Here is a 72,089-nt window from a genome sequence, read left to right on the forward strand (position 1 = left end):
TAAAGAGCATCTAATGCACTGGGGGCATTGTTATAGGAGTACACTATGTTAAGGGACATTGCTATGAAGAGTTTGTTATGTTTAAAGATTTTGTTATAAAGAGTTTATGTTTAGAGACATTGTTATGAAGAGTGTCTTATGTATTTGGGACATTGTCATTGTGCGGGCATTGTAAATGCTATGTTAAACACATCAAATTAAAACATCGGTGTGACATTTTACTATGTTTGTGTTTCATAATGCTACATGTTATGTTTCAATAATTACAATAAAATACACAGTAAATGACCCAATTAAATTAATACCTGTTAGTGCCTTAATTCAATAAGATTCTAGTTCCAAAAGTGTGTTTAGATAACACATCTGACATGGCAACACTGACCCCTGATCAACAAACATGAATATCAAACAAATGGTTCTGACATGAAACTTTTGTAGACATCTTTATGGGTATCCAAAAAGGTTCCATGGCTCACTGTACTTCCTAGCTGTGAATGTCTATCAACGACTTCACACCCTTCCTTCTGTGATTTCCCAAACATTTTCCACTGAGTGCTACAGGGGACTGTATTCCATACACAAGCTCTACTGAGTGCTACAGGGACTGTATTCCATACACAAGCTCTACTGAGTGCTACAGGGGACTGTATTCCATACACAAGCTCTTCTGAGTGCTATGGGGACTGTATTCCATACACAAGCTCTACTGAGTGCTACAGGGACTGTATTCCATACACAAGCTCTACTGAGTGCTACAGGGACTGTATTCCATACACAAGCTCTTCTGAGTGCTATGGGGACTGTATTCCATACACAAGCTCTACTGAGTGCTACGGGGACTGTATTCCATACACAAGCTCTACTGAGGCATAACAGAGCAGTTTCACTTTTTTATTCCATACATAAATTCTATGAAGTGTAACAGAGTACTGTTTTCCCTAAACAAGTTCTACTGAAGTGCAACAGAGGGCTGTTTTCCCTAAATTTAGTTCTACATGTACTTAAATGCAGCAGTGAATTGTATTCCATAAACAAGTTCTACTGAAGCAGTATAAGATTGTAGTCTTAATGAAAGTCCTTACGAAGCATGACGACAAGTTATATTGCATATAAGTTGTACTATAAGACAGAAGACTGAAGTCTATGTTGTGACAACATTCATTGCCTCTAACATAACACAGGACAATACCAACATATCCAATGTTAAATAACATTAAACAATAGAAAGACATTATTACCTGCATAGTCTTGGAGACACGGATGTTGTCATGGCGACAAAATGAAACAGCTCTGGCTTAGATCTTAAAATTGGTCTCACAGTACAATCCGTACACAGAACTATAAGTGTCAATGAATGGACAAGATAGTTGCCGTCCTACGGTGAGAGATACCTTGACAGATTTTGATAGCAACCTCGCTTAGTTATTGATACCAGCTCATAGGAACCAAGAACCTGTGGTTGGGACTAATATTTTCTTCCTGAAAAATTGGGGTTAGAAAACTGTCAGAACCAACTGCAAGCTGGAAGTCTTGAAAACATGTGATCTGAAGAAAACGTAAACAGAGTCCTTTCAGGTGTATGTTGGACTCAAGAACAAAGAAATATTCTCTTTTTGACACAGATTCTTTTCCTCGAGAAAACATGAACAGGAAACTATCACTTGTTTACTTCACCCTTAGATATTAAAAATACAAATCTACAATAACAATGCCACCTAAAAGAACATACAGATATAATAGAGTGCCAAAGCAGCACTGGTTCCAACCCTGTTGTCATGGCAACTCTTTAGCAGAAAAACTGCAATATGGCAGTGGTGTAATGGATGGAATAATTTCAAGACAATCACCAGTCCGAACAACCAATACCACAGTCACTTGTTCAGAGTTACGGGGGTTTCTCTAACGCCACTGGACAGTCCTGCAAGTAGTATTCAAGTATTTAACATCCCTTCATCCACTTCTCAAATGTAATGACATACGCATGTTGATCAAACCATTCCCAAGAATCCATGTTCTCAAAGAGCATGTACCTCTGCTTCAAACATGTCATAATTTAAATGTAATATTTCTCAGAAAATACTGGAAGCAACTAATTTTGTACGAAGTTTTTCAAAAACAATTGCGAACAAGAAGGATGTCCTGTGAATACTGTAAAACATGTTATTTCTTGCTGTGTCTTACTATTTGGAAACAGCAATCCAATCAAAACAGGACTGGGTGACAAGACTTGCTGTTAAGACCCTAGAAACCTTCCGTGGAATAGAACCAGGCTTATTTACATGGTGGCTACACTCTATCTCATTATCTTGGTACCAAAGTTCATTCATTCACCTAGTAACAGGGGGCAGGGTTGCTGACGGATACTGTTTAGAAGATTTATGTCAAGGTATGTCAAAATATAATTCTGTTTATTGCTGGTGACTGGACTGGATGGGAGCCTGGTTATTATTTCAGCCATAAGCTTTCCTAACTGCTGTTACAGTGACTTTTAAGACACACAAACATTAGAAATGATATATATCACCTCATATAGAGATGGAGGCTGGGTGTGGGGGCGTGTTATTCTGTGAGGCTGGACCTTATGAGGGTGTGGGGGCATATTATTCTCTGAGGCTGGATCCTGCGAGGGTGTAGGGGTGGGGTATTCTCCAAGTCTAGATCCTGTGAGGGTGTGGTGTCATATTATTCTCTGAGACTGGATCCTGTGACTGTGTGGGAGCGTACTATTCTCTGAATCTGGATCCTGTGAGGGTGTGGGGACATGTTATTCTCCAAGGCTGGATACTGTGAGGGTGAGGAGGCGTATTTACCTGCCATATGACACAGACAGTGATTGTTGTTATAATGCTGTAGGTTGTGGATTTTAAAGCTACTGGTTCCGTAAGGATGCAGAGTTGTTTTACATTCAGTCAAGGAGAGAAATCTGTCATGTCACAGAAACTGTCTGGATCTCTCTGAAAACAGCTGCATGCAAAATCTCAACTCCAAATTTATTTATCTGAAAATATAAGACTTAGTAGGCACTTGAAAGCTGTTTCAGTCTTCCATATAGTTCCTAATACATATTACTGGTTGTCATGATTTAAGGAACTACTTCAATCACTGGTACTCACAACAAATTTGGCCTATGTGAGTGAGCAAGAGATAGCTAACACAGCTTACATCAATATCTAAGCCACATTCTGGACACAAAAAATGGGCTTATCACATACTGTCTATTATCATAGATAAGCTAAATTTTGAAGACCATGTGGTAAATAATACAAAAGATTTTTGGAGTAACAGTCCAGCCATTGATGACCCCAGCCCCCTTTCTTACCCTCATACTTATATGTAAGCGTAGTCTACGGAACATTAAAATTGTCTGCATATTGACAGCACCCAAAAGGTTTTGAGATTAACAAAATAGCACCAATCACATATCAATATTTCAAGGTACATGTACATGTTTTGTAAGGGGAATAATATATTGGTTTGTATTAAGTCAATAAATGCATTTGATTCAAGTAAACATGAAGACTGTCTTCAGTCATATGTCGTCAGTAACCCACTTATGGATACCTGTCTGTCAACAATCCCAATTGTAAATGTTTCTAGTAGGTAAGGAAACACTGCACCATGGGAAACAGGTTCTGTAAAACCAACCCTGTGCTGCTGGCCATTGTTGTCTCAGTCAACACACCAGATTGAACACTGATCCCCCATATCAGCAGTGGAACCTCAGAAGTACTCTGACATGTGCATGCTGTCGCCTAGCAACCAGAGTTACAGACCAGTCTGTGTGGAGCAATGTGTAGAGGATGGCCTGTTCAGAACTAAACAGCCTTTTCATAAGAAAGTTCATATTATGAGGACAATTGTACGTCCCATTCTTTAACTAAGGGTTTACACAGTGAGTGATTGGTGAGTCTTAATGCCACTGGGAACGTTATTTTCATTACACCATGGTATGTGACCTTAATGAGAAAAGATAAACTGAAGAGATGCAACATTTAGTACTGAACACTGGTGAAACCCAATAGTGTGTGTGGTGCTGCTAAAACCTAGAAACATAGTAAACAGCAGCACGAAATAAAACTTTTAAACCGAGTCACAAACAAGGGATCACATGGAAGTGCAAGCATTCTTAATTTTTGTCCAGCTTTCTTTACAAGCTTTGTATTGCATAGCTTGTGAAAAGAAAATGGAAAAAATCACTACTGCTTTCATGTGATCCCTGAATTTTTCCCCTCCTTACACGCTTTCCCATAAGACCTAGAACATTGGAACAGGGCTATGGGGTCCCTTGTCCTGTTTTGCCCACAGTCAATATACATAAATGTATTGGTCCTGTCGACTCTCTCATCACCCTGTCCTGATCCTGAAAAATGACAATTGCCCTGTATTATTCCTCAGAGTTGCCCATGATAACTGGAATTAACATTCGGTGTCTGACATTAACTTACATATTTCACTGGTCCCTGAACAATTTACTTGACTTGGGCCAGCAGCATGGATATCCCACTTTCTACTTTTATGGCAGTGTTAATCACATTTCTGCTCTATATCCCCAAACAGGCTCTTTATTTCCTATGTAAATCATCTGTTCTTCTTTCAACAAAAACTGCTCACTATCATCTATCAAAGGATATTTACTCAATATGTATCAGACTAGTCAATAACATATATACTCCCTGAGGAGTTCAGATTAATAATGAGATGCGACGTTGAGATTGACATCCAGTGATTGAGGGAAACAAATATCAGCGCCTTGAGCAACCACTAGCTGCATGGATATGTGTGCTATATAAATATCCAATAATAATAAATAATTATAATAATAATATATCTGGGCCCTGTTAAATAAGTCTGTCATACTACAAGGGCTACTGCAACCAACCACAAAGACTTACAACAGTAAGGTAGTCCCAAAACTTGACAGACTCAAATTATTACATCTAAGTGTGAAATTATATATGGTTAGTTGTTAGTGAGATCGTATTAAATGACTATGAGAGACACCTAGTGTGAGGATAAAAGTTCCAGAAAGTTTTACTTTGGTATTATAATGACAGTGCAATAGATTGTATCAAACGTGGTATTATGTGACATTTATTCAACATGACATAGCACCATGAAACAGTGTACAGTGGAAGCCCTCTTAACCGGTATTTGTTGGGACCAGTAAAACATGTTGGAACAGAGGGCATGCCGGTTAAATGAACTTTACCATCCATCTGCTTCACTGGTTTCCATCCATCTGCTTCACTGGTTTCCATCCATCTGCTTCACTGGTTTCTATCCATTTGCTTCACTGGTTTAGACATCTATACATGGTGACTGACTGACAAATTGTGATATGACAATTAATTTATAATACAAGTGACGTGTCACTCACCAATTTACCTCACCTACTTAGGCCTAATCCTTAGCCCTACTCCTTTCATCAGGCAACATCAATGACCTTAATGCCAACGGTATTCCACTGTTACGTAATACACAATCAGCCAATAAACAGGAGAGCCATGACACTGGATGTCGGTTTAGAGAGTGTTAATTAGGGTACAAACTGTAAACTGAGCTTGTTGTGTCGAAATACGAAAGAGACTAATGCAGGCATAGAGGTCGTGCAAAAGATCATAAAGTAACTGGCTTCGCCCACGACCAAAATTCTAGTGCCGATATTGAGGACAAGCTGGATTGGAAGGCTGCTGGTTTAGAGGGCTTCCACTGTATGTTATTACTGGTCATGTGATTAAAGCTGAAACATGCAAAACGTGTCTACCATGAAGGGTGATCAAGGGCAGACAACTCACAGGGTTATACATGTTATCACATGTTATTGCTGGGACTGGCCTGGCTGTACAGAAGTAAGGCTAGCTGTGTGTACAGGATCTGTACCGGATCTGTACCCACCATATAAGGCTACTGGAAGCGGGATACACAGCCCACCCTTGTCACAATGATGTCACATCATCTTTCACTGATGTAATGTCCAGGGTTTTACGAGACATGTAAAGCTAAGTCCTATAAATGCAAATGCATGGACCATAACCAAAAAATAGATCGACTCCCAAGAACTTCACAAACCTGTAAACATCCGTGATTATTACTGATTTCTGTCATGTCATATCTAACTGCTAAAATTTTTATTGTGTAGCACTAAATATCGCCCTTCACATGTTTCATACGGAACCTGAAAATATACTCATGGAAACAAATAAGGGAACCCACGAAAATACAAGCGTAACATCCTTTATTTATTTCCAATATTTTACCCACAGTGCCAAGCCCCCCTAAGTAATGGAAGGAATTACGGCAAATTTGAAGGAATTGCATCTCAAATGTAAACAAATGCAGCTCACTTGTGAAACAATTGCAGCGATATCGGTAGTTTAGCGGTAATAACAGAAAACCAACGTCCTTATCGGAAACAATTTCGGTAATACTTGAAACATTCTCGGCTATCTTTGGAGATTTCTCGGCTCCATTCTGTGATTTGTCAGTCGCGTCCTGAAACGCACACATCAAAATATGGCGTCACTAGAAGGAGAGCCTGTCTCGGTGAGTTTTGTTTTCAGTTTTTACTGTTTTCATTTTTATAATTATTCATCTTTTCAGAACGTGACTGACAAATCTCAGAATGGAGCCGAGAAATTTCCAAAGGTGGCCGAGCGTGTTTCAAGCATTACCGAAATTGTTTCCGATAGGGGTGTTGTTTTTCTGTCATTACCGCTAAACTACCGATATCGCTGCAATTGTTTCGCGAGTGGGCTGCATTTGTTTACATTTGAGATGCAGTTCCTTCAAATTTGCTGTAATTCCTTCCATTATTTAGGGGGGCTTGAGTGCAGTGCATACCTTGAGAAGAACACCAGAAAAAGAATAAAGTAACTCTTGTACTTCCATATGTTCCTTCATTCAGTTCCACAAGTATTCCATAATAAGTGCTCTCAACCCAGTTTTAGCAAAACCCTGAACACCACACCAACGTCACAGCAACAACAATGGTGTGGTAGCTGGTGTATCATATGCTAGCCTGCCAGCAGACGTCATTCACAAACAGTCCTCATTCATCTGACTGCATTGCGAACAGAGAGTGTTGCCAGGCAACATTAAGTATTCGGTGTATCCATGGTAACAACTTACATCATCATGGTTACATCACACTAACTGATGGCAGCTGACTGGCATATACATCCTTCTGACGTCAACACTAAGAACCAAATACTTGGACCAGTTTTTATAATAACAGTATGCAATAATAGATTTTCTACAAAGCAATAATGCAGCAAATATAAATAATGGAAGAAAAAAATCTACAAAGCCATTTCAAAAGTAAACAGTGTAACAAAAAAGGCACAAGTTCAAAAAGTGTAAATGAACAATCAAACCATGACACATATCCATTCTACATCAGGAAAATAATAAATGTGCACTATCAGCTGCAAGTTCAAATATCCATTCCATAATATCTCCTTCCAAATTTTCCTGACTGAAAAACTGACCCTGCTTACTGTTGGTCTGTCTAGAATCACAAACAGCAATCAATTACATGCAAGGGTTTTGTCCATAATATCACTATTTGGGGTCATAAAAACAATCAAATAATTACACTTTTCTTGGAAAGGGGGCATATTTGTATACATTGTGCTATGTAACCAATACCAACATTTGTATTGTATTTCCACTATATAAACAGGAAATTTGAGGTTATAATTTTGAGCAGCTTTATCATATTGATAAATCAATTTTCCTACATTCAAATTCAGATACCCAAAACTGAAGCAGCTAGAATACCAAACAAACTCAAATTATCATTAATGTAAATATGCTGATAACGGTAACAACAAAATAAACAAGTAAATCATAAAACAATATAATATCACTACTTTACATCTCCAAATGTAATCACACGTACTGTAAACATATTTGCAAATAAATAATCACGTACAATTAAACTGACATGTAGATCCATCCCGCATTCACCTTGGATTTTTGTTGTTTAACGACGCACTCCGGCAATATTCCGGCTATATGGCATCACCCTTGGAGGTGTCACTAAAACCGTCTTCTCCCTGCTGCCATCTTCAGTCATTTGACTTTCTCTTCACGAATCAGAATCATACTACCCAGCTGTGGCAGTGCAGGAACTTTTAGCATATATTTCTACAATATATTATCCAATTAACTGGTCATTGTTCATCAAAATCTACATTCTTCAATCAATCTAACTTCTTATTACCTACTCAATTACAATAACTATTAACATACACCATTAAACCCTTCAACAGACCTGAAATTTGATTATTTAATACCTCTCAGATCTTAAATCTTACAATACACAGTCCTATGTCAGACATACTTGAAGAAGGAAAGTAGTACTGAAATCTCGTACCCATTTCATGGGCGTTAAGAAAGATTAGTATTTCAATAAAACATGAAACATATCAAACGTCTGAAATGCCATTTTTCATATTCCACTAAAAACTGAGCAGTTCACGTGAAATCATAATTGCATGATTTGAAACATCAGATTTATGTCTTTAAAATTAGAAATGTACATTTGGGCTTCTTACACACTGCTCGCCTTTCAATAAGGATTAGGAGGCAGGGTCTGAGTGTTAAGTTGTCATGTACATGGTATTCTCATTTGCTATGAAACAGGAGCATGTGCAGTATTATTTTAACATCAAACAAAGGTCAAAAACAATTTCTGTGAATGAGCCATGTCTCTGTATCCACTGCTGAATAGAATAATTCCTTGGCTTTCAGTCCAAATATAATGAAATGTTTTGACAATATAAACTGTCATCTGTCTCACTAAATGGACATATTTATGTTCCTGTTAACAGTCTGTCAGCAAGAGGTGATGAATCATGTGTACTAAACCAATATCATATCTTCTGCCACTGTCACCAACAATTTGTGTGTCGTACATTAACAGGTGCCCTCTACCCTTCCCTCAACAAGCTGTTCAACTCATTATGCTACATAACAATGGTAAAACATTTTTAGAAAACCATCAATGATATTGCATATTATCCCATGATGCAGTAGATTCAAACTGTCCAATCAGCTTTGGCTGTTTGTAGCATCGTCATGGAGCCTGAGATTGACTTCAGCAAGGGAGATAACTCTGTGCTATACAGTTGTGTGTTTCCGGAATTCTAGCGAGACAGAGTTCACACAATATCGGACACCTGTCGGCTTGGGTCCATCATCAAACACGTGGCCAAGATGAGACTGGCAATCTGCACATCGCACCTCCATCTTCTTCATCCCTGCAATCAAAACATCATCTGTACAACATCATCTGAACATCATCATCTACACAGAGGCTTCTTTCACAGGACATTTCCGTTAAATGCTACTAGAAAAAGATGGTGAATTCTCTCTACCATCTACCCCAACAATGAAAGTTTTTCACAAAATGATATTCAGTGCAACATTCATAGGCAGTCTAAGTAAACTAAGGCTCTGTATTATTTGTTACACTGCTATACAGTCTAACAGAGTCTAACAAACCTAGCATAAAAGACCTATCATTGTCCAGTCATAAGCGACATGGCCAAACAGATTTGATCAATCAAATAACAGCTACTGGGCCCTTATTCTTAAAACATTCGTAGCCTTAAGAATTCTTAACTATGAACGTAGCATATGTCTTAAGAATGGGCTTACAAAGTTCATAGGGCTATGAACGTTTCGAGAATAGCTAGCCTGGACCTACAAAATTCCCGATACCCCAGACACTGATCTACAGTACATGCACTTTTGGCTTTCTGGTAACATGGTTACCATTAGCTAATATTTCTGGAAGTTGACATCCTTGAATAACGACAAACACATTATTTTCAGTGACTGTTTACTCACGGTTATGGCGTGCTTCATGTGGATCACATGGGAGAGTTTACATGGAAAATAGCATTTGGAATTGTTCGGGTACAAACTTTTTCGAAGTTAAAGTTCAGAAGGTATGTGCAGATATCAACTTTCTGATTTGGCAAGTAGTCTTCTGTTTGGTCAGTTGAGAAGGCGTTTGGTCCTCAAAATATCCTAAAGGCAGGACGGATATTTTGGGGGTTTGTTTTTTTTAATTCACCAGTCAAAGTAATATTCCTTCAAAATACTAAAAGAGTTTTACTTTTGGCAATTTAAAAAGTGTATATGGGGCAACAACCAATCTAAAAGAATTTTCTGGTAAGTTTATAATTTTGCAACATATGTCATATTTGGGATTTCACTTTCTTAGTAAAGTACAAATTCTAGTACTCTTTTCGGTTGAGTCCCATCCGGGATTCGAACCCGCACCCTCAGAGTCAGGCACCTAATCGCCAGCACACAAAGTCAGCCGCCTAGCCCGCTCAGCCACCGCGACTTCCTTACTAAGAAAGTGGAATCCCAAATATGACATATGTTGCATTTGACCACTTTCTAAATGGCATCGTGTAATTTATAATTTTGGCTAATACAAATATTAAGATCTAATTGTTTGAGCTGGGAAAATTTATTTTTTGTTTTTTTTCCCTTAGTCTTGAAAAAATATGACTGAAGGATCCATAGAACAAGAAACAAAATTGGTCTGGCCTTATGTAAAAATATGTTTCAGTAGCTCTGGCTGAAAAACACACTCCCATCCACTAGCTAAATCTCTATTGTGACATCAACTTTGTTAGACAAATGGTAGAATTCTTTCTTTTGTCATGTGGATGTGTTGTTCAACCTCAGACCTGAAGGTCTGTAGGTTAGATCTGTCAGAACACTGTACATCCACAACACAAACATGGCTGATCAACAGCCTGCCTAGTTCTGGCAAAACCACCAAACCAAACAGCTGTGACCACTGACATTTTACAACATATACACAGATGTATCCTCCATCAAGTGTGCATCTAGTATTCTCTACTGGCCCTGTAGCCAAACCTAACTGATTGTAAATTGTTAAAACAATCCTGGCTGGATAGCTGAAAATCCATTTATTTTTGTTCTCTGTTTAGTGCACATAAATATGATGAAGTCACTTATTTCAGTGTTAAAGTCTGTCTGCAAAAGTATCATATTTATTATCTCTTGTAAAAAACAGACAGCTATGTAAAAAGTGGTAACAGCTTTGGATGAAAGAGGTAAGGAACCATTAGAATACAAACATACTTTGTTGATAAAGGCTAGCCTAGTGTCCAATCTGCTTTGTCACTGTGACCAAAGTGCATTTTGACACTGGTATTTTGCAGGGCCAAATAAATATATGATGTGGGCTAGAAACATTTTACTTAACTAGCCCTCCTGGGAGTGACTTTTCACAATTAATATATACAGCAAATGCATCTTGGTTGCTTACACAATAAGGTGAGCAAGTCACACTGACATAACTCAACAATTGTTGCCTGCAGCAGTCGTAATGAAGCCCAACCCAGATCATCCTGCATCAATACATTATTCACAGGGTACTGCCACTGTACTTAACAAATTTAAATGAACGTTTAGAGCTGGAATTGAGGCTCAAACCACTGGAGCCCACTGGAGTAATCCAATGGTCAAGGTGGTTGCTTTTGCTGGCCTTGGTTCGATCCTTTCGTGGTACGTGTGGCCTGGGTGTGAACCCTTGGCTGAATCCTGTAATGGTACATGTGACCTGGGGTTCAGTCCTTTAGTGGTTCATGTGGTTGGAGTTCAGTCCTTCAGTGGTACGTGGTCTGGGTTCAGTCCTTCAGTGGTACATGTGGCCTGGTTTCAGTCCTTCAGTGGTCCATGTGGACCGGGGTAAATCATTCAGTGGTATATGTGGACTGGGGTAAATCATTCAGTGGTCCATGTGGACCGGGGGAAATCATTCAGTGGTCCATGTGGTCTGGGTTCATTCTTTCAGTATTACATGTGGATCAAGGTCAATAACTCAGTTGTATATGTGGCCTGGGGTCAAACCTTCAGTGGTATATGTGGCCTGGGTTCGTTCCTTCAGTGGTACACGTGGACCAGGGTCAATCCTTCTGTGGCCCATGTGGCCTGGGTTCGTTCCTTCAGTGGACCTACACGTGGACCGGAGTCGATCCTTCAGTGATACACGTGATGTTCATTTGTGTTTTTGGTGTCCCTTGCTTTGATATTACGTGAACATTGCCCTTGATCACTCTTGATCTCACAGCATAACATGGGCGTAAACGGCAGGACATATTATTTTGGATAACAGTTTCTATGATGGCAGAGTTGTTCAAACTAATCCCATTTTTGCCCCAGTGAATCACCATACATATTATCTGTATAATGTGAGGCATCTTGCCTGACACAGTGAAAATATTTTATCCTTGCTATTTCAGTATCTACCTTGCCATAGCGACCAAATTCAGCATTATTTCAATCACTGGACTCATACATTTTCATGTCCAACTGAAAGTGTTTTCTTTTCTGGCATCTGGGATAACTTTGCTTGTAACTTATGATTCAAATAATTGGGAGCTCAATGTAATAATAATGTATTCAGACTGCATCAACACATGCACTTCCTTATGACCATAGTTGTTGGTAAATAAATCCCTCTTGAAAGATGATCGGTGTATGGCATGAAATTTGCGTGTTTTATTTTCATTTTTAAACCAAACAGCTTGAAACAACACAAACAACTGTGTGATGCAAGACGACTGACAAAATCAAGCGGCACACACCATGCAAGCACATGGGTCTGCTGTGTTATGTATAAAACCGGTATATAAGGCTAAGACCCAGTGACAATATACCCTGTCACTAAGCTTCTACGTTACAAGTCCCTGTGCACATTCATAAACATTTTAAATTCTGCTGTGGGCCTCTGCCGTAGAGTTCAGAACAAAGAATTACAGGATACATGGTATCACATGGTTCTCACCAACCAAGGAGAATAATCTTGGATCCTTCACCTTTCCATTCAGCACCATAATACAAAATCAACTGAGTGAGAATGAGTGGCGTCTGCTGAGCCCAGTTGCCATGACTCATAATAAAATCGCATACAAGATGTTAATCAACTTTATTGGCTCTCCGCATTATTCAACAATTACATGGACGGAACATCTACAGGTCACCACTGGAGTGTGAAGTTTCCTTTTGAGGATTTTTGGGAGTAAAAGTCAAGGCCGCTGAATTGACACAATATCGCTGTCCTGTAGGCACTGGTCCGTCGTCGAACACATGGCCAAGATGGGCCCCACAGTGTGAACACACAACCTCCACACGTTCCATACCTGATGATACCAAAATCCTAATTTTACTTTTGGCTTGAGACCTATTGTCAGTTTTGTTTGTGAAAGGACATTTGATTGGTTATCCAAGTTAATAGTGTCTGTAGGATGTGTGCAAGGCGGAGTCTTACACATCAAAATGTCATTCAACAATGTTTAGGCATGGTCAGGTTTCACAATGAGTCATTTTTCAGACTTTCAAAGTTGCAGGTGAAGATTATTATTATGAATGACAAGTCAGTCATCATTTCAAAAGTTCAGGATATTTAGGCAACTTTGATTTTTAGTCTGATACATACTCCTTGCCGCTAACTGTCACTTTTTTTCTTATTGTTAAATAACTGAATTAATGACATCATATGCAGAGTAGGAAAGAGAGTCCGTCCAAACATCCGAGACGGATGAATTTTGTGGACGATGGATTAAAAGAAAATCTAGTCCATCCTCACGTCTGGTCAATTTTAGCAAACCAATGACATATATATAATGATTATATATATATTATATTTTAAATATTGCCAAAGGATACTAGAATAATCAAATAGAGATAGTTGTTGCAAACGAAATCAATGATTATGTTTCTTATGAGAACATATCTGACTTTTCAGATGGAGATGTTCATGACTTCTTGTCTAAGACTAATTTTGTAATGCTGTAACCAGATTATTTCACTAAGAGAGATTTAACAGTTCAAGCTGTGTGTGTGAATATTACATGACAGCTTAAAACTTTATGCCTTGATATGGTGTTTCTTTTATATTTGGAGGACAGGCTAGATTTTGGCAGAACTGGTAAAAAAACCGACCAGCCAGTCCTGTGGACAGGCTAAATTTTCTACATCTTTCCTACACTGTCACATGTAGGTCCTATCTGGTCATAGAAATCAAATCCTTCTTTTGATAAAGCCTTCTCAACAAATGTGCTAAGGAAGATGATTCTCAGAACATACAACGGCTGACAAAGATGTCTTGCTTTCCTATTAGATAAGATTGTGTCATGAGTCTCTCAAATACAACTCAATGTCTGTATTTATCTCCAAAGGGAGGTAACTCTGTTCTCATCTCACCTTGTGATGTGTCATCTCTGAGCACGACCCTGTCCTTGCTGACAACATCATAGAAGGAAGGCCAGCCAGATCGTGAGTTGTATTTGGTGTCTGAAGAGAAGATAGGGTTGCCACAGACAACACAGTTGTACATGCCTTCATCCTTTGTGTTCACAAACTTCCCGGAGAATGGCCTGAGGTACAAAAATTGTTGCAATCATCATCCTTCTCTATCAGGAATGAGTGAGTGAGTGAGTGAGTGAGTGAGTGAGTGAGTGAGTGAGTGAGTGAGTGAGTGAGTGAGTGAGTGAGTGAGTTTAGTTTTACACTGCACTCAGCAATATTCCAGCTATATGGCAGTCTGTAAACAATCGAGTCTGGACCAGACACTCCAGTGATCAACAACACAAGCATCGATCTGCGCAAATGGGAACCGATGACGTGTCAACCAAGTCAGCGAGTCTGACCACCTGATCCCATTAGTCGCCTCTTACGACAAGCATAGTCACCTTATATGGCAAGCATGGGTTGCAGAAGGCCTGTTCTACCCCAGGACCTTCACAGGTCTTCTCTATCAGGACGATGCTAAAGAAGTATTAGAGATGACCTTCATGCTTTGTGCATTTATATGCAATTGTGGTTAATCACCTCACCATGACCAGAGATATGTCTGAACCCATCCTTGATATATCCAGGGTGTACGTTCCGATGAATCTTCTCTATACCCTGGATCCATCTACAGCTCAGCCAGACAATTTATTCCCTCCCTTTGCTGGCTCCACGTTCTGACAGTAGCCAATGAGCTAAGCCACTGTTACAACCGAGATTGCCACTTTCAACAAAGAGAGAGGTCGCAGCTGTGAAGGTTTGTTCGTAGTGCGATTCAGTTTTTGGAGAAGTTATACAGACAGACTGATAGGTCCAAAACTCTAAACAAAATGTATGCAAGAACTCCTTTTGCTCTTTCAGAGAACCTCTGCATGTTTTGTGTTGCTAAGTTTAATCGGTTGCATAATTCAAAAAGCCAAAGTGAACTGTGATTGGTTTGTTCAACTTCCCTGTGTGGACACCTGAGTGGATAAAAAGCCAGCCAAGGGAGGTAATAAAGACGAAGATGCCTCCAGGGTTTAGTGGAGACCTATCGGAATGTATACCCTGGAGATATTGAGTATGGTCTGAACCAACCCCAGTTCGTTCATAATAGTGAGTATTGGTTTCATCCAGCTTTGAACAGAATTATGGATGACAGCATGCTAGCTTGATAAGGGGGAAAGAATGAAGTGATGCAGTTTTGGGACACTTGCCCATTTTTTGGTGCAGCCACGTGTACAGGGCTGAGTGGCCTAGAATCATAATTAAGGCTGGTTTCAAACCCAGCAGAAATCTACGCATTTGGATATGATGACATATGTGGACCAAGGCAGTGAGCCTGACTACTAATCACATTAGTCATCTCTCACGACAAGCATGTGTTGTTGAAGATCAATTCTATCCTGGATCTTCACAGGAAAAGGAACGCTTCTCTTTGACATGTCATCATGCTGTATATTACAGCCAGAATATTGGCGCAAAACTCTCTGGGCAGGTTATTTGACATTCAAGCATTTACTTACCTCTCCGTGCCCCGTTCTTGTGTCACATGGTATTCAAGAGGAGTAAGCCTATCTTTCAGTTCCTCCTTGTCAAGAGACACCTGGCACGAGTTCTCATCGGCACATGATGCTTGGAGTTTCCGGATCTTGGGAGACACCTCTTGCTTGGTGGTGACGGCGTGGAGGATGTTCATACAGACGAATGGCAACACACACCCATACACCAGCATCCGCAGCGATGGAAGACTGCAACAAAGGGATACAACTGTCAGGAAAAGCATAAAAAGATTGCAATGTACATGTACATTCTGAAGTCACGATATATCTCAGAAATTTTTTTAGAAAAACCTGTTATATGACTACAGTACTGCTATATGTGGCACAAAACCATGCTCTAGTCAATCGCTGACTAACTCAAGAGATATATCAGACAAGCCATCTATAGCCATGGTGGCATGTGGTCCTGTGCACAGAGCTCAGGTCATGAATCAGTTGAAGTCGAGCTTGGACTGGATGGGTGATCATGTTTGGCAGCTCCGGAGAGTTTCTAGGACTTCAACCCTAGCCTCAGAATAAAGCAGATGTGATACACATGGTCTGACCTTAGGCAAATGAGTTTGTTAAAAATTTGCAGCATTCGTTCAGCAGAAAATGGGTACCCGGTTGGATAAAGTCCATAACTAATTATGACTATAACCTAGCGCCTAACAGGCAGCTTGGTTTATCTGGGGTAATAATAATCAGGTTCTGATGAAGGGCTGAGAGCAATCACATGTGTTCGGATACTGTGCGCAATAAAAGATGACATATTATGATTATTACAACTTAATACAAGGAAGAACCTTGTGTGTGTGTAACTCTTCACATGATTTCCAAGGACAGTTCTATCGCATCACATGCATAATATAAAAATAAGAATGATAAAATCAGACAGTAACACCTTTCAAATCCCAGATAGTCTCTTCTATCAGGAATGTCATGTGTCATGCATGGTTTCATCAAAGCAACAATCTTATCCAGACTCGAACAGGGATAAGAATGGGTATGAGGAAAAAAGAGGCATTGAGCCAAGGGCCTTGGGGACGTAGGATATAAACGATTCACAAGAATGAACCCAGCACAATCAAATCCACAGAATTCAGAAAATTCTCATCCCTGTTATAAGGGATGGCAACATGTGAAAAGCTGTTGAAAATCAGTTGTAGGTCTGGGGTCCCAGCGACCCCCAACAGCCCCAAACAGGGTCTAGCATTGATTGATTTACATTTGACTCTGCAGATTTCCACTGATTTGCAGAAAATTGCAATCCCTGTATTATAAAGACTTCTCACTGTATGTTAAAGATACATCTAAAATGAAGTTCAGTCTCTTAAAATTGGAATCACGAACTTACCACCACATTTTGCAGGAGTGTTGAGTTGAACGGACAGAGATATCGTTAAGATAGTTCAGCCATAATCAACACATTCATTGATAAGCATTAAAGTCCCTGGCTATTGATAAGCATGCAAGTCAAGGTGGATCTGTACACTAACATCTAAACATTGAATTGTACATGCATTACAAGAAAATCATTCCTTAATTAGATTCATAAATTTTGCATCTGTCATAATCTTGAAATTGTTATGTTGCTGGGGCAGTATTTATAAAAGCATAAAAATGATTGTTTACCAACCCAGGTTTCGGATATATATGTTTAAATCATTCATAAAATATAACACATGGGAGCCAACAGACTTTCTTTATTTTCTCAAATTGTGGTAATCAAGACCTGTCACATTTTCTAAACTTGGTTGGGATTTACTGGGTATATTTGTTTCAGTGTCTGGACAGCAGATGGGTAGATCTTCACTAGACACAACTGTAAGTGAGTGAGTGGGTGAGTGAGTGAGTAACTTTAGTTTTACACTGCACTCAGCAATAGTCCAGCTGTATGGCAGCAGTCTGTAAACAGTCAAGTCTGAACCAGACGATCCAGTGATCAACAGCATGAACATCGATCTGCGCAATTGGGAACCGATGACTTGTGTCAACCAAGTCAGTGAGCCTGATCACCCGATCCCATTAGTCGCCTCTTACGACAAGCATAGTCGCCTTTAGTGGCAAGTATGGGTTGCAGAAGGCCTATTCTACCTTGTGACCTTCACGGGACAGGCACAACTGTGTCGACAAAACACAAATATGAATAGAATTACTTAATTCTTATTCTTAAGCTAAAGCTGACTAACTGCAGAGATCTATTTGTTTGCAAAAAGTCACCTTTTCATTTTTTCCAAGATAATCAATGTAAGACACCCACTAGTCATAAATTAACAGAAACTTATGGACAACCATTTGTAGAATTTCACCAGTCCTTACACAAATATTGACGAAATGGTCAAGTGGACCAGAGTAAGCATCAAACACTGTCCCTAAACAAGTCAGTGATTAGTTACTAGTTGTGGTCTGAGAAGTTGAAATAATGAATGATTGGTTTCATTGACTAAATGACAAAGTAACTGATCATGTTTTCTCATAATCCAACACATACAATTTTGGGACGCTTGTTTGCATTAATATTTTTCATAAGTTTGATTTTGTATGTCATTACATTTACATTTCATAACTACTACAAGCTTGTTCCAAGTCATAATTCACTGAATCTATCTTAAAGACTGCAGGAAATTTGTGTTCCTAACATACGTGTCATCTTTAAAAATAACAAATTTACAAAGGAATTTTGAGCAATTTGAAAATAAAAGAAAGCCTGAAACTACCTAGTTTTTCTCTATTCTTTGTGCATTAACATAACAGGAAATCTGATAAATGACACTTACAAATTAATTTCAATGACTGACTGGTTGTTAATGAACTAATCATCAACTTTGAAATTTTAACCAATTCCCCACACTAGTATGGATGGTGGATCATTATGGGAAATGGGCTGTGGGCAATGAATGCTTGTCATAAAAGCAAAAGAATTGACTGAGTGGTCAGGTTCCATGACTTGGCTGAATGCATGTCATCATATCCCAGTGGTCGATGTTCATGACATTGATCACTGGATTGTCTTGTACATAAATGTACAATCACAGACCCAGTCTAGTGACTTCATTATTCAACATCTAGAGCTTAGCAACATAACATCACATGAACGAACACATGCCTCAGTGATCATTCAAAGTCCTTCACTCCCAACAAAAGTCAAATTGAAACATTTGAATAAAATCACTAACCAAAGAGACAACCTTTTCAAACTTGACACGACTGAAGATAGCAGAACTCATGTGAGTCAGTTTAGTATCTTTCCTATCAACCACAAATAATATCCTCTTACCACATTCACTAATTTTGCGCTTGGTTCACCAGAAGAGGTTATGAAAAGATATATTCTGCCTCAGATCTATAACACATTTAATCACACTAAATGCATCAAGTTCTGTTCTGTTCCTGCCAATTCATACCACGATCTGGTTACTAAATGGACCAATGTGTGACTGCCCCAAATAGACCCGCCCCAAATCAGATGTGTTCATGTGGTGCACATCCTTGGGTTTCCAAACCTAGGTTTATTGCCTGTTCATTGATTACATGCACACAGCTGGAAACCAGGCTGAGGATGACAGACACAACCTAAATCATCAAGAGGAGGGGCAGATTTTATCAGGTGCTGCTTGCCAACAACTAATGATAAGCACTTCATATTTCTCCTACTAGTTACATATTATGTATTTATCTATACTCTCTTGCGTCCATGTTGCATATGTACTATTTGTCTGCAACTACTTAGAATTACCAAACAGATTAAAACAAATAATGATTGCCATGCCCATAATGTTTCTGTCATACTTGATGATTAAATATGTTGGAAGAAAAAATACAATACCAAACAAAATAAACAAAAATCAAAATTACAATTATCACTCAATCCTCACCCTCAGAAGTTATGATGCAGGCTGTTCCTTGTACAGTCTGCCAGTAAATAAGTACAATTATTAAACTGAATACATAACAATGAAAGCCTGCAGAAAATTCAGTCACCGCTCTTAAAAGTGCAGGCTTTTTATGTATAACTTGCCTGCAAGTAGTTATAAATAATAACCAAATGAAATAAAACTATAAATTAAACAAAATAAATTATCACATAAATTCATGCTCATAAATGAGCAGGCTTCATCTTGTACATCTTGCTTGCAAATATCTACAATTATCACTCACATTCCTGCTCACAAATATGCATTCCTGCTCACAAATGTGCACAACTTATAAATGTACTACTTCCTGCCACTAATTACAACTACCACCTACATTTTAGGTCACAAATGTGCATGTTCTTTCATGTACTGCATACCTACAACTAATTACACTTGTCATAAACTGGAAAAAATTGAGAGCACCTTTTCATGTACTTGCCAGCTAGCACTTACAACTGCTGCCTACATGATCATAAATACGCATGCTGTTTCATGGTCTTTTCTTCTGTAACTTGATGGGGCCTCCTCTCTTCCACCAATGGTCACTCATGAGCATGCTATCGATGAGCTACTTGCCCGCAACTAATCACAAAGTGCTACTTTCCAACAACTACACATAAACATCCACGCTTGAGTGAAGACGACAAGGCCAGTATGGCTATTGACCGGGAATTCCATCAGCTACACCAGGATGATTATAGTGCGGCCAGCCTGACTCCACTTCATTCTATATGGAGTACAAAGCTGTGGTGCCACAAAATGGCCATGCAAGTGATTGGCCATACCTTGCTGCTGGAACACTGGTGCTGACTGGCATAAACTTGTGCCGTTGTACAAAACAATACCTTGGCACTTGGTGAGCGTTAGTTTACTTTGGGCAAATTGCCACCCTGTTCCTCTTTTCTCCACCGAAAAAAAGGAAAAAATAACACTGACAGAGCTTGAATATAGTAGTTTTGCTTCAGAATGTTACAAAATAATACATCTGTTTCCACAAATGAAATATTCTTCCAAAAAGCTCTTAATTTTTATTACCAGAAACTATATAACTTCTGTTTTTTTCTGCAAAAATATTCAGTTGCCACATGAAAAGAAAAATTTTATTCCAGCTGACTCACATACCGACTAACATCTGATATATATAGTAAAACCCACTTGCGTACAACCAGTCATGATGTTACATATTGTCAAGTGATACAAATTTGATCGACATGTGACTTCAATTGCCCATTCTGAATAGTAACTGCTGGGGATATATTTCAAATGAAATGTTCCCGTGCTTCAAATACTCAATAACACCAGGAAATTGGCCATCACATGATGCTTATCGACATTGTAAACACAAAAGTAAACCAAAGCGTCTTACTGTCTGCACTCGTTTACATCGAGTGCGAGTACAGCACTGAAGTCTCATCAACTGGCCATTTCAGCTGGTTCCCTTGGTAGCATATGGAGTTGCTCATTTGTGACGTCATTCTGACATTACGTCACAATATGATTTGAATGACGTCACCACTGTTGATGACTCAACAAAACAATTGTTTGCAAGGTTTCTACGTGTCAATATGCAGTGAATAGCCTTGCTGTTTCTGGGAATCTAATACCATTTGATCATGTTTTTCAACCAATCAGATAACAGAACACATTGTGACTTTCGGTTTACAATGCAATATCAGCAGCTTTGATGTTCTGGAGACACCGCTTTCTTTCCTTTTGACCGGAAAATGTTTTGTGTCAAGTTACCAAATTAAGTTTTAGCTCATATTCAGCAGGCAACTACTTTTTAAACCCAGATCAAAATGTAACTTTGATCAGTTCAAACAAAAGGTAAACAGCATTTGTTTCACACCTTGTACACTGACTGTACACCTGTCTTCTGTTTGTTTACATTGCTGGTGTAAATCAGTAAATGTCAAATGACCAGACATGCGATATACATGTCAAATTTTAAAACTATGGAAACAAGTAAGGACCATTTCTTATAGAAAACTGTATGGGTATTGAGAATTTCCATCAACTGAACTTGTTTGATGTAGCTTTTTGGGTCACTTGCATTCATAGTGAGAGGGCAGCCTGTTATGTGAGATATGACGTGACTCTCATGAACTGGATTAGGGAGATATGACATGTGTGTCTCCGGTAATTCGGTTTAGGGAGATATGACATGTGTCTCAGGTAATATGGATTAGGGAGATATGACATGTGTCTCAGGTAATAAGGATTAGGGAGATGTGACGTGTGTCTCAGGTAATATGGATTAATGAGATATTGTACATGTGTGACTCAGGTAATATGGAATAAGGAGATATGTACATGTGTGACTCAGGTGGTATGGAATAAGGAGATATGACATGTGTGACTCAGGTAATATGGAATAAGGAGATATGTACAACAGATATGACTCAGGTAGTATGGAATAGGGAGATATGTATATGTTTGTTTTAGGTAAAATGGAATAAGGAGATATAACGTGACTCACGTAATGTGGAACAAGGAGATATGACATGCGACTTCAGTAATATGGAACAAGGAGATATGACATTGTGACCCCAGTGATATGGAATAGGGAGATATGACGTGTGTGACCCCAGTGATATGGAATAGGGAGATATGACGTGTGTGACCCCAGTGATATGGAATAGGGAGAAATGACATTGTGACCCCAGTGGTATGGAATAGGGAGATATGACGTGTGTGACCCCAGTGATATGGAATAGGGAGATATGACGTGTGTGACCCCAGTGATATGGAATAGGGAGATATGACGTGTGTGACCCCAGTGATATGGAATAGGGAGATATGAACATGCAACTCAGGTATTATGGAATAAGAAGATCTGACGTGTAACTTAGGTGATGTGGAATAAGGAGATATGACATGTGACTCTGGTAATATGGAATAAGGAGATATGAACATGTGTGACTCAGGTAATATGGAATGAGATATGTACATGTGTGACTCAGGTAATATGGAATGAGATATGTACATGTGTGACTCAGGTAATATGGAATGAGATATGTACATGTGTGACTCAGGTGATGTGGTGTAGGGAGATATGACATGTGACTCAAGTAATATGAAATAAAAATATGTGACGTGTGACTCCAGTTAAATGAAATTGCGTGGTATGGAAATGAGTGACTAGACCAGCAATACAGACATACAAAGGAGATATGGACATACATGTGTAAGATATATCAGGGAAGAAAGGACATATTTAACAGAAATGATTGCGTAATCAGCTTCAAGCCAATGAAACCTAGTACAAATCAGATACCAAAGCTCCAGCTAAACAGTTTACAGTGTCATAATGTCAGGGTTGTTTACATAGTAGTTATGACAGTCGCCAGCTGTGTATGACGAGGTCTTTGTTGTCAAATTCATAATTTAAACACAAACCCCTGCTCAAGCACTGAGTATAGTACAGTTAGTTCCCACATGGTGTTACTTCACATAAACATCACACTGTGTCCAACTTTCAAAGGACCTGCTAAGTCATCTAATTACACTATAATCAGTCTTGACTTACACTATAATCTGACTCTTGACTTACACTATAATCAGTCTTGACTTACACTATAATCAGTCTTCACTGACTTGACTTTGACTATTTCTTTAAGTATGTGTGCTTTTATCACACATGAGAAATGAAGATTGTCAACTTTGTCAAGCGGTACTGTTTCACATTTCCCAGGGTCTCTGTTGACATCTTGCTTGTTATTCTTGAATGACAGAGGCATGCACGTTGAGTTTAAAAGGTTTTATTGAGACACCGGCTGATGGCTACCCTCAAACTGACGCATGAAAAACACAAGCACCATCACTTCCGGTCAAAAAATAAAGGGAGTTAATTATGTTTTTGCCTTTACGTATCGCTAGAAAAATAAATGTAAAAGCTAATAATGATTACATACAATCCTTACAAAGGACTATAACTGCAGTTTACTCAACAGTATCTTTTGAAAGCGTGGCTAATTGTCAACAGTACACATTTAACAGCAGTGATGCATAAATTTCATTAATAGTTTGATGCCTTTTCCCCAATATTCCAGCAATATCATGACAGGATATACAAAACCGGCTTCACACATTTAACTCATGAGAGAAATCAAACCCATGTCGTCATGACGAACACCTCCATCGCTAGGCTACTGGGGCTTAATGCCCCTAGTTTCATTATTTAAAAAACAAGAGTCATCAGAAGATGACATATCCCCCTGGCCACCACGTTTGAAAGGACAAATCATTTGACAGTTACTCATTGTTTTTTTAGACTAAGTTTGAATTGTGTCCATGGAATTCATGAAAATTATAAATGCCATATATCTGTTATCAGTCACAAATTCAAGATCTGTCTGATATACCTGCCTAGATCTGTTGAAAGATATGAAATGGCTTTCGAGTTGTGGTCTGGAAATGAAGCCCATCCCTCCATTTTGAGTCTGAAAGGTTTCCATGGAAACCAAGAAAATAATACATCACAATAACCTTTAAAAACCAAAAGGCACCACTTTGGGGTCTGCCACACATATCTGCCAAGTTTTACCAACAGATATTAAGAAGTTTTTGAGTTCTGCTCCGGAAACGAAACACACCTCTCACTTTTCAGACTAGGTCCAAAACGTTTCCATGGAAACCAAGAAAATAATAAGTCACAAGTTCCTGTACATTGCAAAAGACACCACTATAGGTTCTGATTGATATATCTACCACGTCTTGCAGAAAAACTATTGAATGGTTTTTTAGTTCCGCTCCAGAAACGAAGCCCATCCCTCCATTTTGAGACTAATTCAGAAATGTTTCCATAAAAACTGAGAAAATAACAAATCACTAAAACCTGGAAATAGCAAAAGGCACCACTTCAGGTTCTGAAAAATATTGAACGGTTTTGGAGTTCTGCTCCGGAAACAAAACACACCTCTCACTTTTGAGACTATGTCCGAAATGTCTCCATGGAAACCGAGAAAATAATAACTTACAAAAACCTGGGTATAGCAAAAGGCACCACTTCAGGTGTTCTGACTGATATATCTACGAAGTTTTGCAGAAAAATAGTTTTGCTCCAGAAACGAAGCCCAACCCTCCATAAGACTAACACCAAAATGTTCCATGGAAAAACATTGAAAAAAACATAAATGCAAGAAATCTGTAAATAGCAAAAGGCACAACCATAGGCTGAGATTAATATATCTATCAAGTTTGGTCTAAAAATATTGAACGGTTTCTGAGTTATGCTTCGGAAACAAAATGATTACGGACGGACGGTGGACAGATGGACGGTCGGTGGACGGATGGATGACGTACAGTCGTCGACTATATCCCCCCGGATTACATGCCGGGGGGATAAAAAAAGTCTTTGATTTCTTTATGTACTTTCTGAACATGCAAATCATACCAAAAAAATGACAAGAGGTGCCACAATAGCAACAGAAATGGCAAAGGCATTACCTTATTCTACAAGACCATGGTATTGCCATGGACGTGAGATATCATTATGTGGATATCAGATAGCAGATGGTATCTGGATGCATACATTAGGAGAGAGTGAGTGAGTCTTATTTTACGCCAACTTAACAATATTCCAGCAATTATTGCAGCAGTTAGGAAATATCCAAGTGTAAACCAGGCAATCCAATGATCAACAGCATGAGCATCAATCTATGTGACTGTGACACGATGACATGTCGACCAGGTCAGTGAGCCTGACCACCCGATCCCATTAGTCACCTCATACGACAAGCAAGGGCCACTGAACATCTCTGTAGTATCATCACAACCTGGTGATACAGACACATAACATCACCAGCAACACTCTGAGTCACATCAAGGTTATCAAGCAAAGCCCACCATTATTATTGATTAGGAAAAGGATGCCATCTAACAAAGAAGAGATTTGTGTTATTAATGATATTAATCATTCATTGTGGCAGCATGAAATTAACTGAGAACATAAAATATTGATGCTGAAATTGTTAATGTGATGCCAATGTTATCTCCTAGTCCACACATCACATCTACATTGTATATGTATATTGTGTGTATATTTATAAAGATTTGATGATTAACACTTATATATCCTGGTGTCTGGGGTTTATGACGATGTAAGGCAAAAATGTAATTTTTATCTTTAATATCAAAATCAATTCAAAGTTTTTATTTTACTAAGCTCAAGTGATAAAGGATATATTCATCGATTACACACAAAAATATCAAGTGTTTCCTATGAAAATAGCGTGAATGACATCGTTTCAGCAAAACTAGCTGCTCACCACATCTGTGTACTTTGTATGTTTTCAATGATGAGACATACTTTTCTGCACTGTGAGAGAGTGTTTTGATCACATGGATTAAATTTATATATTGCCAGGCAACTGATCTCGATCAAGTTCGCTCGTTTTTCTTTTTTTTTTTTGTTATACAGGTAACTGATTTTGCATCTGAAGTGGTTTTAACTACATCGGGTGAATAATTTTGTAGTTTGTTTGCTATTTGTATAACTTGACCTCCAGATTTCAATTATCAGTAGAACTTCTCACGACAGGACTGGTCAGTTTTTCTGCCCTACCAATAACACTGTATATGAACACATATTCTCCCAATATTGCACTACCAAAGTAATTGTGGAAATCACCAGAATGTTGATTTACCTGACTTTAGGATACTGCACTGCAGTACTGTAAGTCAATCATTCACTGTACAGTCAGACCTGTAAACCGACAGAGTACTGGTGTCAGCTAAGGTTGTAGAAATGGCACAGGGGACAATCAGTTGACCAAATGATCACAATTCACTGCAAACAGTCATTCCCTTCAGATGGGCCTCAAACCTGTATTTTTTCGATTGTATTCCAGCAACCAACTCACTCACTCAAACACACTTTAGTCGCGCAAATACTCACATTGCTCATATAAAATGTTATTGGTAATTGGGTGTGGTAGTCTAGTAGTTAAAGCATTCACTGGTCACATAAAAGACCTAGGTTCGATTTATGTGATTGTGTGAAGCCTATTTATGGTGTCCTTTGCCATAATTTGCTGGAGTCTGGCTCGAAGCGGCCCAAACCCAGCTCGCTCATCATGCTCATGTTGTACAGTAGGGAGTGTACCTTATTTCTTTGTGTCTTTCTCTTTAATGCTTCATTGTGTAACAGTCCCACTATATGACAATGGTCTGTAACTTATCAGCTAGGCCAGATAATCCAGCGATGGATGTCATGAGCATTCAATCTATTCAGGACAGGATGACATGCATCACCCAGGTCAGGCAGCCTAGGAACAATTCTAACTTCACTGAGACAATAATGCAATGTTGATCAACACAAATTTGCATGAGTTAAATTTAGGGCTGTGTATTGGCAAAATAAAGTCATATTGCAATATACGTATGTATACCGCGATTGATTCACATACCTGTGTTTGACAATGAGTGACACTTAGTTCATGCATGTCAATTCCATTTACTACACTATAAGTACATAAACATATATGTGTTAATGGTCCTGATAAAAGCAAAATCTAAAAGTTAAGTTGCATATTTCTATTTTCTCTTTTGTACAATTTATAAAATTACAGCAAGCTGTTTTGTCATTGAATAATGAAGGAAAACATTTATTGCGAATGAAAGTCTGTGTAAAATTCAGCTTTAATCATGAGGATAATCACAAATACCTTATATATGTTCTTTACTCAGTATACCACTTCTCTGAAAATATTGCAAAAGGTATGGTTTGAAAAGGGTACTGCAAATATACCGGTATACTGGTGACATCATGCAGTCCTGTCAAAGTTAAACATGGAAGGAAAATGAAACTGCTCAGATTGCAAGCATAATACTTTACCTTTGACATGACAATCTCAGGAGTTAAAAAATCCCATTGCCCGATGCCAGGGTCAAGTTAGTTTTCATTTCAGGCAATCAAATAATGGTATCTTTAATTTGTCTGTGGGCTACTAGATAATTTCTGCGTACGTTTTCAAACTGCAATTTAGTGCAAATAAATATCATTTCATGTCTGCTCAAAATATACCTATTAAATTTTAACAATGATCATAAATTAGAGTCTTATTTTACTTTGCTATTTATCACGTCTCATTACTTTATAGTCCACTACACACTAACATCACATTCCTTGTTGATTTATTCTTTCATAATTACATCATCATAATTATATCATAAAAATAAGGGCAACGGAAAAATTAGTCAGGACAAGTTACTTTCTTAAAGTCACCTGCCCTGTGGCAAGTCACTTGGCTTTTAACAAAAAAAAAGAACCCTTTCAATTATAAAAGAATCTGAAAGAGCTGATCCAAGGACCAGCAGATCCTCAGGTAGCCATAGGATAAACATCTCTAAAGCAATAAATCAGCCATACTTGGGGAGTGTCTGGAAGCTAAATACATCAAGAAAATCAACAAGAAATACCTGTGTTTCCTGTAAACATGTGATCCTCAGCAGATAACAGCTACAGCTGCCCCACAGCAAGGATATCACTGACCAGTGACTGCCCAGATTAGTGATGTAGCCTAGACTCATATACTAACTACTGTCCAGAGCTGGGAGGAAGGAATCAGTTGACCAGTGACTGCCTGGCCTGGCTAAGATAGAACAACCTACAGTATAGCTGGAAGTAATGAGCTGACTGAGCAATCATGTTTTTATGGAGATGAGAGTTCATGTTATCTTCTGTATTTCATGGCCACACTTGAGGTGATACTTAAGGGGTCAGAGGGGTCAGTCATGGTCAAGATGGCCTGTTCTTGGATAGGCAAAGGTCAGGGCAAAATCCTTCACTACTGCAGGCCTATTAAGGAAAACTTTCCCACTGTGCAGAAAAACACAGAAAAGTCCACATTTATTGTGTAAATAGCAACATAAACGTAATGCCTCACTACTGAAACAGTGAAAAAAGCAACTTTAAGTCACTAAAACTGGATAAAACAGCAGAAAGCCTGACTTCGATTCTCCACATGCACGCATGGAAGAGGAAGCTTCGACCGCATGGTAATGAACAGATTGAACAAAACTTACACTGCCTTTTTGAAGTATTTCTGTTGTGTTATTTAGAGTTTATCATCATCACACTTGTGTGTACACATGTTTAGTTTACTTTCCATTCGTATGAAATGATTTACAGTTATTTCAGCATATTTAATACTTTTCTACAAGAGATGATTCACAGATGCTCGGAAATTTGACAGAAACACTGATCATAATGCACATGAACAATAGATTTCAAATTGGACAAAAATGTTGCATTTTCATAGTCTTTCATAGCTGTTTTTTGAGTTTCAGTAACAAGATAATATGTTTATGTTGCTATTTCCACCATTAATGTGGGCTTTTCTGTGTTTTTCTGCACAGTGGGAAAGATTTATTTGGCAGGTTGTACTGAAGAAGTGATGATATGCATTGTCCTGTAAATCTAAATGTTTCTTGATCAATAACTGGGAAACTTGGACTAAATCTGAAAATCATTTTTCTTTGCACTTCATCAATCTGTCTCTGGCCTGGAACTATCACGTATTTATAAAACAGAAACTGCCAGCCCACTGGATTATGGCCAATACAAATACCAGAGGGCTTGGTTTACCTGATGAAGGATTAGACTAATAATTTTCAGTTGTACAAATCAATTCGTGAAAAATCTTCACACATTGGGGGTTACATTAGAAATGTATATTTGTATTTCAATTCTTCATGAGTTTGTTTTCACAGATTGTCATGTCATGCATGCAATAGTTTGCAATACCATCTTGCAGGTGTAGGTATTACAATTTCACACATTTGTAGAGTGAACACTTGCCATCAGCATAAACAAATATGGAGCATTTCAGATGTTTAATTTATTACTTTAAGCAAGTGACAAATCAGTGGATCTGGAAGTTATCTGTATGACTACTGTGTCCCAGTGGACGAGTCTTGCGAGTCTGCTAAAAAATTGCAGAAGTGTAACAATATACATTTATAGTCATACACGGTCATCCACCAAACACGGGTCATACACCAAACACGGGTCATACACCAGACACGGGTCATACACCAAACACGGGTCATACACCAAACACGGGTCATACACCAAACACAAATTTATAGCCAAACGGGTTATACATAGAGCACAGACAGCAGTCATAAAACATTTAAAAAATTTATGAAAGAGAACCATGCAATAATGTTACTGGTATACTGTTCTAAGCAGCATTAAATCAAATTCACTCACTCACTCACTCACCCATGAAGATCCAGCTTAGAACTGATCTTCAGTATTTCATGCTTGATGCATGAGGTGACAAACAGGATTCAATGGTCAGGATCGCTGACTTGGTTGACCCATGTGTGGCATAACGTTAACTCACTCACTCACTATATCATCCCAAGCTGATGTAGGTTAAGCACTCACATATTCTGACAAACAACATGACACACTACAGTGTCTGTCACGCATGGGTTACTGAATATCAATAATTATAACCCTGGATCTTCACAGGTCGATTAAACATAACAACAGCTGAACCTGCTTGAGAATCAGGCATCATATCTTGAACTAAACCCAAAACTAGGGCAGCACTGAATCCTCTATGACTTCATTAAGACGCATGCTATACATGTGTAGCCGTGCTTGTATGGTTCGGCTCTGGGCTGTGACTCAAGAGGACAGACAATGATGATGATGATAATATGATTTATTGCAGTGCTGGATGAGGCTGTTGTTGAGCCAACCTGAGGAAGGGAAATATGTTTCCAGCTCAACAACAGCAAGTGGAGCCATAAAATCTTTAACCAAGTAAATAATTTTTAACAAATATTAAATAGTTTTAAATATCACAGTAAGTTATGCTAAATATATTATCTAAGATATCAGAGACCAGGTAAAAGATATTGCACTATGGAATAAACTTTGAGCACATGGCATCAGCCATGTTTAAATATACACCAGTTTTATAATTTAATATTTTTAACTCAATAAATATGATTATCAATTAAATAATACTTTTGTTATTATACTTTTATTATTTGAAGGACATTTTGCACCTTTTGATAGAGAATTATGAAATATAGAGGCAGATGGAAACAGATAGAAAAATGGCCATACCTGAGGAAGGGAAATATGTTTCCAGCTCAACAACAGCAAGTGGAGTGAGGTGGAAAACAGGTGGCCAAAGGAAGTAAGAGGTCAGAGGACACAATAGCCAATAAGGAAGTAGGTAGCACATCAAAGGAAGTCTTTGATGTGACCTATAAATAGAAAAGGGAAAATCCCAAAGAATGGGTTACCTGGCTAAGAATAGAGGGGAAATTAAGGGAAATCCCTGTTGACCGGGCTCCAGGAAACAGAAGGAAAAGGTGAAGATGTTATAGAGGCGGCATTCAACGGCAAAGACTGAGACAACATGGAACAGATAATGATGTTTATGAAATATGATGTTTGATTTGATAATGATCATGATCATGATGAATTATGATTGAACTTATGAGTTTTACGAATATATATAACACTGCTACACATGGATGACGAATATTAAAAATGGGTAAAGGACAACAATAAGTCCTTGGTTGACGTATTATTGAATAAATTCAGTGAAAAAATCACAAAATATACTCTACTCATCAGAAATTGTGTTTCAAAGAAGCAGGATATTGGGTCCTGCAAGTTTCATGTCTGGTCGACCCAATGAAAATTCACAGGTCAGAGAAGAAAATCAAACAAGTATGACATGGCTCATAATCTTACCTCACACATGAATGTCGCTTTCTGATTGGCTAAGCACTATTCCATTATTTTCAATGTACCCCGCTTACAGGCGATGTATTATTACTTTTACCTCGAATAGCATTGAATCATGCATCAAGCACGGAAATTACTGATGTTTTGCGATAGAAAATCGATGGAAGGGAGATAACTCCAAATCTGTTTACCTTGCGTCATCTGCAAAATGGCGATTTGCCTGGCATTCAACAGAGGCGCTTCAAACAGTTCAAAATTAAAATTCAGGCATTCGGTAAGATAAATACATTGTTCACTGGTCCCTCGGGGTCAATGGGCTCATGTACCCTCGAGGTTTGTTAACATAAACAAACCTTGAGGGTACATGAGCCCATGGCCCCTTCGTGACCAGTGAACAACTTATATTATGACAACTTCAGTCACAGTCCAAATATCCAGCTTCATTCTGGGGCTGGAGAGTGTTGTTGACATCCATCAGACTGTCGGATTTGTCTGAGAGTCAGACACTATTTGTAAACACTGACATTCCCTGACACATTTTGAAAATCTTGACAGTGTAAACCCTTCACAAACACTGATCAGAGACCACATAGCTACCAAACATCAAGTTGAGTATTATCCTGCATAACATGCAAATTTTCCATTTTTCATATAGTTTCAGAACTCCGGATAATTTTTCAAGCAATTGAGTATTTACTCCCACCTCTGTTTATGAATGAGTAATAGCATTTTCTGAAGAGAAACTGGCATTTTGTGTATTCTCACTGGTTAAAAGAATTGAGTACTTTTACACAGACCTTCTTAACCTTACCTAACTATCCTAAACAAATAAATATATATGCTTCTTAATAGACTAAAGGTTTTTAGTAACTGTCATACTACCACCTCGTCACGATATGGACCCATCATGGTTCCGGGGTTGAATAGACCTTCATCAACCCATGCTTACCATAAAAGGCAACAATGCTTGTCGTAAAAGGCGACTAACGGGATCGGGTGGTCAGGCTCGCTGACTTGATTGACACATGTCATCAGTTCCCAATTGCACTGATCGATGCTCATGTTGTTGATCACTGGATTGTCTGGTCCAGGCTCGATTATTTACAAACCCAGGCATTGACTTGGGCCGCAATAACGCGATTTTCTCGCACCTGTTGCTTTAAAATCGCACTCAAATCTACCTGCAGCGATTTAAAATCGCATCCTGCTCACCTGTATGATAGGAAGTTTTTAAATCTGTTTTACTGAGAAAGGATTTGTCTTTATTTTGTCCTGTCAAAGATATTCCCGTTGCTTTCTACCTATTTTTAATCTTCGAAACATAACTTCTGGTATGGAACATCAAACATCGTTACACAGTGCTGCACAAAATGAGTTGCGCTGCAGGGAGTATGGCAAACTCTGAAAATCGCAGTACTGTGTTCTTTATGCACAGTGTACAGTATTCATTGCTGTTATCTGATTCGCTGACTTAGGTCACTTGTCTGATTCTGACCAGTCACGATCCTTACTGCAGACTGAGGCTAAAAAGCGTCATTAGAAGCCAATGTTTATCCTATAAAACCGCTTCTTACAACTATGAAAATACTCTTGGCAAGGATACAGTAATTTTGTTGATGTTCAGAGCTTTCGAATGATACCAGCCATCAAACGAATCACCTCACATGTTATTTATTATCGGACAAATATTTTAAAACAGAGGTTTTTCACGCTGTTGTATAACATTACCAAGCAAAATGCCACTGATATCGCGATATACACAACCATACACATTACTGAAGAAATCTTTCTAGAATAAATTTCTGATCGTGTATAAATGAACATATGAAAGAAAAAGTGAAGGGGATGTCATAACTTGTTACAAATAGAAAAAAAAAACCACTCCAGGTTTTTCTTCCTCCGTGGTTCATCTAGACATATAAATGTCTATGCCTGCATTTTCATTAAAAATTAACTTGTTTAAGTTGTAGTCGTATTACGTGAAAAATATGATAAAAATAACTTTCATATTTATAAACAGTAAGATTAGTCCTTTCAACTTGTGTATGATATGCAGTAGCAATAATGATTTATAAGTTGATATTTTCTCTTGATAAACATAAACTTCATCTATGATCTCAGAGTTGCTAGGAACTCGGTGTCATGGCAGTATATGCCTCTGGTTGACTGGTGTTGAACGAGTTAAGTCGTTGACCTTGATGACAACCAGAATGCAGACACCAATGGTGATGCTAGTAGATCTACTGACTTTTAATTCATTGCAATTCAGGATTGCTTGACTTGAAATTGATTATGACAATGTCTTATTTGTCTCATATTCTTTTTCTTCTGAATGATCATGTACAGTTAAATCTCATAAGATTTGAAAAAATCTCATGCTTTTAATCCCATGTGAGAATTTATCTCACATGTTTTCTGAGCCAGGTTTATCCCTGCAGACCGCTGACATATAGCTGGAATATTGCTGACTGCGTTGTAAAACTAAACTCACTCACTCACTCGTCACGATATGGCTGAAATATTGCTGACGTTACGTTAAATTAGAACTCACTCAGACATGCTGCCAAACATTTGGCAGTCTTTTCTAAAGACTCAACAAGGAATTCATGTGTCTATTAGAGTAAACCCTGGACAGTGGCTAGGGCTGTAATAGTATATATATAAATAGGCATCGTCCACCATTAGCTAATGCTGTTGTAGAGTTTGGGCGCCACGACAAATCATGCGCAAGTCAATTTAGTTAATTGAGTAAAGTATGCAAGGTATTATAGACTTATTGGGCTTTACGTGATTCTGAAGTGCTTTTGGTACTCCCAGATTTGTAACTAATTGAGTAAATATGATTTTTATTGAGTAACATGCATGTACACATATGCATGCCTGATATGGAGCTCTGTTGTTTGATAGAACAAGAGACTGCCTCTGTGGTGTAGCAGTTAGAGCGTTTACCCGGAGAGCAGATCGCATTTTCAATCCCCAGCTACGTCATACCAAAAGACGTTAAAAGATATGGTACTTGTTGGTCCCTGTCTGGCGTTTGGCATTAATAGGTACAAGGACTGGCCAGCTTGGAGTCAGTACAAATGGGGTATTCATGTTTTAATTTTGGCATAGTATATCAGTGAGCTGGCACTATAAAATCAGCTAAAGTCTGAACTAGTACAAGCAGCCACACATACACCTGGATGCATGTCATCATAGAAGCAAAATAGTTTCAAGTGCAAAGTACCCCATTTCACCAGTCACCTAATTCAAGTCACAGTAGTCTTTGTCTTTTTAAAGTCATGAAAATTTGATTGCAGTGATCGCAAACAGCAAACTGAATATAAGAAGGTTAAATTGACCGAATACACAGCTGAATCATAATGAACCGAATTCATGTGTTTGATTCAATTAACATGTGGGTGAATCATGACTGCCCCGCCCACAACACTAACACAAACTCTGCTGGTTTATCTACAACATGTACACTGATTTGTAACAATGTGCGGCTTCTCTTTTCTGTTGTCTCCCAAAAGGAGAACAGTCAACAAGCTTTCAGACTCTCTACCATAACAATAGGGCCTCTGTGCGGGAGCTATCACTGTGTAAGACTGTGACATAAATCACCAGTGCTGAGATCTATATCACCCAGAACCACACTGAATACCTGTTTCTTCCTGTTCCAAGGTAAATAATGCAAAACAATGTGAAGTCTGACTAAATGAAACGCTACAAGGATACAGGCAGAATCAAGGGCAGCACTTGTAAACCCAAGGCCATACAAGTGATGATCCACAGTAATGTTTCTGACTAGACTCTTTTGATGGACTGAGTGAGTGAGATTAGTTTTACGCTCCACCTATATGGCTGCAGGCTGGAAATAATCAAGTCTGGACCAGAAAATCCAGTGATTGATAGTATAAGCATCAATCTATGCAATTGTAATAGGATGACATTTGTCAAGCAAGTCAGTGAGACTGACCACTCGATCCCGTTAGTCACCTCTTACGACAAACATGGGTTCCTGAAGAACAATTTTAACCTGGATCTTACATCTGTAATCATGCTGAGTGCAGCATTAGACAACAAACAAAACAGTGCACACCCTCCCCTCCCAACACACCTAACCACCATCATACACAGGCCTGACAAGACTTGACCATCCACAATGTCCAGTCCATGTCTAGTACCATAACCAGAACTACCATACATCAAACATACACACAATGGATCTACACAAGAAACCACATACCTCCAAGTCTAGTCCCTCACAGACCAATAGTCCAGCCAGTGTTACTGATCATAGATAAACAACACAGACACATCAGCCTCTACAGGGACCTCTGTAGCCTTGCTCAATGGCTGTACAGAATGCTAAGCATGATGGATGTATAGCAATTCCATTCTTTGAAGAGGTAAGTCTAGTTAAGCAGACAGTAAGACCCTAATCTGTGATGCCAGTCTCTTATATATTATTTAATAGAAATTATCACTTACACTATCAATCCTAACCTTAGAGACCTGTGCAGGTCTAGGACCTTACATGTTCACCATGTGTACACCATACAGATCTGTGTTGCCAATGGTGATGTCAGCCCAGATGCACTGGTTGCAACACTACAACTGATCTGAAGGTTGCCACATCATGCCACAAGCTGTGACAAGAAATGCACACTGTCTGTGCACTGTAAGGTCAGGTGTGCAGTTACCTATACAACAGTTTTACGTCAAGTGTGCACACAACAACTCGGTGTGACTTAGCAATCTAGCAACCATGTCCCTTGATCTTTCTTCACCATGATAACTAAATGTGTGCGAAAAAGTTTCCATATTTTGCTAGCCAGTAGTGCTACAAGCCCACAAAATAATTCACCTAAATTACTGCCCTAAAATTGAAATATAGAAACTAAACAAAGGATTACAAAGAGCAAAATACCATCATTTATCACACCATAACATTGCACGATTCAAAAGTGGATTATTAGGCCAGACCAATATTATTTCTTGTTTTACGGATCCACTGCTGTATTTTTTCAAGAATAAGAAAAGAAAGTTAATTTTCCCAACTCAATAAATAATATATTAAACGTTTTTATTGGCTAAAAATGTAAACTCACAAGAAAATACTTTTTAGGTTGTTGTTTGACCCATTTTCAATTCATAAATTGCAAAACATGAAATACTTTGAGCATTTAGAAGGAATACTACTTTGATTGAAAATGTTATTTTTTTACTTTTTCCCTTAGGTTTTCAGAGGATAAAAATCCATAAAACAAGAAATAAAACTGGCCTGGCCTAATGTAATCTAACACATTGGAGGGCATGATATATTTGAAAAATGTCCCCACGAAAATTCACTGTTAAGAGACTGTGAAGATTTACTGACCCCACTGGATTTTTACTAGCCATGGGCTAGCAGGCCAGTGGCAAATTTGAACACTGACAACTAAAGCCAAAACTAAACCAGGGCTTTACCTAATGAGTTACAAAAGCATGAGTCTAGGGGACATTCCTCAAGAATTCAACAGGTACTTGCTGGTAATGAGAAGGTCCTGTTATGGGCCTGTGCATTCAGATACTTACTTCAGAGCCTGTAATGAATCTCTTATCATGGGAAAAGTGGTCATGACTGATAGGCGAAATAACACACACAGATAACGACTCTGCTTTGCAGCATCCATTATCGTCAGTAGCGTGTTTTTGACTCATATCTGTTTGTTTCATATAAACCTACTACAGCCGGACCAATTTTATTTCTAGTTTTAGAAATCTAATTTTGGCACAAAAGAAATGTTTTTTTTGAAAAAATCATAAGTGAAAGCAGTACTCCTCCTTTGAGTATTATACCTTTGGCAATATATGATGTGTATACGGGGCAAAGAACAACATAAAAACCTCTTTATATTTTTTGAGTGGAGAAAGTTAATTTTTGTTTTCTTATTCTTGAAAAAGTATAACCGGTGGATCCATAAGACAAATACAATTGGTCTGGCCTAATTAGTTTTAGACATACTTGTGTTACATATGCTACAGGTATGACCCTCACTTGTGTCCACAATCTGGCCTGCACACCCTAGCACTAGCACCAACCCCATCTCCACCAGTGTCTGCACTCAGGCTTGCACATCCAGACGCTAGCACCTTCCACACCCTTGCCTGTGTCCACAGTCAGGTCTGCACACCTAGACGCTAGCACTCTTCCCCACCCTCACATGTGTCCACAGTCCGGCCTACACACCCAGACACCAGCACCTTCCCCACTCTCACCTATGTCCACACTCAGGCGTGCACACCCTGACACTAGCACCAACCACATCCTTACCTGTGTCTGCACTAAGGCCTGCACACCCAGACAATAGCACTTTCCTCACCCTCCCATGTGTCTACAGTCAGGTCTGCACACCCAGACACTAGCACCAACCCCATCCTCACCGGTGTCCACAGTCAGTCCTCCACAGTCACCCTTGGACCAGCAAACCCCAAACCACCCCAACCCAACTTCCCACCCCCTCACCAAAGAGTCCCCAGTCAGGCCAAGCACCTGACACAGTCCCCACTCCCATCATCACCTGTGTTTATGTATAATCAAGCTGTCAGCCTTGGGAATATAGCCAGAGTAGAATGTACAGAGAGTAGTTATAAATAGACCTTGGCACATGTGCTATACCTTGCACTCCACTAACTAGAGTCCTGACAAGGTCAGGTTTGTTTACTAGAGTACACCACAACAATTGGTTACTTCAACCATGAGGTGTTGGTGTCATAAATCGGTGAGAAAACACTCACTTGGTTTATACATACTCAACAAAAAGTAGGCCCTGAATCAAAGTCATGAACATCATAAACACAAATATTACTACCATTCAGCTTGCCAAATCAACAATAGTTTTCCACTTGTCTTACTACTGTTAATGGTGTATGAGCATGCCTAGCATTAGAATCATCAGCTCCATCTAGCAGTTCTGTTGGACTTGCCAATATTCATCTTGATTTGGTTCTCTGACTTTGTCTTTAGTTCTTCCAATGACTATCAACTGTTGTGCAACATATGGATTACAATTTCTTTCACCTGACATCAGCTGGTAGCTTAGTAACTCACAAGGACTATAAAAACAATAAGACAAAGTCATCAATATCCTCTGCAATGGCAAAATACACTTCTTGTTAAATAAGATGACATCCTAATAGTCACAGTCTAAGTCATGTTTCCATAGAAACTGCCCAAAAAATAAACTTCATATATTTGTCTAAACCCCAAAAGGCACATCTGTGGGTCATGCTTGACATATGTACAAAAAAGTCTGATGAATCTATGATGTACAGTTTGACATACCTGCTTCAGACAACATGATATGACCTCATTGCCACAGCCCCACTCCGGTTTCCGTAGAAACTTCAAAAACTACAATTCACATCCAGGTCTAAAACCCAAAAGGCATATCTATGGACCATGGCTTACAGATGTACCAAGCTTGATGAAACTAGCATGTATTGTTTAGAAGATCTGCTCGGGACAAGATGACATCCTATTAGTCGCAGCCTCTTTGTCATGTTTCCATGGAAACAGCGAAAAATAAAATTCATATCTGTGTCTAGCCCCCCAAAAGGACATGTAGAAATCATGGTTGACATGTGTACAAAGTTTGGCTAAGTTATCACAATAGTTTATGAGACATGCTTTGGAAAAGAATGATGGACATGGCTTGTTTTTATATCCTCTACAACTTTGTTGCTGAAAGGTTACTTCCCACATGACAAAGGAAGGTCTCAGGTATCAGCAACAACTCTATTCCTAACCTCCCTGCATAGTTTCACTAGATGGACTTTGAAATGTCCACTCTGCTGATAATCAAATGCTGTATTTACATTACCTAAGAAATTATACAAATAACCACTTATAAGAAAATCATGAAAATACAAGTCTGTGAATGATGAAAGGGTCTGGTCAAGTTCATTGCCGCCTTGAAAAGAATTTCAGTTCAAGCACCCTTCATTTCGATGTAGAATGAAATCCTGAATTGATTCTGGTCATAAATCGTTACCGTTTTGGTTTCAGCCATGAGAAGCCATGGACATGGTGTTCATGAACTAAACTCAGTAAATCCGAATTTAGGATTCCAATCCATCTTCACAGCTTTCTGGTGCAGTCAAGGGAATGAACTCCAGGGGCAAATTGATGTAGCCTCTGTATGAACACATCAAGTGTTTTGGTTTTCTCAGACTGTCTGAAGCTCACACAAATGGGTCACCCTAGTCTGTCTCATAATCCCAGAACTGCATTATTTTCCTATCCGCCCACCCCTTTCTGCAGTAATAAGGCCCCAAAGGAGGCAAGTTAAGATTTTCTCACGTTCTGAACCTCACATGTTAGTGGGGTTCTTCAGATTAAATGGATTTTTTTTTTCCTAACAAGATCATAAATGTAGGAATTCTAAGGCTTGCAAAGCAATACTTCTGGTACAATGCTGGTTCCCAGCTCCCTTGCCATATCAAGATGAGGCCCAGCTCAGTTCTGGTACCACGTTTCCAGAGACAAGTGTATATATTTGAGAACAAGTTCAGGTTCTAAATTGTGCGACCACTAAACATCACTTGAGCAGACCACATCAATCATACTGGATGTGACAGCTGTTGACAGTTGTAATAGTTGACTAATTTAGGGATGGTTAGATTGGATAGATTTGAAATTTCGTATTCCTACATCGATTAACGATACCTTACTGTCAACTGACAACCATGAGACCATTCGAAAAGGTATGTAACATGTATAACCAGAAGTACTTTGGTCTGGCAAAGAGCCGTAACCTACTTACAGGCTATTTTCAGAGACAGTTTTAATCTTGGGCCTCTCCAGCTCCCTTCAACCTTCTACCAAACTATTACTAGTGGGCAGTAAATGAATACCTGGCACTTAGTAGATTAAATCCAACTAGCTCAAACGTCACTATGATTGATTGATTGATTGATTGATTGATTGATTGATTGATTGTCCAGCTATATAGTGGCGGTCTGTTAATAATTTAGTCTGGACCAGACAATCCACTGATCAACAGCAACTGCATCGATCTACACTAACAAGACTGAGTAACATGGCTAGGGGAGTATTGCCACACCTTTGAACTCCACAAAATTTCTTAGATTAATGTAAAACCCTTCTGAAATCCTAGACAAAGCTGCCGCCATGAATCACTTAGTTTCGGCCTGACCACATTGAGAACAGGCCAAAATGGAGTATGACATCAAGTGACAGCTAATCCGTTAACAATGATAATTAAATAACTCCAATTTCACTGCATATTGAAGTTAGTTAGGAAGGTCAAGTGATTATTTTGATTCTGAAGGATGAGAAACACTGCCCCCCTCCAGCCTCAAGACAAATCTGTATCTCACATCAGCACAAGCTCCAACTGTGTGTTGGGGAATATTGATTCCTGTCTAATGCCTCCATTGATAAAAGTGGATAGGACACTTTCCTTGTAAAATTCACATGATCAATAGTAATTTATAAACCTCGAACTTTATCAAATTATTTCATGGAAAGCTGACCTTGTGCAGCGGAACCTGACTCAAATGTTTAGGATTAACTGAACCGACATCTAGCATTAAAACAATGGAACATTTTCGAGGAGGAAAAACATGAATTTAATGGAATGTCAGACAACTATTTCTATACATTTTAAATTCAAATATCTTCTTTAATGCCCAGCTTTCACGAAATCTTTTTCTTGTGTTTGGACATTTGTCTGAATCACCATCTGTACATATGTTTCTGGTTTTTGATTTGATTTGTAATTTTACACCAAACTTAACAATATTCCAGCTATATGGTGGCTGTAAATAATTGAGTCTGGACCAGACAATCCTGTGATCAACACCATAGGCATCAATCTATGCAACCGGGATATAATGGCATGTGTCACCCAAGTCACCAAGACTAACTACCCGATTTTGTTAGTCGCCTCTTCCATCAAGCATGGGCTACTGAAGAGCGACTCTAACCAGTTGCAGAGCATCATAAAAATACTCAATGAAAATGAATTATTTCAGGAAAGATTTCATTTCTGTTGTTTTCAAGTTAAAAATTGTACAATAAGCCACATTCCCTGTCATGGGATACAACATATCTTTGTGTTTCCAGTAAAGGAACACCTGATTTGATTTGTATCTATGGTAACTACCATTTAGAACATTAACAAAAATATCTGACATTTCTTTACAGTATCTGTTGCAGAGGAGTAAACTCTTTCTTGCTCAGTTGTTTTGGCTCCAATTTCTCGAAACAAACTTAAGTCTGAGTTTTGACTAAAGTTTGAGTTTTTACTCAAATTTGAGAAAATGCAGGAACATGCATTTTCCAGAATGAAAGGAAATTGGTATCCAGCTCAAACATAGTAGACAATCTGAATTTGGTGGATAGATTCCTTTAGTTGTGTGGACTTTTTTAGTCTAAAACATGCAGGTGTTATAAAAATTCAGCTGTTTCAAATTGTCAAACTCAGTTTGAGGTTTGCGTTAAAACTTAAGTTTGTTTCGAGAAATCAGGCCCTGATGCTGTAATGGATAGAATGTACTATAATCTACATGAACTGCTGCATACAAGGTGATTTTCACATGTAAAGTCTCTACAAATGATCAGAAAAAGAACCAACCACGCACAAAACTACCAATTTCACCTACATACCTTCTGTTGGGTAGTCCTACAGACACTGCTTTCTGTACAATTGTTTACATGTAGAAAACAGGATACTACTGGTCTGACAACAGGAGCCAGAACACGGAAGCTGAGAGCAGTATCCGGGAGATACCACCAGGAGCTGAGATTAACAGGCAGTGATAAAGACAAACACTCCCTGCTGCAGGAAATAGTGGGGTGAAAGTATACTCATAGACTTGAGGAAGGTCTCCTTTTTGTCACAGTTTAAACAGAGAGAAACAACATTGGTAGACTTGAGGCAGGTCTCCTTTTTGTCACAGTTTAAACAGAGAGAAACAACATTAGTAGACTTGAGGCAGGTCTCCCTTTACGTCACAGTTTAAACAGACAGAAACAACATTGGTAGACGTGAGGCAGGTCTCCTTTTTGTCACAGTTTAAACAGACAGAAACAACATTGGTAGACTTGAGACAGGTCTCCTTTTATCTCACAGTTTAAACAAAGGGAACAACAATGGTAGACTTGAGTCAGATCTCTTATCAGATTATAAATTAATGCAGAGAGATACAGTGTTGTTAGACGTGAAACAGTAACTGTTTTGGTAGACGTGATACAGTTTAAAGCAGAGAAAACACTTTTAGAAGATGGACATACAGGCTTATGGAACATCTGAGAGATCTACTTCACTGGCGCCAGTCCAAGAGTTGTTATAGGCTGTTGTTACCCATACAAACCTCAGCCTTGCACAAATCATGGTCATGTGGTTAATCCTAGAATTTCAATTGGTGTTCAGAACTTGGCCAACAACTCTGAGATCTCACTTCAAGACATAAAACATTAATACCTATCACATCATACAAATTGACGTATTGATTTAGTGAGGGTTTTCAGTTTTCCTCATTACTCCTCTCAAATTTGGGTGGATTACAATTACACGAGCTTGCTCATAGTCTGCCTCACTGTCTGTAAACAACATTACCTTCCCTACTGCCTAGCCCTCTCTGCAATGCAATAGCCTAGTCTCACAGTCTGTAAACCACAATATTTCCCTTACTGCCAAGCTCTCTCTGCAATGCTGAAGCCTAGCCTGTCTCACAGTCTCTGAACCACGCTCTCTCTGCAATGCTGAAGCCTAGCCTGTCTCACAGTCTTTGAACCACGCTCTCTCTGCAATGCTGAAGCCTAGCCTGTCTCACAGTCTCTGAACCACGCTCTCTCTGCAATGCTGAAGCTAAAGTCTGGCTCACAGTCTCTGAACCATGCTTTCTCTGCAATGCTGAAGCCTAGTCTGGCTCACAGTCTTTGAACCACGCTCTCTCTGCAATGCTGAAGCCTAGCCTGTCTCACAGTCTCTGAACCACGCTCTCTCTGCAATGCTGAAGCCTAGCCTGTCTCACAGTCTCTGAACCACGCTCTCTCTGCAATGCTGAAGCTAAAGTCTGGCTCACAGTCTCTGAACCATGCTTTCTCTGCAATGCTGAAGCCTAGTCTGGCTCACAGTCTTTGAACCATGCTTTCTCTGCAATGCTGAAGCCTAGTCTGGCTCACAGTCTTTGAACCACGCTCTCTCTGCAATGCTGAAGCCTAGCCTGTCTCACAGTCTCTGAACCACGCTCTCTCTGCAATGCTGAAGCCTAGCCTGGCTCACAGTCTCTGAACCACGCTCTCTCTGCAATGCTGAAGCCTAGCCTGGCTCATAGTCTCTGAACCATGCTCTCTCTGCAATGCTGAAGCCCTCAATGATGCAAGACAAGATTTCCTCATGATAAGGATTCTCTGGTCTCACTGGTGCTCCTTTTCAATTTAAATGGGTTTGTTTGTTCGATCAAAGTTACATACACTCAGAGATGAAGCGTTAGTCTACCTCAAGACTTGATATTATAGCAAATGACATTGGAAGATCGGACTTGTTTCCTGGTGTGCCACTGACATTTAAAGGCATAGACATGAACTAGCTGTGTTTGTGCAGAGAGATTGGGAAAGAGAACTTTGACAATTATTTTATCATTTTCATTACAGAAAAAAACAAAAACACAAAGTACATGATTCCAATACCAGTAAAAACATACAAATATAAAAAAATAAAAATATATTTTACACAATACATGTGTACCAGAATCAAACTATATTTAGGAACTTTCTACTGATCTATACATATTTGATAAACATGAAAATTCTTTGGAAATGCTTATTCTGACTTTGGCCCAGAAATACCAAATTTGCATCAGTTTTGGGCCAAAATTCTAACAGAGTCCAGATAGGGTTGGTATCTCTAAGATAAGAGCAGAATGCAAAGTTAATCCCTATTTAACCTGATACACATCTCCATATTCCCAGCATGAAGCTGCTGGTCTACCTCTCGAAAGGTGAAGTGTGAACCATCCCACATGTTGCAACCAGAAGCAGGTTGTACCAGCTGGGTCATATCTATTAGTCCAGGAAGGATGGCGTGGATTATGCTGATTATTCCATTACCTCCTGACTAGTCAGATGTATGGTATAAAACAACTTACTCTGAGTAATGTTGATATTGCAAGATGCATTGTTATATCATGTAGGACTGGTATATTGAATCACATCATGGGAAGAATTGCTTTTAACATTAGCACCATATTGTCTATCATGCTGCATGAAGCTATGTTGTAACATACACCAGTACCATACTGCTTGTCGTCAGAGGTGGTTCTGTTACAAGAAATACTTGTACATTGCCTGTTGTGACAGGTGGCTTTGTTATAACTAACCTAGTACACTGTCTCCACAGGTGGCTCCATAATAACATATACTAGTACATTGCCTGTTGTGACAGGTGGCTTTGTAATAACATATACTAGTACACTGCCTGATGTGACAGGTGGCTTTGTTATAATGTATCATAGTACACTGTCTCCACAGGTGGCTTAGTTATAGCATATACTAGTACATTGCCTGATGGGACAGGTGGCTTAGTTATAACATATACTTGTACATTGCCCGTTGTGACAGGTAGCTTTGTTGTAACATATACTAGTACACTGCCTGTCTCCACAGTTGGCTTTGTTTTAAACATATAACAGTACACTGCCTGTGTCCACAGTCGGCTTTGTTATGACATCTACTAGTACATTATCTGTCATGCCACAGGAGGCTTTGCTATAGCATGTACTAGTACACAGACTGTCTCAGTTAGATTTGTTATAACATATACTAGTAGTATATCAACCATCTCCACAGTTGGCGTTGTTATTTATATATAACATATACTAGTACACTGCGTGTCTCCACAGCTGGATTGTTATACCAGTACACTGCCTGTTTCCACAGTTGGCTTTGTTATGATATATATTAGTACATTGTCATGTCACAGGAGGCTTTGCTATAACCTACACTAGTAACACAATGTCTGTCAACGAAGGAAGTGAATGAATTTTACAAGAAACTATCTGATATTTCCACTATCATGATACTGGAAGATTTTCTTGTACGCACATAATACAATGTCACTGACATTGAATATTTCATATATCACATATCTGACTAACGAAAAAGCCTTAATGTCCATTTTCATATATTCATGATAGACCCTTCTCAACTAGGCTGACAACCTCTGAAGTCATTTCAAAGCCATACATATCACGAATACTGCTGTCATCTTTAGACAGTCATACGTTTGTCATACATGTGACACTAATCCTATATTATTAGGTGCACCTGTACACTATACTACCCTTCAAATTTAAGACTCACCAGTGTAAATATAGCCTCCTACTTCAGCTAATTGTGCTAACTATATTTTGCAAAATACTCCACACAGTTAAAGGTGCTGTTTACACATAAACTGATGTGTTGTTAACGTTAACCTAATTCGTAACTTAGAAAAGATTGTCATGAGTGCAATAAACTCAGTGAAAATGGGTGAATTTTCAACAAAACTTTACAGAAAAAAACAGCTGTTCAATAGATATACACAGATTTTGACAAAATGATTTAACTTCCAGACATTTTAGAAGAGGTTCAAAAAGGTTAATTAATTGACAGAACAAAAACTGAAAAATCCCAGATTTTTTATTTACAGTATGGTATGTAAAACCAAAAGCAAAATACCACTGTTCTACTAAAACCCTACTAAATATTATAACCTTGCATTGACTGTATTGGACCTATTTGTTTCACGGTCTGTATGATCACGCTTAACTGAGCTGCATGCAGTCTGCATCCCCAACACAAACCACCGGGCAACCTGCATCTCTTGAACACAAGAACCGTGATATATCACTTGACATGACCTGCATCTCTTGAACAGAAGCAAGAACCCTGATATATCACTTGATGCGACCTGCATCTTTTGAAGACAATTTTTTAAGCAAGAACCCTGATATATCACTTGACATGACCTGCATCTCTTGAAGACAAGCAAGAACCCTGATATATCACTTGACGCGACCTGCATCTCTTGAAGACAAGTAAGAACCCTGATATATCACTTGACATGACCTGCATCTCTTGAACACAAGTAAGAACCCTGATATATCACTTAACGCGACCTGCATCTCTTGAAGACAAGCAAGAACCCTGATATATCACTTGACACGACCTGCATCTCTTGAAGACAAGCAAGAACCCTGATATATCACTTAACCCGACCTGCATCTCTTGAAGACAAGTAAGAACCCTGATATATCACTTGACATGACCTGCATCTCTTGAACACAAGTAAGAACCCTGATATATCACTTAACGCGACCTGCATCTCTTGAAGACAAGTAAGAACCCTGATATATCACTTGACACGACCTGCATCTCTTGAAGACAAGCAAGAACCCCGATATATCACTTAACCCGACCTGCATCTCTTGAACAGAAGCGAGAACCCTGATATATCACTTGACACGACCTGCATCTCTTGAAGACAAGCAAAAACCCTGATATATCACTTAACCCGACCTGTGTTGACATAGTGGGCATATTTGATGGAGAACTGAAGGCTTTGCCAAACAGCAGGAGATATAAGAGCATATGCTGCAATGTGTAGCCATAACATACTTCTCATCAAAAGTTTAGACACACAAGTTTAAATAGAGACACTTACTTGGGGCAACTGTTCCAAACTGAATTTTTCGAAATTTTTCCACACTGTGCTGTTTACACATGAACTGATGTGAGTGAGTGAGTTTAGTTTTACGCCGCTTTTATCAATATTCCAGCAATATCAAGGCAGGGGACACCAGAAAATGGACTTAACACATTGTACCAATGTGGGTGAAATGATGTATTGTGAAACAAATCTGTAACCTTGAAAAGATAATAGTCATAAGTTCAGTAAATGATACCAGTGAAAATTGGCGAATTAATTTATGTTAAAGACTCAAGGAAATTCATGTTCCTAACATACTAGTCATCTTTAAAGATGTGAAATTTGCAAATTCATTTTGTGCAATTTTCAGAAAAACCATAGAAGTACATTTTGTCTTTCTTTTTTTTGCATTAACAAATATATCCAGAAAATTTGATACATGACGCCAACCAACTATGTTCAATAACTGATCAGTTGTAATGAACTAATCATCAGTTATGATAAAACCAATCAATTCCCAACGCTATCACAGATCAATCACGATAAACATCTGACCAGTCAAAACCATAATTCAAATCACACAATTCTGCAGTGCTCCACATCCACCCCAACTTCACCATGCTGACAATACAGACTGTTACTTACACTGAACAGTATTTCTGTAGTATGTAGTCAAGTCTGGACCAAACGATCCAGTGATCAACAGCATGAGCATAAATCTATGCAGTTGGGCCAGTCTCCGAAGGCCAGTTCTAACAGTTCTTCACAGATTACCTGACATTAAAGCCAATATTGTTTAAATTAACAGAACATAATATGCAACCGTAAACTGTGGAGCACTGAGACCCCATGCACTAAGTTCACAATATTTAAAACGATAATATTTTCAATAGTCTTACAAATGACACAGTCCCAGCTGTGCCTGGATCAAGATCTAAAGCAAGAGAGTAACACAATCTGAATCAGACAATCTTGTGATTGACATCAATCAACACAAATGGGATATAATGTCATGCATCAACAGAGTCAGCAATCATGACCCCCCAGGGAAAGAGTTCCATCCGTAACCCCTCTTTTTAGACAGTAAATTTATCCAGGAGAGACCTTCCACTGTGTAACCTCCCAACACTGAAATAAGTTCATTGATTGTTGTTTTTTCTACTTGTTCTAGATTGAATGTATCTTATGGGTGAGGTATGCATGTCAGTTTGTGATTTGGGGTGTTTTTTTATGGGGGTGGGGGGTACCGGTGGAAGTCTTTCCCAATCGGGTTCTGTTAGGCGCTTCTTGTTTGGGTTGCTGAAGACCAATTTTAACCCGCATCGACCGTCACCGGTTTTATTGTGAGCATATGCAATCATGACAACTCGTCCAATTCAGTTGGTGGGATATATATTACTAAGTGCGTTTTCTTGTTGCTTCAGCAAATGGTGGGGTTAAGCCCGCGCGAATACTTTGTTTGGACACCAAAACAGTTTTTACACAAACGTCAGCTTGATGAAACTGACAGTGACACTACACTTTCAATAAACAATTTCATCTTCAAGTCATACCAGTCGTTAGGTATCTATGGAGATCTGATGGCCAGTGCATCCGACCGCCTCGCAGCTACCACAACTGACTAATTCCTACACTCCAACTGAACTGTCACTGAGTCTTACCTGTTAATTAAAGCACAAATTCCAGTAGTCGCCTCCGTATTTCACGCTCTCATCGCCCATCAGCCATATTATCCGAACAGATACGGTTTGTAATACAACTTATTACAGATACCTTGTTGCGTGGAAGCGTCTGTTGACTTAAAATGTATACATTTGTAGAGAGAAGGATTTACTAGATTTGCAAAAAATACGATACTCTTGCAGTGAGGGAATTGAATTTTGGGATTTGATAAGGTGCGTGGTGAGCATCTTATCCTACATCCTTCTGTTAACATACTCTCTCCCTCCTCTCTCTCTCTCTCTCTCTCTCTTTCTCTTTCTCTCTTTATATATATTTCCGATAGTCATAGTTCATATATTCAGTCGACCCGTGAAGGTCCCGGGGTAGGATAGGCCTTCAGAAAACCTATGCTTGCCATAAAAGGCGACTCTGCTTGTCTAAAGAGGCGACTAACGGGATTGGGTGGTCAGACTCGCTGACTTGGTTGACACATTTCATCAGTTCCTAAAAGCGCAGATCGATGCTCATGTTGTTGGACACTGGATTATTTACAGACCGCCACCATATAGCAGACATATTGCTGAGTGCGGCGTAAAACTAAACTCACACACTCACACATTCAGACACTAAACGTTTAGTTATCTAAAATCTTCACTACTTGACTTCTTAAGAAGTTTGCTGTTCGTGTCCAGAATAATAACATCATTATGTAACAAACAGTTTGACATATTTACAAATGTAAACCCAATGGAAATGTACATTCACAGGCTGTGGAAATAAATAGATCTGTCGGTTTGTTGAGTGTGGAACAAGTAAGTGTAGAATTGAATATTAGACCACATGTCCTAAGAGATGCTACTTCTACGTGATTTCATGTTATTGCTGAAATGTTGAGAATGATGGTTGATCCATGGTGATTTTTTTAGTGTTTGTTTCATGCTGTTTTTATTTGTTTGTTTGATATTGTCGTGTGTGATATCTGTGTTATCTCACCAGGGCGCGATTTAGTGCTTTTCTACTTGCAGTGGTGCAACCCAGTATTGCAAAGTAATTCAATGGCATATTCCTTTCGTTACATATCACAAAAAGCAGGACAACTGGGTTTTCAACTCAAGCTGCACCTTGTGCAAGTAGGTAGACATCGGTTTAAGCGAGCCCCGTCCCAAAGTCAGCAGTATTTGAGCTAAATAACAACACAGGCATTAACGTATGCTGGTGTGGACAATGTTGATCTATCTCTCTCTCTCTCGATCTCTCTCTCTCTCTCGATCTCTTTCCCTCTCCCCCCCCCTCTCTCTCTCTCTCTCTCACACACACATCTCTCTCCGACTCAACCTAAACAGTACTAGAATTTGTACTTTACTAAGAAAGTGTAATCCCAAATATGACATGTCGCATATCAGTGTTCAAACTGGGTAATCTTTTTGATAGACATGAAATCAATCACGAGGTTCGTTTCAGATTCCATTTCGTACAATTAGAAACAAGAACTCACCCACAATTTGCAAGTTGCGTTTAGATATAAACTTGTTACTTCCTGACATTTTCTTACTTACTGATATGAAAAGCTACAAAAGTGAAAAATTGAGACTTTTTCAGAAAGTTTGATTTCAGCTATGTTATGGCTGGGAACACCGAGCGTCACTCACACGTGCAGTTTAGGAACTGAATGCAGCCTCCCGCGTGAAATAAACTTACATATTAAGCAAACATAAAATTACATACTTATATGCTTGAAACTGGTGTAATGTTTACAAACATACATGAAGTTTTCTCTGGTCGCCACAACTCCCGACAAAGTAGGTAGCTATAGGTTGAGGGCGGTATAGACCAACGGTTGATTCTTTCCCGAATCCACGTTGCGCGTGTATATCACCAGTCAAACCTTCACTGTCAAAAGGAATTAAGTTCACGAGAGATGACCTGATACGATTTTCAAACAGGGCGTCATCAAAAAAGGCTTACTACCATACGTTTACACACACTGGCATAAAATCCAGTAGTACTGTCTGTGTAGCCAGCTCACAAGCACAACATGCATTTCCGGTCTTCGGCAGACGCCTTTTGAACTGCCTAAATTTCCAGAGACAGTTGTGAGGAGAGTAGTGCGGTCTTCGATCTCCGGGAACATTTTCTTCTGCTCTTGATCCAGTGTACATATTTGGCGAGAGGCGTGCCGCGCACATAGATACTGCGTAGTTCCAATCTATAAGTATGAGCGCCCAACATCACGCAGGCGGCAATGGGTCTGATTAAATACATTTAATTCCAGCGTACATGGATAGCAACTGGCTCAAAGATTCCAAATGAAAACTGACCCGACTTTGTGACGTAACTTTCCTACCCTAGGAAAAAACTATTTTAGTATGAGAAGTTGAGTTTTTTAGAGGTGAAAAGTGATAACCGTACTGATGTTTGGGATCGGAATTGCCCTGTATTTGAATACATTTCATTAAGTTTAACATAGATTGTTTTCATAAAGGTAAAAATCAGAATTTAGAGGATCATGTTTAATTTCCAGTTTGTGCAGGGAAATGGTATGAGGACTTGCAGATACATATTTCAGTATAACGAAGGAATTTGGGAACGTAAATAAGCCTACACAATATTCCCAAAGTGTCAAGAGCGATATAGCACGATAGAAGCACATTTTCACATTTAACGACTTAACCGTCGAGTATTACACGGCAGTAGCAGGATTTGTTTGGTGATTACGCTCTCAAGCTCTCAAGATGAGTGAGTTTTACGTCACACTCGGCAATATTCCAGCTGTCTGTAAATAACTTAGTCTGGAGCAGACAATCCAGCGATAATCAACAGCATGATCTGCGCAATTGGGAACCGATGACATGACAAAAATTGTGTCAGCCAAGACAGCGACCCTGACCACCAGATCCCGTTAGTCGCCTCTTACAAGCATGTGTTACTGAAGGCCAGTATTCTAGAGCGGACCTTCATTGGTGGCTCTCAAGATGTAATACGTCAAAGTCAGTGCGCAAACAGCTGACAGTTGGAGACTGGCATCACAAGTGTACAGAATTTGATGAATTCATGGATTCATGAATTCATATCTTAGTCACACCACAGCGTCGATATCATTGTGCACACACATTAACATCTGTCAGTGTGACATGTGTCATGTGTCATATTTGGGATTTCACTTTCTTAGTAAAGTACAAATTCTAGTACTTTTGGGGTCGAGTCCCATCCGGGATTCGAACCCGCACCCTCAGATTCAAGCACCTAATCGCCAGCACACAAAGTCAGCCGCCTCGCCCGCTCAGCCACCGCCACTTCCACCCAAAAAAGTACTAGAATTTGTACTTCACTAAGAAAGTGAAATCCAAATATGACGTGTTGCATTTGACCACTTTCTAAATGGCACTGTGTAATCATCTGTCAGTGTGTCATCAAAGATTGATTCGACACACCAGTCAAATCATCAAACATGCAAATGGAGATAGATATAGATAATCTTTATACTCTCCGAAGTAGTAGGCCTGGAGAATTAAGAGTTTGACCCTAAACAAATTGCAACAGAAATATATCCAAATGTTTTGTACTCAGACAACATCAGTAAACATCATACTAAAAGTCTTAGTAAATTCATTGGGGGAAAAATATTGTAATTTGACTTAATTAATTAAGTAATTAACCAACATTTTAACAAATATGAAAATTGTTCTATTGAATGCAGTATAGGTCATAACACATCATTTTAAAACTTATGACAAGGCAGTGACAGTTAGTACCTAACAAACATCACAAACTTAACTACACCGTCATTAATTAAGTTTTAATTGATTTTTAATTAATTGGCATTATTCACAGACAAAACTTATGAAAAAGACCATTGTAAATATTCCTTTGAAAGGTGATAGAAGTCAGTATGTGATTTGTGTGACAGTAGTTATCACTTATTAAACTGTTAATGAGATTACCTGCTAAAACCTACGAAATAAACGCGTTTCCAACATGTGATTAATCAGATCAGATAATCAGAGACGTGCCATAGTTGGACAAGTTCAATAATTTCACGTTGTTGCTGTTGCTGTTGTTTACATGAATCAGTCAGTTCAAAAGATGCTAGGCTATTTGAAAACAGTAGTAAATAATTCCACTTTTTAAACTGAATCTGTCACCATTTCATTGAAGACTCATCACACAATCTTGGATTTGGAGCTTTCAGCCAACTTAGAAATATGCTTGTCTCCATCTTCCTGATCAGTTACACTTGAATTGGCACAACTGACACCCCTGCATTTGCCACATGCAGTGGAACAGTCAAGACCATGTTTCCTGCAAGAACATCTCATGGACGTACACTCGGCTTTGCAGTTGCATCTAATCACTTTCAGGAGTGACTGAGGAACTGCTGGCATATTTGTCTGAATAACCTGCCTTGGCAGATTTTCCAACCTCAGTCTGCAGGGTTTATGTCAGTTGATCTGCATGTCCATTTCTGAATCTGATAGAACACTCTGTAGCTGTGGAACTGAGCAGCATTTTGAGTTGGGGGTAATGACTGGGGCTGGACACATGAAAAACTCGTTGACACCTTTTTTACAGAATTTCCTGAGTTGGTCTAGGTCTATAGAAGATACAGCAGGTTAATTGTGACATCAGGTTAATTATTCATGTATTTACGTGTCACAATAACAATTAGACAAGTATTTTACTTATTTTAGATGACGCTGCCAGGGTTTTACAGGGTTAGCAATTAGCTTTATAATTAATTTACCTACGTTTAATCATTGCATATACATACATGCTGAAGACCAATTTTAACCCTGATCGATCTTCACCGGTTCTACTGAGAGCATCTGAAATCAAGGCAACTCGCACAAAATCGTCTGGTGGGATATACATTACTGTAAACATACGCACGTTTACTTCTTGGTCCAGTGGGAGCAAATTAAATGGTTAAACCCGTCTCCTTAAACCTAAGCGGACACTTTGTTTGGACGCGGAATTTCTACACAAACGTCATCTTGATAAAACTGACAGTGACACAAACTGGGCGAAGTATCGGACATATAATCTTTAGTATGAAGAGTTCTTCAGTGCCATACTAGATGTTGGTGAATCCACCATCCGGACATGAGTCTTCCTGCCAAGTGATTATTTTTGTAGTTTTATACGTTTCACATCTGTACCCATTACTTCCCATTCACTAAACAGTTTCATCATGAAGTCACACCGATCGTTTGGTATCTGTGGCGATCTGATACATATATTTCTTCAGGGATACTCTACAACAGGGATAGGTCACTCGCTTGCTTTCTTTTACCATTTGTACTAATTAACGTGTGCCTCGTCATGCTCCAACGCACACAGTGACTTGGCTCGTTCCCAGTGCAACTTCAGTTGTGTTTAACCAGGGAGACTATATTGAGTGAGTGAGTGAGTGAGTTTAGTTTTACGCCGCACTCAGCAATATTACAACTATATGGCGGCGGTCTGTAAATAATCGAGTCTGGACCAGACAATCCAGTGATCAACAACATGAGCATCGATCTGCGCAATTGGGAACCGATGACATGCGTCAACCAAGTCAGCCAGCCTGACCACCCGATCCCGTTAGTCGCCTCTAACGACAAGCTGAGTCGCCTTTTATGGCAAGCATGGGTTGCTGAAGGCCTATTCTACCCCGGGACCTTCACGGATCCTTTATTGAGTATATACTTTGTAGATTATCCCTGGTTTAACAGAACTTCAGGGAGTTTATTGTATCAGTCGGAATTTTACTATGAATGAATGAATGAATTATAGTAAGAATTAAGAGCAAGAATTATGTGGATGAATGAACGAAATAAACTAAAAGAATACAAGAAAGAACTACATATGTGAATGAATGAAAGAATAAATGATACACCGCGGTCTTCCCTCCCAGAACACGTTAAAGAACGCACAAATATCGCGAGGACATGTGTTAACATCAGTTCTCCTTTTAAAAAATCTACTTTGAAACATTTTTGTTCACATTAATAATTAATCCAGATATCTTATTGCATGTGGGGAATGGAATGGACATTAACAAAATGTAAACTGACACTGTTACACTGCCCTCAAAAATAAAGTGTAAAACTGTCACAAAGCGTTCTAAAACACCTTTCCAGTTTTGTCAAATAATAAGATCAACAAGAAAGAAAGAAGTTATGGAACTATAACCCTCAAGCATCAATGGCGAATCAGATCAGATCGGCAATATGTCATATTTTTCACACACCTCAAATACACCCTAACAATTTGTTTTAGATTATGGAACTATCACTGTTACTTGCAAACATATTTCACATGATAGTATATTCCCCTCATAAGAATTAAAGGTGTATGTGAAAGATGTATTTGAAGTAATAACGAGAAACACCCAAACAACGGCGTATACTATTTCAATGGCGGGTCAGAGCAGATCGGCGATAACTCACATGTTTCACACACCTCAAATACAACCTAACATTCTTTTTTAGATTATGAAACTATCACTATTACTTGCAAACACATTTCACCTGATATTATATTCCCCTCATATAAATTAAAGGTGTATGTGAAAGATGTTTTTGAGGACGTAACTATGAATACTAAAACAACGGCGTATTGCATTTCAGTGGTGAAATGTCATGTTTTTCACACACCTCAATTACACTCTAACAATTTTTAAGTCATAAAATTGTCACTATTACTTGCGAATACCTTTCAACTAAAGGTATGTTCTCCTTCTAAAAATTAAACGAATGTGTGAAAGAAGTTTTTATCGGTGAATCGAGAATAGAAGCTATAACTTTCCGATTTGAAACTTTACTACAAATCTACTGTCCTAATACGGACACTAATACCAATTATTTGACTTACACTGAAGTGAGAAATAGTTAACCTGAATCATTTATGTAGGATTTCAGTTGTTATAATAAAGAGTCTTCCTGAAAATAAAACGTTCTCAATCCTAACTACTACGCTGCCACCATATTGGCTACACTGGTTACGTAACGACCCGAGACATACGTTCAGCGGCTTTTCGATGAGTTTCTTCTTCCCCTCTGTATAGGCTCCCTGATTTCTTCAGCGTCGCTAAAGGCGACGGTGCGACTTGTAGTAAAACCTTGTAGCATGTAACGCAGTTGCAAGGTGAGAACACTCAAATCATAACGACTTAAAGTCGCATACAACTAGTTGCAACTGAGTTGGAAGACATACCTGACTTGTCCTAATTCCTTCTACAAGTCTCAAGCTCTCGGCCAATCAAATCGCTGAGAACTGTCTCCGCCTCAGAGCACAGGCAAAGTGTAGCGCAAAATGGGTTGCGCAGCAGAACGAAACTGACCAGTCTTCGTATATGCGAGCGAAGCGAGCAAAGGTTGGCAACAAACTTCCCTCGCTTCGGTCCGAAAAATATTTTTCATGTCAAAATAAAATATCGCCACCATCAAATATAGACACACATTTACTCACAGGGTTGTGCTCTCAGATTTCCAACCTCATACTTAACAATTACTCACGTGAAATATATTTTAATCAACGTTTTAAGCGCCGCTGGTGCTCTCACAGAGCGTTCTTCGCCTCCATTACCCCTGCCAGCTTCCGGTTCAGCGGAATGAAGGAACAAGAATAAGCAGAAATTAAGAGGACACATCATATTGCCCAAATTTCTCATTAAACTGTTCCAGATTATTTATTTGATATGTTGTGGTTATTGTTAGAATTTTAGTAACATTTATTCTGAAAAAGGCTCACTCCTGACGTAGCGAGTGGATGAATGCAAGGGAGGTAATTGCGCAAGTAGTTATTTTTGCGGGAAATACAAACACAGTAAAATGTGGCCATACGCTGGGACAGATGCCGTCAGCTGGTACGTAATATGAAGTAAAATTAAACTTATTTCTTTTCTTGTTAAGAAAAAGTGTTCCATGTGATCTAAGTACCGATTTGACGAAAAGCTATTCTTTTTATTTCTTGATCAATTCTTATCAATACGAAATAGTTGTATTACAAAGCAAAAGATCGTTTTCACTGCAAACGAAAACCGTGACACCTCACGACAGATCCACTTGATAACTTGAAATTTAAAAACAAAACATCCATACCTCAAAGTAAATGTCTTTCCTGTCCCGCATTGTCCTGTTATAAGGAGATTGTGGCCTGCCTCAGCAACAGCAATGCAGTTCCTTTGCTCCTCATTCATGGTTAATCTGCACGACGACTGTCATCTGCGAACTTTGCGGAGGACATGCGACTCGACAAGTGTTTTCAGAGTTACCTAACCTGTTCCTTCATTCCGCTGAACTGGAAGCTGGCAGGGGTAATGGAGGCGAAGAACGCCCCGTGAGAGCACCAGCGGCGCTTAAAACGTTGATTAAAATATATTTCACGTGAGTAATTGTTAAATATGAGGTTGGAAATCTGAGAGCACAACCCTGTGAGTAAATGTGTGTCTATATTTGATGGTGGCGATATTTTATTTTGACATGAAAAATATTTTTCGGACCGAAGCGAGGGAAGTTTGTTGCCAACCTTTGCTCGCTTCGCTCGCATATACGAAGACTGGTCAGTTTCGTTCTGCTGCGCAACCCATTTTGCGCTACACTTTGCCTGTGCTCAGAGTGACGTCCCCTTTGTTCATGTTGACATCATGTCGCAGTAACGCCAGGAAAAGGCTGATTTCACCAGGAAAGAAACTGAACGGTTCATTGGATACTACTTGTCTCAGGAATGTGTCTGGAATGTTCAGCATGCCACCTATTCCAAAAGTGACAGCAGTCTCACCGCGCAGACAATGATCGCGGAACAGATGCATGTACTGCCACGGGAGAAAAATTACAGCTATCACTGTTTAATAATAATTTTACAAAGTTATTACACATCGCGTGATGCCTTACGTATGACGTCAAAGTGTTTCACAGTTATGACGTCACAATGTTAATTTCACAATAGTATTAGCCCTTGCTTGACTCTAGGAAAGCTTCTATTATCTTGCTAATGTTGGGTGATTAATAAATAAAATACTAAACTATGTCCCGTCTAACACCATATTTAGGAAACTCGTGAATGGTATCGGTATCTAACCCGCTTTCGCACGTTATATACCAAACTCGTCATTCACTCGTTTCTTAAGTTAATATGGTATTACACGGGATGTCGTTTAGTATTCTCTATCTGTGACATCTCTACTAATCCAGGGCCCAGTTTCACAAAACTCTCCTAAGCCTAATTTAAGATCTCGTAACTGTTCTCGTAGCATTTGCACCTCCTTAGTTACAGTATACCAGGTACACATGCTACGAGAAAATCTTAGGCTTACGAGAGTTTTGTGAGACGGGCCCCTGATCAAAATATCCCCATATGTTTGATCTTTGTAATCCTTGTCCACGCCTTTAATCATTTTAAGAAGTGAAATCTCAAACGATGCATAATAGCAAACGTTAATGGCCGCTCATCGTCTTAGCACAGCAGACAGAGGGCCTGACAACGTAACCCAATTACGGCCATGTCCCTTTATCGACTCCAAGAAAACGGACTCAAGCTATGCCTGACTCGCGAAGCCCTAACTTCGATAGGCTATAGATCGCCAGAAACTGAAGGTAGATCACCATAATAGGAACCATGGGGACTTACAGTGCTTGTGCTACCTGCATGGCCCCTAGTTGAATTTACATCTTCCCCGCAGCTGCTGTATGCAAATTTAGCCACAAGTTAAAATGACAATAATACTACAGCTAAAAAGTGGAAGATAAATTTGACATCGAATGTTTTGGGACTTACGTACTTTTCAAGGGAGACAATGATTTTATGGTACCTCAACCGCCACTTACAATCTGAGGTATTGCTTTAAAGGGGCACTGATGCGGAGCGAATAATGCTTCTCGCCAACGGTCTAATTACGAAAGCAGACCGCAAATTGGTCAGCGCCCACTCCTTCGACCGTGACGGACAAAGGAACTGGGCTCCTGTCCATATTAGCAAAATTTCTTCACTTAAACAGTCAGGAGGCCGGATGCCCATCACATGCCATTTGTTTAAAAATATCCATGGTATTCCTTGTCTGATCGTAACCATATATCCCAGCAGTGTAGTTCTTTTCGGATGCTTGGATGGTATACTTACTGATCCAATTTGATCCTATTTCTGTGTTTTTAACCTCGATATTTAATCATGTTACATGAAAATATGATGTCTACAGGCACGTAGCAAGCCATTTGTTTCAGTACGGAAGCATGCAAAGCTTTATATTTAGGTAGTTTTGAGTGTTGGTTGAGCTGTGATAGCAAATAGCATACGTAAATTTTGGTAGCTATGGTAGCTACAATGGTTTATTATTTATGATAATAAAACACTCAGTTGATTTATTTGAATTCGTAAACAGAAAAACGATGACCTTGGCTTTGGTAGAGAAATCTGAAAATTGTCTTACGTTAAAAAAAACTTATTTCACTTATTTACCAAAGTACACAGCAAATGCCTGTGTGTATTTCTTATGTAACGAAATTCCGTTGGTATCCTCAAAACAGTTTCGGCCCATAAGTGTGTTCAGGCTGCATGCGACACAGAGATTACATCTTCCTTGCTGTAACTCGCGTTTGATGGTGTAAACCTACACGTGTTATTTGTCATCATTCTCTTGATGGTCAATTCATGAATTTATAACAGGTATAATTAGTAGCAACACCACTTCGGTTACTCAACAAAGGTTCCCATTTGGCATTTCTCCTGTCTGGAGTAAATACTCAACATTATAAATTAAGGTCTGTAATGGCAAATGTATTGTATGTTATGTAATATGTGCATGTAAGTGATGCAAGAGGGTTTATCACCTGAGTTACAAAAACAAACATCGATCAAAGGATTAACCGATAACACACTGATTGATTAATTACTTTTGTTCTTCTAGCGGATTTGTCAAAAGGCAGTGTGTGTAGATGACTACACCCTGTCGTAAAGTGTGAGTGCAAAAACAACATCCTCCCTTCAAAGAATTAACCACCCTGATTGATTGATTGCTCAATATTGGTCAACTAAATTACTTAGAATAGTGGACATCATACAATTAGTTGCCAGGTGTGCTATCTTGGGAGACCAATGAGAGGTTTATCTAGTTTTCACCAACGAAAGACGTGAAACGATGTGTTACTTTTTCGCAAATGAGACAGTTGTAAGACACGCGACACAGAGCAGGATTATTTACCAGCTGCAGATGAATGGAATACGATTTCTTTTACGTGGATATTGATGGATACATTCCTGAACAAGGTAGTAGTCTGACACTGTTGCTATAAAATTAGTCTGTTTTACGTTCATTATTTGCATTTTGTTTTAATTTATTTGTTGTAGCATTCAGCAGAATCTGTATGACAGAAAACACACACTAGATCGCGTATGTGTGTGAAATAGGATCCACATTGGCAGTCTATACAATGTATACATGTTGCTGTTATGTTAGAAATTTACTATGAGTATAAGCAAATCGTGTGTTCTTTTATTAATTTTCAGAATCATACAAATATGACAATAAACTAATTAGGGTTATGAGACAAAATATAGAGACGTACATTGGCTTCGTTATTTTTCCGTCCTAATAGTTTTTTACAATTTCTACCACTGGCAGATGATTAACCTTCAAAGTGTTTCATTTGTTTTCATAATACATTTGTAATGAAGTACAATTGACTTCACCTCAGTTGATCTGTCTATAATTAAACTATCAATTGCGCTTACGGACTGCACAGCAGAGGTCACGAACCAGTCACGAATTCTGGGATATCATCCGGGTACTCACGGGAGAAAAACAATAACAAAAGTTTACACCAGTCCACGGAAAATGCTCCGCATCAGTGCCCCTTTAAATTCCAATCATCAAATCTGGACGGACACCCAAGTAGGTGTAACCAATATAGGTTTTTATTACATGTAATTCATAGATACCAACTTGCATCTGATCACGGATGTTAGGTCTAATAGAATAAGAAGTGTTGTCACAGATTTATTGAGTGCTGCCTTGGCAGCAAGAGCAGCCATTGTGTTCCCAGAAATACCAACGTAGCTGAGTAACCAACATAGGACAATGGAGTATTGGCCAGTAGCAAGATCATTATACAATTCAATAATTTCAATTAAAAGTTGATATTTGCAAGATAGATTTTTTATAGCCTAAAGGCAAGAAAGGGAGTCTGAATAGATTATGTATTGTTTATGTTTAGGATGTGTTTGAATATATTTAAGAACTGTTAATATGACGTTTGCTTCATCTGTAAAAGTAAAGGTGGTATTCGGTAATGGAGAAGATATTGTTCTGGATCCAATGCCAGTGGCACAAGCTACAGCGCCACCGTCCTTGGACCCATCTGTAATTCAGGATTTGTAATTTCTATATTTACGCTTTAATTGATGATATTTAGGAGATAAACATCATGTGTTGACCAACTTCCGGGTGTTATTGAGTATTTGAAGCAAGGGAATACATTTGGAACCGACGGCGTCAGGCGGAGGTTTCAAATGAAATATTCCCGTGCTTCAAATACTCAGTAACACCCGGAAATTGGCCAACACATGATGTTAATCGACATTGTAAACAAAAAGGTACACCAAAGGATTTTACTGTTTGCACTCGTTTACATCAAGAGCGTGTAGTATTTCAATTGCAAACACATTTCACACCTCAATTTCACCCTAACAGTCATCAAACTCTCACTATTGCTTGCAAATACCTTTCAACTAAAGGTAGGTTTTCCTTCTAAAAATAAACCGAATGTGTGAAAGAAGTTTTTATGGGCACAATTCAGTCACCTTCGCTGTGAATCGAGAATAGAAGCCAGTGAGCTATAACATACCGACTTGAAACTTTACTACAAATCTACTGTCCTAATAGGGACACTAATACCAATTATTTGACCTAAACTGAAGTGACAAAATAGTTAACCTATCTCCTACATGTGGGATTTCAGTTGTAACAACACTCAGCGAACTTAATCAGCTGTTGAAAATAAACCAGGCTCAATCTTAAATAATACGCTGCCACCATATTGGCTACACGACCCTGGGACATACGTTCAGGGGCTTTTTGGGGAGTTTCTTCTCCCCCTACATATAGACTCCCTGAACGCAGAAAACTATTTTTAGACTTACCAAAATAGTATCTGAGGTACGTGAAGCATAGTGATAGTGACACGTCATGAATATTTCGAACATGGGAGCTATGCTATTTTTTATTTAAGATTTACGTTTGCTTAATTTTGCTTGAAAATTGTTTGAATGTTGTTTAAGTTTGCTCTAATAGTGCTTAAGCTAACGAACTTTATAGGCTACGGTTTGGTCCGTTTTCAATATGAGTCTGAAATATTTCCTTTCTGCAAGCTGTCTGTTTTGTCACACAGTCGTCTTCTTGTTTGCCCCAAATCATGTCGTTTTCTCTTAAGCATACCTTGAATGAATCCTGTCCTTGCTGTGAAACAGAGCTACCCATCGCGCCTGCTCGCTCAGGTCTTTGCCGCGCAGACCGTCATCGTCCAATGGATCACATGTCCAGTCACAGAGTGTACTTGGTCGTCAGGTACTCCCTGAGCGTCAAATAGGTGAAACCGATGTCCTTGACGTTTTCCGGCGAGCACTTGATCACTTGATCTTTGGTAACTTTTGGATCTTGCCCCAGTGACGGTAGGCATGCATGCAGTAGTTTATAGAGTGGGGATTTTGGAACATGACTGGATTATGTCTACAATCTCCACTATTTACATTTCATTAGGTTATTATCTTATACCGCCAATCATGTTACTGTCACTGTCTTTCAGTTAGGTTCATCTCCGCAAAAAATAAATTTAATGTGTCTCTTTTATGATCTCTTTGGTTTTCGTAATGAAAGCTTGTCGCACCTGCTGTATCCCTTGTTCTATCCACTTTTTTCTCGTCGTCACTAATGGTAGTACTTTTACGGGACCTAGCTAGTTCGAATCTCTTGCTTCATTTTATGGTATTTGGTGAGTTCAGCTAAAATCCTCCAGGATTTTGTTGTCTGTAAGTGCCGTAGAAACATGATCACTTATAGTGGTCAACGTTTGCGTTGGCTAGGTTCCTGATCTCGTTGTGTTTCAATGCCTTACGATGTAGTGTGTGTGACACCTACTTAAACACAAACCCAACTAACCCTGATACACCGACTGTTATCTCAATGCCCTGTACTACAGGTACGGCTACGATGGTGGTCAGTAGCCCCACACCTACTGCTCCAAACCCCGTACATTTAGTTATAAAGGCAGTGTCAACCTCGTTAATAGTATTGACGGCTCAAAGGTATTTTATATACAATGATGCGTGCATATCACTGTCTTGCTCTAGCTGACGCTTTACGACACATAACTATTTCAACCAAAATCCATCTACGGTTTCCAGTCTCTTTGCTACGTCATCTACTACGGTGTATAGCCCCATCCTGTGTATATAATATATATCATAAGATAAAATTTAGTTGTTTTTCTGTTCATTTCTTACAAATATATTTGAGGTTTATCAGGCTTTGATTATCGTGCAGGACAATAGGTGAGAAACTAATAGGGTTATCTAGGACTAAAATACGAACCCTATTGAGGCTTACTAAGGGTGTCGACCCTAGTTGTGCGATGATAGGATAACGTTGGTACTTGTGCCTGGCTTCCAAGTATATTATCGACCCAGGAAAAGGGTTTGCACTACTATAATAGTCTCCACGATAGACTTGATAATGTGGTGTCTGGTTTGATAATCAAAAGTTCCTGTTGGTAATCAGGTAATTCAAACTATAAATATGAAACCTCGTTGTTTGGAGGTAACATGTTACCCGTGTGACCTGGTATTCGCATCCGCCCTCATCGTTCTGAACAAACCCCTAGATCTTCTAAATCACCAAATAAAACATTGGGGTGATGACTGACCATTGTACATATATAGTATCACAAAATAGTTTCCAACTGTTTTTCTGATAACTTCTGGGGGGTGCACTTCAATCCCATGAGGTGTATGTTGTCGGGTAGGAAGATCTTTGTGAATGATATTTTGTCTGCCGTGATCACCGTGATGCCCTGCAGACTTGTGTGTGAATCAACACCCACACTTAAACAGAGCAAACTTGATACTGGTGTTGCTTGGTTCATCAGAGTTTGATTCTCTTCACAAGTTCGACGTCACGCTGCAATGGTTCACCTAGGTAGACTTGGGTGACCAGCGTGGTCATGCCTTCGAATTCAGGCACCAACTGCAACTCCACGTTTTTAACCCCACGTTTACTCGATAATGTGGGCTGCCATATAGGCTAGGAGCATAAGACATGACATTGGAAAAAAATAGTAGAAAGCTGAATTTTTCAGTAAAGCTTCAGAACATCATTGCCATGCGCAAGGTACAAAGTTCTGCAAATTCTACCTTGTGGCATTTTCAAGATGGCCACCAATTTCATACTCGAGACTGGGCTGACGACCACACTACGCCTCTGCGACGGACATAAAGGTTCCATTGTTCAGGACTTGATTTAGGTAGTTGTCGTTGCTGAACATGTCAAAAGGGTTGAACGCTTGAACGCTTCGATTCGAACGTACATATGGGCACTGCTGGGTGCACACGTTCCCTCATTATTGGTAAAGGGACTGTTAATGATGCACAGAGACAGTTTGTGTCCATCATCAATGATGCCATTACCGCTCCAGTCGATCTGCCTTGTGCCATTAACGATATCAAAACGTATTGCAATACACCAAGCCCAAAGCCGACTACGTGTTTGGTGTGGGATTGTACATGGTCCCGAGCGACATGCGACTGAGAATCAACAAAGTGGTGGGCTACAACAACGAGGTAGTGATTGCCACGGTCGACCAGAAGTTGGGCGTCAACCCCTACATCAACATGAGTAGAGTCCCACCTCCCATAACTGGGGAAACTGGTATCATAGCGTCTCCCCCGAAGCTAAGGGTTCAACCCACACACCCACAGCCCGTTCAAAATCAGTACTCGGAGCAGGTAGCCATCTTCTGCGATAGGGTCCTGCATCATAGAATGATAGTATGGCACAAAAGCGACACGATGTGGAATATCAACCTGAACGTGTAGGTGCAATCGATGAAGGGCACCCTGAATGTCCCCGTGGACGATGACTGTCCACAGGTTTTGACGGAGCCGCGTGACTGTTTTTGATAGAGTGCTCAGCAACCACAAGATGATGCTACCCAGGATGCCAGGCAGGGCTTAGGTGGCCTTACCCACAAGACAGGCCAGCATCACTAGCCTGGAGCTGGTGTGGTAGGTTTCAAATCAGTACTCGGGGCAGGTAGTACAGGATGTGTTTGATAACATCGTTATCATGCGTCCTACTCTGCACACCCTGATTTACCCTGATGGCATCAGCAAGCTGTTTGCCAGTGAGACGAGTGGTTTCGTGGTTGATAGCCGACACCATTTGATGTAGCAGTGCTACCCATTCTCCACTGGTACCCGAATAAGTGCTCAACCAAAATCCAGTTGAATCTGTCAGCTATGGCTTGGCTGCAGTGCACTCCGATTACTATCCGCCAGACCTTGGTATCATGCTTTGTCATCAGTAGCATCATGGCACCCATGAACGCCCTTGCAGCTCGGTGGGTCATGTCTCCGCGGGCCACTCGGGCCGAGTCTTTCGTGTTTAGGGGTTCAGTTTCTTTGTAGCGGCTGGCCACGTAAATGAAGGTCAGGGTGTACTTGTACCTCCTGTCGTGGGGCAGGAACAGGTGGTCCGCCTGGTGGATACTATTGGGTACGTAAGTGCTGTAATTTAGTCAAGGCACGTAGTGTTGTGCTGGTAGGTAGATCTACCACAGGGCCTGCTTTTCCAACCACACTTTGTCCCCTTCTTGTGTTACTCTGTGTTTTGGCAAGCTTGTGTATGGCACTAGCTCCTTTCCAGGACCCACATGGGCTGTAGTAAATAGTAAACAGTAGTAAAAAGTCTCAAACTTTCTCTCTTTCCGTGACATTGTTTATATCTATGTCTTTGGTATATTTTTGTTCATGCCCGTATTCATATGTGTTGATCCCATCAATGGTTATCCATTGCTTCATGTCCATCGGCGACAGGGAAATCTTGTTTATCATCAGTCTGAATATCCTGTGTCCGTCACTTCTCACTACATTCATCTGATGTCTGAAGGTGCAGATCCTGAACAGGGCCTCCTTGAACCTGGCATGTCTGATGTGCTTTTTCACCATGTACTTCTTGACCTTCTTCCGAATTTCGCCTGAATTGTCAGCTTTCAGGATGGAGTAAATTTTTTAGCCTCAAGCCTGTATACTCAGCGATGGGCGTACCAGCACACACGTGGAACCTTTTGTTGACTTGGTTGTGCATGGCATGGTCCTTGGGACTGTACAGGTGGTGTTGTACAGGTACACGTCCTTGGTTAGAATCTCCGTCAGCAGAGAGTCCGTGTCAGTGCAGAGCACTTCAGTCGCCATACTGCTTCTTCAGTACCAGTCATACATCAGGTGCTTGGATAAGTGGAGAATGCTCATCCCCACGCAGACATAAATTCGGTTGAATTTGATGTGCCTCTTCCTCATGTGCAGGGCCACCAGATCGTCGGTGAATAGCTTGCTCCTGTCATATGCTCGGCTGGCTATCAGTTTCCTGAGCCTGTCTTTCAGACTAGCTTCACAGTCACACACTTCCTCAGGTTCTCTATCATCTTGTCAAACACTGAGTTGTTCATGAGCTTGTACAGGTTGGGCTCGAAATCACTGGTGGCCAGCTTTTGCAGGTCTGTGTTTATTCTAATGTAGGACTCCATCCAAGGGCTTTGGTCGAATTTGAGCACCCTGTAAACTTTGGTCACCTTCACCCCCAGCAACAGTTGCAGGTTGCGATAGTGCATGATGTACGTCGTCTTGTTCCTCACGTTGGATACAAGTTTCTCAATGGTGGCTGGCTTCCTACCCAGCAAGTTCCGTTTTGTAGTTTGACATACAGTCTGTGTTCACCATCAACCGTTCGGGAGCCAGGGGGTTGTGTGATGCGCGCGATGCCACAGAGTCCACTGCGATTATGTATCCTGTCCCCAAATCTGGCGGTATACTCATGACATCAATCTCAGATGTCCACTCGAATCCACTACTACTGTGCTCATAACACAGCCGTTCAGGCTGTTGGCATTGAGATAGAGGAGGTTGGTGGTGGGTTGATTCGGATAATAGCCTTCCACGTACTTGTTGTGAGGCACCTCGCAAGCCTGTCTTGATGAACAGATGCATGTCGTAATCGGTGTTTGAGTTTGACCCTGGTCTTTTTCAGCAAGACCTGGGCTGTTGTAGTACCATGCTCGGTCGAGTTGATACTGCTTAAAACACATCCTATTGATAGTGTTTCCCCCCAGGCATATTTGACATATTTCATTCAGCGCCCTGCCCTTTTCATTCAGCGCCCTGCCCTTTTCATTCAGCGCCCTGCCCTTTTCACTCTGCGTCCTGCCCTTTCAAAGCACCGCAGTATCTGCCCTTTGAAAAATCCTGTATTTTCCGGATTTTAACGAAGGCAGGAGTTACCTCCCTTCCCGGAAGTTTTTGTTGTGCAGTAAAACTACCTATTTCAGTCATGGCGATTTCGGCTTTGTTCATTTTCATTCTGAAACACCATGCCACCCAAAGAAAGAACAAAGAGGAAAAGAGAAGAAGCGGTGAAGGCTGAGGCAAGGAAGTGTCGTCGGCTCTTGGATTTCTTCGCGCCAAACAGGTACGACTGACAGTGACTTCCGCCATTTTGAACCGATAGCGGCAAAATTAGAAAACATATAATACACGTTCCCGTGGTCTCTTTATAGCTAATTAAACATGCCCATTCTTTGTTTATGATTTTTAACAATCTTAGCTGTAAATACTGTACGTTTATGATTTATTTTAGTATTTTAGTGAGAAGAAAATAAAAGCGATTGAAACAAAGGGAAGCCATGCTGGACATGATCACTTCAGATTTTTTCCGATTTTTTTTCATTTCCTTTTCACAGCTTGTCTCAAGTATTTAAATGATACCGGGGATTATTATCCTTTCTAATATTATGATTGCGAATAGGCTGTAGTATTTATTTTCATTTTTATTTCTCCTTGTGTTCAGACGACCTCATTCTGTAAGCTTTTTTTCAGAAGCACTTATTTTTCATCTTCATTTTCTTGACAAAGGCAAAACCATTTGCTATAGTTAATATTAACAACTTGGTTACTGGGTATATCTTTTTGTAAATGTAGGAATTACCGAGGTAATGATTCCAAATGAAAGAAACACATGTCTATTTCTGAACGTATCCAGGTTTATTTACTGCACTGCTTTCATGCAAATTTTTATTTTTCTAAATATCGGTAGAACTGATAAATTAATTATATGAGTATATTTAATCTGAAGATGGCATATTTTGTGGTTGATAAGATGAACAAAGGCAATTTTTACCTGTCTCCAAGTCTGTCTTTTCAATCTGTATGTGTTTGGGTTAATTTAGTCATGTCAGTGTAAAAGTGTACGTGTTATAGTTCTTAAATGAATTCATTGTTATATTTGTTTCTAACATGAATGTTTATGAGAAAGATATTATTCTTATTGTCTTAATACTCAAATGATATTTTATCATTACTAAATTACAGAATACAATAAATTTTCCCTGGGACTTAAACTGACTTGAATGTGTATTTCAGACCTGATGTGGAAGATTCGGAACTTGTTTGCTATGAGAAGCGTGACCCACTCCCTCAACCAGCTCAGAAGAAGAAAGATGCAGGCCACAAGCTTGTTTTCGATACCTAGAGGAAACAAGATCGTCCCTGGCTAAAATACGTTGTGGATGCAAATGATGAGGACGAAAGAAGCGGCATGATGTTCTGTACTCTTTTCACTAAATGGAATATGAAAGGACGAAATGGATCCATGGTTTGGACTTGGAGAGCAGTATAACCTGGAGAAAGTTGGTAGCAGGAGAACAGATGTCTTAAGGTCAAAGACTCTGTTCTTGGATAAACTGATGGAGAATCTGTAGCAAAGACTGAAGGTCACCCCCATCTTGACAAGTTTATCTGCACTTGATCTGAGGAAGGCTGGAGACTCATCATTCCTGAGATTCCATGGTGATGCTGAGGTACTGGAAATTAATTCTATCAAACTGATTTTGTAAAATATAACAATTTTGTAACTGAAGATGTAAATGTAAGAGATGAAAACAAGAATGAAAACAAGAATTATTCAAAACAGGACTTTTGTCACATTTTCACATATTCATATTATGTTCAAATTTTGCAGATTACAGAACTGGCAGAGCAGTCTGGTCTTGATGTTGAGAAGACACAACTTGAGTGGAGCCAGGTCAAGGAACTCTTTGCTGAAGAAGTTGACACCTGTTCACCATCCACCATCCTGAAGACTCTGGCCAGCCTCAAGCCCCAACTGGGAGACCTCTACCCAAACATTGTGAAGCTCCTGAGCATTCATGCTACTGTGATCATTTCAACATCGGAGGTTGAGAGAGTCTTCTCCCACGTAAAAGTCATTGTGACAGACCATAGGAACAGGCTGAAAATTGATAACTGCACCAAGCTACTTATGATCAGCATGAATGCTAAATCTTCTGCTGACATTGACTTGAGGAAGTGTGTGGCCAAATTCCTGGCAAGAAAAGAGGCGACTATGAAGAGTGAACTTGCATCAGAGCATGCCAAACGACCTAAATGATGTCAGCCACAAAAATAAATTGCTGTACCCTTAATTGTTGTGCCTTTTCAGTTTGCTGACTGCCCTTTTGAATTTTCAAGTGCGCTTTTGTCTATGAGACTACCCTCCCCTTTCGTAATCCTGGGGGAAACACTAATTGAATATCTTCAATACGTCGGCTAACAGCAGTACATCCGTTTTCAAGAACTGGTGATGGTAGTCGCCAATGTTCCTGCCTCCCAGTTTCTCCCACACGTTCTGGGCGTGGTCGTAATCGTCCAGGGTGATGGTCGAGTCAGTCAGGATGCTGTAAAATCGATCTATGGGTGGTAGTCGGGTCTCGTCGAACTTGGCCCAGCTGTCCATGTACATCCCCGTCCACATCAGCAGTGATCGAGTCTTGGCGTCGGTGTAACTATCGGTGATGTAGAAGGTATCAGCAGGAACTGAACTGAGTCAATGAACCTCAGGCCATTCAGGGAGAAGGACATGTAGTCTCCCTGTTGTTGAGGATACTCGTCTGGTTAACGTCGACCCTCGCGATCGCCTGCATAATCAAGTGAGAGTCAAACCCTTTCAAGTTGTGGAAGACCAGGGGATTTTGGATGGTTTGGGGATTGATTTAGAGTTTGAGGCTGCATGCGTTGTGGGCTGAGCCTCTGTACTCACCAATGACGTGACAGTGATCTCTCACCGAATCTCCGTTCAGGGGTGAGGCACATATGTGACTGCTATTGTGAGCTTGCCACCAGCCTCAGATAATTACCTATAGCGTGTTCAGTAACAACAAACCGTATATCCGGGACAGTAATCACTATTATGCGCAGGTGTATACAGTCTCTAATTGGATCACTGGCTATGCAAGGGAGGCTACTCCTCCGGGCTTATCTACTAGGTCAAAACTATAAAGGAGGCGCACATAAAATGCTTGGTGAACACCCATTGTAAACCAAAAGTCACTGTGTTCTGTGATCTGATTGGTTGAAAAACATGATCAAATGGTATTAGATTCCCGGAAACTGCAAGACTATTCACTGCGTATTTACACGTAAACAATTGTTTTGTTGTGTCATCAACAGTGGTGACGTCATTCAAATCATATTGTGACGTAAAGTTAGAATGACGTCACAAATGAGCAACTCCAGATGCTTCCATGGGAACCAGCTGAAACGGCCAGCTGATGACACTTTACCGCTGTACTCATGATCATACTCGATGTAAACGAGTGCAGACAGTAAAACCCCTTTGGTTTACTTTTTTGTTTACAATGTCGATGTCGGTTCCAAATGCTTTCCCGTGCTTCAAATACTCAATAACACCCGGAAATTGGCCAACACATGATGTTTATCTCCTAATTAGATCCACTTCGGCGTTGTAGTCAGCTATGCTTCGATAGATTATGTCTTTTTCACTCGGTCCATCATACTTTCCTGCATGGGTTGTCCTCCGGGTAATCTCGTATGTTTTGCAGCAAGACGTTGACATACACATCTGCCTCAGGCTTAGTCACTAATTCTTGACCAAAGAAAAAACAAACCCGAAAGTGCTCATAGGTTTGGGGCACCATCTCCACGAGAAGTGTTACTTTCACCATGATTTGAAATTTGTGGCTTAGCAGGTCGTCCAGTTCCTCACCAAGTTTGCTATTAATCAGAGGTTTGAGACTGATATCTGTATTTTCTTCTCCGATAACATTCCGCGGATGTAGTCCGCTCGAACTGTAAATTATTCATTGTTGTTATACCCAGGTGTAAAGCCAATCTCTAATTGTGCTTCCGGTTATGGACGGGATGTAAAAAAATAATAACGCGGCCCTTACACCTCTATCCTGAGGAGACGCGAAGTTCGTTTATGTAGTCCTTTTTCTTCTCGTAAATTAGTTGGTGCAGGAGTAGGTTTGCCCCTTGATCTCTACAGAGGCAGTGGCACCCGTGAACGGCCACCTCCTCGTGGTGGGTGCTGGGTAACGCAAAGAGCCGTTCGAACCCTCGTGTGGACCCGGGGCAACTAGGTCCATAGCACCCAATTGCTGGTTGCAAGGAACAACCAAATTGGGCAACCTGTTTGCCGTGGGTTGCGTCCCGTGTCGGTGGAGGACGGTAGTCTGGTGGTTGAGGGCAGTAGGAGCCTGAACTGTGTTCCTGTTGCCCAACACACCACTTCGGCCCTTACTTCACCTAGACGGGTGGTAGAATCGGCCCGATTCTATCAATCGGCTGGTCACGCCGTGCCCTGTGCATGGATATTATTTAAGATAACTGGAAAAGGGTTAGGACACTTTTGACCATATTGACTTTGTATGTTCTAACATGTCATAGAATTACATTGCCTAGAGTCCTATGCCAGAAGGCGGTGGCTCATGGGCCAATCTAGTAGAATATGTCTTTTTTAGATATGTTTCTACTTGAGTATATCCACCTGGTATCCTTGGTGCCATCTGTTGGAGATCCACAGATGTAAGGCATCGTCCTTGTTGACACTCCGTGGTGGGTGGGGAGCCAGATGGATGAACCATACCTACTATTAACATGGCACCCCCTTACAAAAAACGTACTCATGAACCAGAAGATT

At 39.6% G+C, this 72,089-nt stretch overlaps 1 protein-coding gene across 4 annotated transcripts; it reads right to left on the reverse strand.

The window, feature by feature from the left end:
- Positions 1-6,218: 6,218 nt before the first annotated feature.
- LOC137281583 (peptide methionine sulfoxide reductase MsrB-like) lies at positions 6,219-48,939 on the reverse strand. 4 transcript variants are annotated; one of them, XM_067812912.1, is made up of 4 exons: positions 48,856-48,939; positions 15,852-16,076; positions 14,260-14,432; positions 6,219-9,263 (listed from the first exon to the last, which is right to left on the reverse strand). In XM_067812912.1, the coding sequence occupies exons 2-4, from the start codon at positions 16,058-16,060 to the stop codon at positions 9,124-9,126; spliced, it is 522 nt and encodes a 173-aa protein (XP_067669013.1). In that variant the 5' UTR covers positions 16,061-16,076; positions 48,856-48,939; the 3' UTR covers positions 6,219-9,123. The 4 variants fall into 4 exon arrangements, with proteins under 4 accessions (XP_067669013.1, XP_067669014.1, XP_067669011.1 ...); XM_067812913.1 differs by lacking the exon at positions 48,856-48,939 and adding an exon at positions 42,169-42,259 and having other exon boundaries at positions 7,208-9,263; XM_067812910.1 differs by lacking the exon at positions 6,219-9,263 and adding an exon at positions 12,966-13,196.
- Between the last annotated feature and the right edge of the window lie 23,150 nt (positions 48,940-72,089).

This window comes from Haliotis asinina, chromosome 4 (assembly GCF_037392515.1).
Source record: "Haliotis asinina isolate JCU_RB_2024 chromosome 4, JCU_Hal_asi_v2, whole genome shotgun sequence".
In the NCBI taxonomy this organism is placed as follows: Eukaryota; Metazoa; Mollusca; class Gastropoda; order Lepetellida; family Haliotidae; genus Haliotis; species Haliotis asinina.

Coding starts and splice junctions, on each gene's coding strand:
- LOC137281583 (XM_067812910.1), bottom strand. CDS start 16,060: ATGCTGGTGTATGGGTGTGTGTTGCCATTCGTCTGTATGAACATCCTC. Junction 14,433..15,851: donor CAAGAACGGGGCACGGAGAG/GTAAGTAAATGC, acceptor TTTGTACCTCAG/GCCATTCTCCGGGAAGTTTG. Junction 13,197..14,259: donor CAGAGATGACACATCACAAG/GTGAGATGAGAA, acceptor TGGTATCATCAG/GTATGGAACGTGTGGAGGTT.